Source organism: Mustela erminea, chromosome 7, assembly GCF_009829155.1.
Source record: "Mustela erminea isolate mMusErm1 chromosome 7, mMusErm1.Pri, whole genome shotgun sequence".
In the NCBI taxonomy this organism is placed as follows: domain Eukaryota; kingdom Metazoa; phylum Chordata; class Mammalia; order Carnivora; family Mustelidae; genus Mustela; species Mustela erminea.
Window position 1 is genome coordinate 130,009,946 of NC_045620.1, and position 71,905 is coordinate 130,081,850.

Here is a 71,905-nt window from a genome sequence, read left to right on the forward strand (position 1 = left end):
CAAGGAAGATATCTTCACTCATCCTTGTATTCATTTAGGTACTCATCCTCTTGTTCATGTTGTCACTTCATTTACTCTGAGCACCTACTTTGTGCCCAAACCCCGGGAATACAAAGATAAATAAGTCCAGTAACAGGTAAACAGATCATTAAAATTTAATGTTGCAAGTACAGTAATAGAAAGATGCAAAGGGCAGTGGGTATTCAGAGGAAGAAGCATTTTTTTTTTCTTCTTCAGAAGATCTAGGACTGCATCACAGAGGAGAAGTCATTTTCACTGGGTTTTGAAGGATGAACAGGAGTTCTCTGCAGAGGGCCAGAAAAGCACTGAAGTCACAGATGCATACCATCTTCATGGATGAAGGCTCAGCACTTCTCACCTAGAAAATGCTCAGAACCTGCGGCATCGTAACCAGCGCAGATTCCGTGCTAAGACAGGGGAAAGAGAGCATCAACCACATTCCTCTGCCTCGAAGCTGGAGTTAAGTTGGAATCCCTTGAGGTGTCTTAGAAAATAGTGATGTTCCGGCCTCCCCGAGCGATCCTGACATCACTGGCCTGAGATGCCGCCTGGTCACCAGAACTTTTTAAAGGTTCCCCAGGTGATTTCAATACACAGTCCTGCTTGAGAACCCCTGCTTGAGACCTGAGCTTCTCAAGCTTAGAGTGTCAGTTCATTCTGGACAACTTCTTACAACGGCATCCCGGGGCGACAGGCCTGGGGCAAGGCCTGAGAGCCTGTAGATCTAACCAGCTCCGGGTAATGCAGATGCTGCTGGTGCTGAGACCACACTTGGAGCCCCAAGTCTCTGAAGCCAACTTCGCGAAGGAATTCACCAGATGCCAGGATCTTGTCTGCACCCTGGGCCGAGGATTCTGCGCTCCCAGTGCTAACCTTTGGTTCCGGATCCGTGGTGGTGGCGGGGGTGCGGGGGGCTGCTTGTTGGTGCTTTGAGAGCTGGCACAGCATACCTGTCCCAGCCAGCTGCCCGCCCAGCCACACTCAAGGCCAAGGCCCAGCCGACAGGGCCCAGGCCGGCCAGCTGACATCCCAGTGCGGAGGTGGTTGGCAGGAGCTGCCTGCTGGGTAAACATTGTTCTGGGTTTTTTTTTTCTTTTTTTCTCTTCAAACAAGCCCTTCCCAGCGCCAGCCACGGACCCCTAAACAATACCTCTCTGTGCTGTTGACACAAAGGCACAAATGGTGTCATTCCAGCCCAGAGATAAAACTCTGATCCTCCCATAATGGGGGGCATTTCCTCTTGGGAAGAACACCAGCAAATCAGGAAATTCAACAAGCCCCGTCTAAACCCTGCCCTCCGGCCAGGCTCAGGTTTTTTTGTTGTTGTTTTGGGCGGATTTCTTTCTCCCCAAAGCTCTGCTCGGTGCAGGGGCCTCCGTCAGCAGATCTGTGAGCCCCAGACAATGGGCTCTTTCTGCAGACAATGGTCAGCGTGAAGAATGTCGCAGGAGGGCAGGGCTTGAGGAGGGACAATCAGCTTTCAGAAGGCAGTGGCCGAGTGGGTGCTGCAGGGAGGGTCCCGCTGTCACCCGGGCAGCCTCCTCAAAGGCACCATTTATAGGACCCGCAGCCCCGGAAGAATGGCCACTCGGGCCGCGCGGAGCTGGTGGGCCTCGGCTCCCTGGCCCCCCGCCGCAGGCCGAGCCCCGTCCCCCTGCTTTATCGGCCCCCCGGGGCGCCTGCGGCCATGGCCCCCACTATGCAGACTTTGTTTAATGAAAAAACAGTCACCCCCAAATTAGACCGAGGCCTGCTGTTCCCCACGCCGCCCCTCCTGCAGGACCCGGCCCGGGGCCTCCATCGCTTGGCTCTCCAGAAAAGAAAGGGCTTATTCATCCCCTAAGGTGGAAACTCGCTTTCTCCGGGGGAAATTGTGTAACCGTTTTGTAGTGGAATTGACTACAGTCCTCAAGGTCTTTTGGAAAAAGAAAAACAGATAAGGGGGCGGAGGTTGGAGCGAGTGCTGGCAGTCTTCTCGCTAGATGTGCTCACTGCAGAACAATTTTTCTGACAGAAGCCACAGGCCCAAACATCATATCAGCTAGGCCCTGGATTTCAAGGACCCTCACCGCCACTGGAAAATTAAAAAGAAACTTTCTGGCTGATAGCCATGCATGCCTTCGTCCACTCCTCTAGCACTGTGCCTGACACACAGTAGGTGCTCAGTAAACATTCGTTGAGGGAATGTAAACTTTTATAATATCGGACTCTATCTCTCCTTGCTTAGAAAACCTTCAATAGCTCCCTATTGCCTGTGATATAAATTTTATTTTTCTTGACAAGGTCTCCAACTTGTCACGGGGCCCCTCAAATGCCTCTCCAACCTCACAATTGTCCCGTTTTCCCCTCTTGGTCCCCAATGCACACACGTAAACATATACACATATGCTGCCCACTGCTTCTTGAACCAAACCATTGTCCTACGAGACCTTAGGCCTTGATCCCAGCTGTCCCTTAGCCCCAAGGCCCTTCCCAAGCTTCTCTGGAGATCTGGTGAGCTCCTCCTCCATCAAGACTCGCCTCCAGTGTTCGCCCGTCCTCTTAAAAGCCATCCCGGTACATCTGACTCCACGGCTTTGCTCTCTCGCACACACACGGCCCTATCATGGCATTTGCCACAGCGTTGTATTTATCTATTCTGGCCATACGCGGACTCCTTGAGAGCAGGGACTGTGTTTGACTTAGGCCCAAGTGTCTGACTATGCCTGGTGGGGGCCCACAGCCTGGCCTATCATGGGTTCTCAGTAAGCAGGGGACCATCTACCCCCGGTGTGCCCAAGACACTCTTTTTTTTTTTTTTAAAGATTTTATTTATTTATTTGATAGAGAGAGATCACAAGTAAGCAGAGAGGCAGGCAGAGAGAGAGAGAGGAGGAAGCAGGCTCCCTGCTGAGCAGAGAGCCCGATGTGGGGCTTGATCCCAGGACCCTGAGATCATGACCTGAGCTGAAGGCAGCGGCTTAACCCACTGAGCCACCCAGGGACCCCCAAGACACTCTTCATTTTAGGACTGAAAGTCCTGTGTCCTAGAAAACAATGAGGTCCTAAGAAAACCCGATGGTTGGTTTTTCTATTGGGAAGTGAGTTCTGAATGAATAAATATCCAGTCTCCATTCATTCATTCAATACCTGTACAATAAAAATCTGTGAGCTGGGTCCCCCAGTCACCCAACTGCAGGGTGTATCTAAACAACCCAATATCTCTTCGAAACAATTCTACTACCCAGCATGGCGAAAAGTTGAGTCCTTGCTGTTGAATGAGCGTTAAGTCCATTAGGCATCTTTTCCCGGTCATTGTTTATCTTCTCGACGATCTCTTCGGGCAACCAGCCACATTGTTTGTAACGCATCTGTTGACATCTGCCTTGTCTCTCTGATTTTGCCCAGGCTTTCCCTGAGTCTGCTGTCCTCGGAAACGCTGAGCTCTCTGGACTCGAAGCCTCACACATGAATTCCTATCTAAGGTTTTATAAGTCAAAAGGTACACACTGGAGCTCAGTTCCCAAGGCAGCCCCCAGCCCCAGGCCTTAAGAACAGGAGTGGTTGCAGCCAGGACCAATTGTCTGCTCAGCCTCCCTCAGACCCTCGGGCAGCTTGGACCCATCTGTTTCCCAGTTCTAGGTCAAATCAAGCTGAGGAAGGATCAGGCTTCATTTGACCCGAGATGGCTGTGGCATCTGGCTCTTCCCTCCACCCCACCTCCTCCCCCATACTGGCTAAATGGGCCTTCATCCCTCTCCCCTCCTTGGTGGGCTTTCAGGAACGCCATCTCCCCTGATGAGGCTGGCAGAGTTTCTGGGAAGTGTGACCCAATAGACACCACAGAGACAGACATAACTGGTTTGAAACCCAGCCACGTAGCTGGATGATCACGGGTAAGTTACCTAACCTCTCTTGTGCCGCCTCATTTAAACAGGGACAGTCCTAATGTCCACCTTGCAACATCATTAGAAAGATGTCAGTAGGAATTGGCAAGGCCTACAGTTCTGTGTCTAGCACACGGTAGGTGCTGCAAAATCTACTTCTCTTCCCTTCGGCGCAGAGGGAAGAAACCACCATTTGGAGTGAATCCATTCAACACCTTGGGGCCAAGCTCATACTTTTGGGAATCTCACTTTGTTGAGTAAAGAAGATACAGGGTCACTGGCCAGGGTCACCATATTCTGCCCCTTCTAAGGCATCCTGTCCACATAGGATGAGAGCCCAAGTTGCCGCAGCTGCCCCCAACCAAGGCAGATAGAAGTCATGACTTTAAACTGGAACGTTCCAAAACATCTTTGGTTAATGAAAGACAAGAAAAATAAGGATCCATAGATGGATTTCTCTTTCACCCTTGCCCTAAAAATGGACAATAGAAATGTTAAAATTTGCCAAAAATTGATTTTGAAGCATAGCATGTCGGCAAATATGAGGCATCTTAATGTGAACGTTTAGAGAAGCAATAGCCTAAAAATCTTCTCATTCCCCATGGGGGGGAAAAAAATTATTTCCTCTCATCCAAAGTCCCTGGTTCTCCAGGAGACAGAGACAATGAGCCGTGTGTGACCACCCACCTTTTAATACACACAGATTTAATCAACCTGCTGCATTCACATTGTGCGTGCTGCCGTAACCTGACGTTTCAGACAATCTCTAGCTCATGTCTGTTTCTTCCCATCCATGTAATCTTAATGCCCCTATTTATTCTGGGTTTGTTTCTATGAACATTTTGACTTTTTATTAAATCAAAATTAATAGCTTTGCACCCTAAGAAAACAGAAATGAGCTACAAAACCATGAGATTTTTTGAAAGTCCTTCTAAGTCTTTGGTTTTTTGTATTTTTTGGTTTTGTTTCATCCCTGTGGTAGCCCTGAATGAATTATTTGAGGGAAACCTTTGTTAAGACATCGTAAGGCTGTCCGAGCTCACACATGTTTAAGAATGCACCGTGTGCATGAGCACAGACAGGCACAGGAAGGGTTAATGTCATAGATCAAGACTCACGTGATGTATATAGCACAGGGGAGCCCTAATATCAACAGCAGTGCCTTCTATCATATTCTATGTTGTTGTAAATGGGGTTGGAGAAAAACTGGAAATTCATGGGGATAGCCATAAAGACAACATCTGAAGCATTATTGTACATGCCGCACTCATTTTTTTCTTCCCAGTTAGTCTTCTGAAATACTTGCTTTTGTTCCTCAGTGATTTCTGGGTAATTGTCCACTTTTGGAAGTCTTACAAAGTGGGTAGGTATTTGAGAACCATGATGACCTATGACCTTTGACCCAAGGTGATCTTTACTGGGGGGGATCCATGAAAGATTGATTTGAGCAGAGCTGAGTTAGACAAACAAGCCATTCACATAACTTTAAATCCGGAGGCAAATCAGGTAAAAATGTTAGCAACCTTAGTGGCCTGGAATTTCCTGCCCCCATAGTCAGAAATTAGGACAATACTGCTCCTAGCCTCTGCGTGTATCAATGAAGAAATTTCTGGGATCTTCCGCTTCCTATGGACCCCTAGAACAATTCAATGGAGAATACTAGGTCCCATCAACAGGTAAGCCGGCTTCTTGACAAGTAGTTTTAAAAAGGAGCTGAAAAGTGTGTCTTTTGCGTCATTTAGAGCAGTAATTCTAAATATTTCAGTCACGGACATATTGAATCACAGCGAGAGTCAATCGTTCTTCCAAGGAGCCCAAGTTTTAGGAAGACTCTATTAAACAAATTGCCCTATGTTCATCAGCATTCCCAGACTTTAGTCTTCAAAACACAGGAAACGGAGTATCAGAGGTTCTGGCAGGGCAGAGGTCCCGGGGGCTGCCCCACAGACAGGACAGGATCACAGCCTGAGAGAAACCGTCCAGTGCTGCGCTCTTGGTGAGGGGGGTCCTCCTTCGGGGTGGGATGGCAGCCCCACCGGGCAGCCATAGCAAGCGTTCAAGGCTGCACGTACTGCCTCTCTAGAAACTTCTGTCAGTGTGGAGAGGCCCAGGCTGGGAGCTGCTGACGCTGATGCCTCATTCCACCCTCTCTGAGTCCACTGACCAAGCCGAGGGAGCAAAGTAGGTAGGGAGGGTCTAGGAAGCCACCCGTAGGCTTCATGTTCATTTTCCCTGAGGTGTATTTATTATAAAATGTAGGGGGAAAAAAAACAACTTGATAACATTAATGAAAAATTTTTTAAAAGATTTACTTATGTATTTGAGAGAGAGAGCATGCCCGTGAACAGGAGGGGGGCAGAGAGAGAGAGAATCTTGAGCAAACTCCATGTTGAGTGTGGAGCCTTACGTGGGGCTCAAGCTCAGGAACCTGAGACCATGGCCTGAGCTGAAATCGAATCAGACACTGCACCACTTGCTACAGCCAGGCGCCCCGACAGAGGAGCGTCGATAGTAACGCACGGAACGCCGCGCTTGTTTTCTTCTACATTATCTCCAGTCTTTATTCACAAGCACACACTCCTTATTTGTGGATTCCTTATTGGCAAACGTGCCTACTTGCTTAAATGTATCTGTAACCCCAAAACCAGCACTCAGAGCACTTCCATGGTCGTTCACAGACAGGCACAAAGTGAGGAACGTGCCTGGCCCCACATCCAGGTTCCCAGCCAAGGCAGAACACAGAGGTGCCTTTGTGTTTCAGCTCCAGACTGCTGACAAGTGTCCTCTTCCCGGTCTTTTTAGTGCAATGTTTTCTGTATTTTTGTGCTTTCTGTTGGTGATTTCACCATGTAAAACAGCCACCCGCCATTGTGTTGTCAAGTGTCCCCAAGAGCAAGAAGCTGCGATGTGCCTTATAAAGAAAGTACACGTTATAAAAGCTCCCTTAGGGTGGGAGCCATAGCACGTTGGCCACAAGTTCCATGTTAGTGAATCAACAATAGGAATCAAATAAAGTGTCTTTAAACAGAAGCATGCATAAAATAAAGTTAAGGATTGATCAGTTGACAAAAATGCTGTGACCAGGGCGCCTGGGTGGCTCAGCGGGTTAAAGCCTCTGCCTTTGGCTCAGGTCATGATCTCAGGGTCCTGGGATCGAGTCCTGCATAATGCTCTCTGCTCAGTGGGGATCCTGCTTCCTCCTCTCTCTCTGCCTGCCTCTCTGCCTACTTGTGATCTCTGTCTGTCAAATAAATAAATAAAATCTTTTTTAAAAAAATGCTGTAACCAGAAGTTCACAGGAATGTAGCCATGTATGTCTCCTAGGAGCAGTGGTTCATGCTCATGAAGTCAGTGTTTGAAGTGACTTTGCAGAACATTACTATGAACACTGAGAATTAACTATCCTTAAAAGTTCATTTCCTGGGACACCTGGGTAGCTCAGTGGGTTAAAGCCTCTGCCTTCAGTTCAGGTCATGATTCCAGGGTCCTGGATCAAGCCCTGCATCGGGCTCCCTGCTCAGCTGGGATCCTGCTTCTCCCTTTCCTGCCTGGTGCTCCCCCTGCTTGTGCTCTCTCTCTCTGTGTCAAATAAATAAATAAAACCTTTTTAAAAATTTCTTTTCCTGCTTGTTTCAGTTACTATTATATAAATAATACTTGTCGATGTTATGGTAAAATAATGCTCCTTTGTGTGCATAAACCATCTGCTCAACCATTCCCTTATTGCTGGGTCTTTGGGTTATTTCCAATATATCAACCTTATGGACAAAGCCACAGAGAGTATAAGGTATGTGCACTCCGTAAGGTCACGTGTCCATCTTAGTATTGTTCAGATAATATCCTTGTCTGGATAAGCCCTCTCTGGGCTTGACATATAGTTTATCTCAGATAAATGTCTGTTGAGTGAATGAATAGCTTAAGGTAGGGACCATCGATTCAACATGGAAGACTCTTAGTAGATGTTCAGTTCATGCCTATTGTTTGACATACGAACATCTGCTGATCACCTCTGTTTGCTGATCACCTACATTTGTTACTTTGCAAACACCAGGTCTGGATTCTTACTTTCTTTCTTTTTTTTTTTTTTTTAAGATTTTATTTATTTATTTGACAGACAGAGATCACAAGCAGGCAGAGAGGCAGGCAGAGAGAGAGGAAGGGAAGCAGGCTCCTTGCTGAAGAGAGAGCCTGATGCAGGGCTCGATCCCAGGACCCTGGGATCATGACCTGAGCCGAAGGCAGAGACTTTAACCCACCGAGCCACCCAGGTACCCCTGGATTCTTACTTTCATTAAATTGTTCAATCCACATTACTTTGGAGGTTAAGTTTTATTAGCCTCACTTTACCAGTAAGGAAACGGAGACGTAGAAAGGTCTTCAGTTCAAAGTCACATACTAACCAGAGCCATCACCCTGCTTCTAGCCCAGGTCTTGGTGACTCCCAACCCCTGTTCCTTCGGCTGCACCAGGCCGAAGCCCCGAGTATGTGCTGAGCCGGGTGGGCACAGCCGTGCAGCCCCCGGATCGGGGTAAGCGGAGCAGTCCGCTTCCTATAGAGCCCACAGGACACCCAATCCCTGGGGCTCTGCTTCCTTCCCACCTGTCAGCACCCTCCCACCTGAGTTCCTCCTTTCTCCCATAATCACACAGACAGACGTGGTGTCTGTCTCCACCCTTCACTCCCAGGCCCTGCCTGTATAGCATCAATTGGTGGGCACTCGGCTTCCAACTCCTGGTCTCAGGTAAACTGAAACCCGCACCTGACCTGCCTGGGCTGTGGGAATGGATATGAGGAGGCCAGGAAGGCAGAGGCCACTGGATTCCAAGAACTTCTCAAGGTTGGATTTTGAATGGGTTGGGAGTTGCTTGGGGGCACTTTGGGGTCTTTTACTGAAATTTATAAAAGGTAAGGGAAATTAAGGATGGAAATAAAATTTGCTCCTTTTGATCTGCATTTCTAAAACTGGGGGATCACCCTGCCTGGGACTCTTCCCCCTGCCAGGGAAGGATGATGGGTACTTGGCATAAACCCTTAGGCTGGTGTTGTCAGTAGAATAGCTGAGCTATGGTGGTGAGTCCCAGCACAGAGGTCAGAGAGGCCTCTTGTAAATTCAGAGGTCTACCAGTTGGTCTGTCAGTAAGCTTTCTTATTTGCTATTGTACAAAACAGTTATACAGCCGTTAGGTTCTCTGTTTCATGAAGCCATCAGGAAGGAAGAGAGAAGATGGCATTCCCTCCTCTGAGAATGTTCTTTGCCTCTTAGTTGTCTGGGGCACTCCCACTTGTGGGGCTTGCAAGACCCAGGGCAAATGTTTTTCCTTCTCTGAAGATTTCTTTGGTAGAACTCCCCCAGGTAGTCACAACCTCCCCTTTGCCATCTACGGCGCCACGTAGACTCACTGTACACAACACACTGTACTGAAAACATGGGCTTATTATGTCTGTCTCTCCCAGGGATAGAGGCCCTATCTCGTCCATTGCCGGGTCCCCAGACCCCATGCTGTGTCTGCCACATAGAAGGTGTTCTATGCACTGAATGAAGGAGTGGGCGTCTGCAGAGATCAGCACCTTTTTAAGAAGTTGCAATATCTTTTTACAAATTTATTTAAGTACGCTAAAAATTCACAGTATTGTCTTGAAGCATGGAGGCTTTGAAAGGCACACTAGCTCTGATTTCTCTGATCATGCAGGAATTCATTCAGTAGCTCAGAAAAAATCATTGCTCCCTATCTCCGCTGGACACCCCAAGTGATGATAAGCAGGGGGAATTGTTCTTAGTCCTGTCTTTCTGCAGGCACTCTGGCTTCTCCATCGCCAAGCACCCTAAGATCCTGGGAGATGGAATAACAAGCACAGTAATAATGATCATGGTCTGTTGATAGCAATGCTTGTTACAGCAGCTAACATTCACTGAGTACTGGTGCTTCCCATACTGTTGCTGGTGTTTACTTCTGTTACTCTGCATTCGATCTCCCACCAGCCATATGGAACAGTATGATTGTTTCCTTCACTTTATAGACAGGAAATTACAGCATTAGAATCCAAACTCAGGCAATCTGGCTCCCGAACCCGTACCCTAACTACCAAGCTCTGCTGCTGCATAGAAACGAGAGCACTGGGTGCTGGGTATTATGTTAGCCCTTTTCCATATACTAGCTCACTCATCACTGGGGACAGCCCTGGGACACAGACAAGCGATTGTCCCCACTTGGCAGGCGAAGCAATATTCAAGCCCCTTCATACGGTATGTGTTACAGGTACCCTAGGTTGGCTAGGACCGCACCTTGTACACAAGGAAATGGTGGCTCAGAAAACATCTCTTCCTTGCTACACAGAAATGAATTTTCTATAAATTCATTTTGGACCTATCAATATATAAGTATCACGTCCAAGGAGTTCCTTTTCTGCTCTGGGCCTCAGTTTTCTCACCTATAATATCTGAAGACTGGATGGAGCTTTAAGGTTTTGTCCCACCCTGGCATTGGGTCCTGCTCCCCTGAGGTCTATGGGAAAAGAGAGAGAGGGGGAGCATGGAGCTGGCAGTAATAGGACGGTGATGTGGCATCAGAAACCACGTGATTTAGAAATCGCCAGAGGAGAACCTACAAAGAACAATAAAAGCAAAAACAGGAGAGGGTTCTAAGAATTTCCTGGTGATCCCCCAAGATTCTGTTCTTGACCGCCATTCAGTACAGATCCCACCCCCCTTCCCAGACCTTCTAATAGAAGTTAGGCTAGCGCAATTTCCCGGCAGTGGAGGGAGCTGGTGGCAGAAGGATATACCTTAACACTCCCCAGGTAAGCAATCCCAGCGCCGTCTTCCCTGCTGAACCCCACCCCCCACCCCTCCATCTCCTTTTGCCAGCTGCGCTGGGGGGAGAGAGGTCCTCCAGGGAACACCAGCTGAGTGGAGTGAGCATGTCCCATTGACACACACCCTGAAGTTAGCTGAGCCTTAACACCCCACCTGGAGGGCAGGTGGGCCCAGCTGCTCTCTAATGAACCACCTCCCCCATGTGGGGGCCAGGCCCTCAGTCCTCTGCAGCCCCAGACAATGCTGAGAACCCTGCTGTTTGTATGTTGCTCATGGTCTAGGACTTCACAGCTCCATTCAGCCCAGTGGGTCATGGGAACCACACTGTCTGGGCACCTTGGGTGCGGGGGACTCGTGGGGTGTCAGGGCAGGGAGGATTAGAGCCCCTACCCTGTGACCATTCCGGTGTGAATGGTGTGAAGATGTGAAGAGCATTTGCCACCACCGGAAGGAGTCTTCTCCGAGGCTCACTTCCCTCCACGGTGGGCACTCAAGGCCCAGAAGTGTGTACCCGTGCCCTTGCTGCATCCGGGAGACATGCCTTGCCTGACACACGGGGCTGCGTGTACATTGTGAGAGGGAGGTGGATGGAAACGACTTGGTCCCGAGGACAAAACTAGTGGGCGTCGCTGTGGCCTCGTGGCTCTAACACCTACCCAGACACGGCTTGCCCAGAAGTCCTTCGGATTTTGCAGGTGCGAAGGGACGAAGGCCATGTCCAGTCAATGAGCCTGGGGACCTGCGTTCCCCATTCATAAAAGCCGAAGTTGAGGGGCACCTGGGTGGCTCAGTGGGTTGGAGCCTCTGCCTTCGGCTCAGGTCATAATCCCAGAGTCCTGGGATCGGGCCTCGCATCGGGCTCTCCGCTCTGCAGGGAGCCTGCTTCCTCCTCTCTCTCTGCCTGCCTCTTTGCCTACTTGTGATCTCTGTCTGTCAAATACATAAATAAAATCTTTTTAAAAAGCCGAAGTTGAGCACTCTTGTTGAGAGAGAGGAGAAGCCAACCAGAACTTCTGCAGAGTTAAAACTGCTCCCAGTGGAGAAAGGCCCCTGGGGCTGGTGGAGGGGATTATCTAGGCCCAGGTGAGCTCAGACAAGGCAGGAGGCTCGAGGGGCGGGGCGGGGGCTGGAGGCAGTTCTCAGAGTCGGCAATTGTCTGTCACCCTGCTCCCTCACACATGTGTCAGGCAGAGATAAATTAACAGCAATCAACAATAAGACTTCAACTTTCTAATGAACTTGGTGGAGTGCGCCTTCTATTTTTAACTGGCCCAATTTCTCGGTCACATCACATGATTCCTATTGTCTTGGCTGAGAATTATGAGAAATGGGGTGGGGGGAGGGAGGAAAAGAAATTGGGCCATATTTTTTAGTTCAGCAAGGTGACAAACTCTCTAGTTGCATGTGTATTTTCTCTTTCATTTGCAATTTCTAAGTGACTTTCGAGAAAAATAATGACTTCTTACTACTTCCGTGCTCTATTTAAAGAAACTTACTACTTTGGTGCTCTATTTAAAGAAACTTAAAGAGCTATCAAATGACCTTATTGGGGTCATATATAAAGTTCTCAGCTAAGCAGGAAGTTGCTTTGGAGACTATGTTGATGGTTTAGCTTCAGGGGTCTCGGGAATTGTTTGGTTTGGAAATGGGGTGAGCCCATCTTAAGTAATATTTCACCTCATATCGGGTGGCACTATAGGGTCGTGGAAAGAAGACCGCCTTAAGCTTGGGATGAAACTACTCTGCCTTTCTGTGAGCGGCGTGGCCTGGCCTGGGCAAAGCTGACCCTGTAGACGTGTTCCCCATATACTGTGTCACTCCCTCAGTCTCCATGTATGACATTCTCCAGGGCAGCTGTCCATGTCTTAAAGACAGTAAATAACACATAGCTCACCATCCCTGAGGATGGGGGGGAAGAGATCCCTGTTTCTCATCTGTTACATATGAAAGAAAGCCAAAGTGGTTCCTTAATTCATCAGTTTCAACAAATCACACAGAGACTCCGAATTACCCGAGTTTAGAGTATCCAAAAAAATTTGAAATCCGAATGCCCTTGTTTGGAAGTTGGATATTTGCTGAGAATCTGCACCTTTGGCCTATGGCTCGGTCCCTAATTCTGGGTTTACTATGTTTAACCCCATGATTCCCAAACTGAGTGCTGAGGTACCCTGAGGCCCACACAAACTCTGGAAACACTGAAGACTATTTTGTAGTTTGGAGCAAAGCCTGACAACAGTTAAACAAACCACAAGCCTGTAGGTGTTCCTTCATGTGGCTTTAGTTTGTGCTATATTCCTTTCCACGACATCATATCCTTCCTTACAGAGCAGGGCTTGGCAATTCGGTGACACCAAGCATGTGAAGTGTGACAATCACTGTGAAACAGGAAATGGAGAGGGTGGGTTCCTGTCAGATGCCGGGATCCGAGGAGCTCTGTGGCACCCAGGAGGCTCACAAGGCTCACACCTCCTGTTGCCATAGCCATTTAAGAATGAAATCGGGGTGTCTGGGTGGCTCAGTGGGCTAAGCCTGACTTCAGCTCAGGTCATGATCTTAGGGTCCTGCGATCGGGCCCCACATTGGGGTCCACGCTCAGTTGGGAGTCTGCTTGAGGATTCTCTCTCCCTCTCTCTCTGCCCCTCCCCCTGTGCTCACTCATGCTGTCTCTCTCAAATAAATAAATAAAATCTTTAGAAGAAAAAAGAATGAAATAAAAATGGTTCTTTTTCTTCCGATTTATCGGAATTATTTTTGGCTACTGTTAAATGGCTGCTGATCTGTTAGGAGATAAATACTTATTACATTGTTTGATGTAACCACTTAATACACAGAACTGTTAGGTATTTCTTTTGGCCTAGGGGCCCCATGAACCAACATAGTTTGGGAAACCTACAACCTAGCCTACAACCCTAGAGGGGGCCTTTCAGCTTCTTACTTATAAAACATTATTAAAGTACAATGGAAACAATTATAAATACTGTGACAGGTGGTATTTTCCCCCCAAAGAGCCCACAGCAATATTTCCAGTCCCATTCTGATTTTTTGAGAACCTTGCCTCTCCTCTCATTAAAAGGTTGAGTTTAACTTCCCTTCTCTGTGGAACATGAGTCAGGTTCAGTGACTCCCTTCTAACGAAAGCTGCGGGATACAGTGGGCAGAAGTGATGCTGTGTGACTCTTAAGACCAGGTGGAAAAGGTGATGTGGCTTCAGCCCACCTCTCTCTCTGTATGCTCACCCTGGGGACCCAGCCACCATGCTGTGAGGGAGCCCAAGCAGCCCATGTGGCGAGTCCACATGAAGAAGCCCGTGTGGAAACCGAGACCCCCAACAGCCAACAGCAAGCCTCAATCGCCCCCCTGCTTATTCAAGTCTTGATCAAACAAGGCTTCAGATGATTCCAGGCCCAACCTTTGAGTCTGGCAGCTGAGGTCCCAGACATCACAGAGCAAAAAGAAGTCATCCCCTCTGTGCCCTATCAGAATTTCTGACCCAGAGATCAGTGAGCATAATAAATGGTTGATTTAAGCCTCTGAAATTTGGGGCACTTTGTAATGCAACATTAGATAATCTCAGCAAGTATGACCGATACTTGTGAGACGCCTCTCCAGCCCAAGAATACTGACTTTCCCAGCTCTTCTCTAGAACTCTCTTCCAGATGCATTTTCCCCGGCATGTAACTCTATGGAGGATGCCCCGCACATCTCTGGCCACAGAGGATTGGATGAGGAGTAACAACCTGACCAAACTGAGCCAATCCAAGTCCTGTCTCAGGAATGTGGAACTCAGAAGGAGATGGATGCCCAGGCGGTGACTGGGTCCCCTGACGGGTAACTTCAGGAGCTCCGGGGCAGCCATCTTGCACGCCGCCTAGACTGGCAAGCAGAGAAGAAGAAAGACAGATACACTGGGAAAATCAGAGGTGAAGGGAAGAGAAAGTATACTGCCCAGGTCTCAGGAGCACTCACAATTCTAGACTCCAGTCCTTCCTGAGGCTTCAGGGAGTGGCCTCCAAGCCATTTCTTTGAAATAAATTCCCCCTTCCTTGCTTACATTTGCTCAGGTCCGGTTTTGCAGCCTCAGGGTATTTTTCACGTCTATCCCGCACTTTACGGCCCACCGAGCCTCTTTATATGCGTGATCTCATAGAATCCTGACCAGGACTCTGTAAGACGTGTGTTATTACCCCCATCATCGAGAAGAAGAAGCGGAGGTCCAGGGAAAGTGACACAAGCAAGACTCATAGGCAGAGCCAGGCGTTAACCCAGAACTAGAACCTGTCCTCTCTCTCCAAATGCCAAGCTCTCTTTGGGAGGCATTTCTTCCTCCTGCTCTGGAGAAATGGGGAGGTGACATCTGGTTTGTCCTCAGAAACCAATTATATGTCCACAGCCCTTTCCCGTCACTGTGTTGGACTCAGGGATGTCCAGCATCCTGTATCCTTGGCTCCTAGGTCCATCCCTAGGAGCCAAGGATACAGAGTGCCCAGCGCTCAGCACCCAGTGAGCTCAGTACCCAGAAGAAGCTTGCCCAGTGGGCACTGCGGGCGCTCCAAACAAGGGATTCATCGGGCATGAGGCTCCCCCAAAGAGGCTTCCCAAAAGAAATGGCACTGGGAGGTTGGAAAGACTTGGATAGGTAAGGGGGTGAGGCAGGGGTGAGGCAAATCGTGCTTCAGAACTATTCTTTTCTTCCAAGGATCTTCTCAGGTTCTTCTGGGAACAAGACAGCTGACTTTTTCAATCCTCAACACTTATAGCTCTCCCTGAGGAAGTCCGCTGGAGAAACATCTAGCCCAGCCTCCAAGCAATGCACACGACCCATCTGTCAAAGCCCCACAATGCTCTACTCTCCTGCTCTCAAGCAAGAGGTTGGGGGCTAGGGGACATGGACAGGGCATGAGCACAGAACAATCTGGGTTCAAGTCCCGATTCTGCCACATATCCCCGCCAGTCCCTAGACAAATCACTTACTCCATCTCAACCTCAGTTTCTTCAACTCTCATCTTCAACTGAGATGTTGTTCAGCTCAGAGAAAAGGTGACGAAGTGCCCAGCATCAGACCCGAGTCACAGTGGATGCTTACCGAAGTCTAACATTTAAATGATCTCATCTGACAGCCCATCCGATCTCTGTTCCATTCTAATTATTAGAAAAGCTTTTTTCTGTGTGGATGAGCTGAGTTCTGCCTGCCCAGAATGCCCACCATTGATCTGGCCTCTGCCTCCAGAGCCCCGAGAAGAAGGACAGCCCCTAGGCCCCCAAAATTCCTGCAGACAGGACTGCTTCCTGGCTCCACCCTCAAACTGGTCCCTTCCCTGCTCCCCGCAGTCAGAGTTTTTTGAAGCTTCGAGGGCCAGAGGGTTCCTGGGGAGAATGCACACATTCAAAGCCTTGTTTGCCTGGAAACTTTTCTCTGAGCCTGTTCAGTGGCCTCAGTCAATACAGATAAGACGCTGTAACTCAGAAGGTTTGGCTCGAGAAAAATCTGTTACAACTGAGTCATAGGGCCTGTGCTAATGTCCTCCAAAAGGCAATTCCAGGTTTCTCCATCACTTCTGCCCCCTTTGCTCCCAGGCCTGGCCTCAGCACTGCACAAACAGAAGCCAAAGGGAAAGGTCCAATTATTCCATGGAGATTTAGCTACTGTATTGACAAAACTCAGCGTTAATTCCCAGAAAGCATTCAAGCCCTGAGGTGGGGGTGGGGTGGGGGCAGGGAGAGCCCGCGGGATAACTGGGTGAGAGTCATAGCCGCTTTTCAGCCGAATCTGACCTAGTTTAATGAAATCAGGTCGTCTGTGAGCTCTTCATTACCCTCAGACTAAACAGGACCCAACAGAGCAGCCAGTGTCCCTGGCCTTTCTGAATTCTGCTCATTCGCATTATGACATTTTGATGTTGGGTCTTAATGCGTGTTGACTTAGTGCCTGGGCCTCTGCGAAGGTAGTAAACAGCCTGGGTGAAGGCAGGAAAGTAAACAAGAGGGCTGCTGTTGAAAGCACACACGCACACACACAAAGGCAGTGTAAATACCCCAGGTCCCCAGCCTGCGTCCTCAGGGAAGCCAGCAGACAAAAGGCGTCATGGGTGTCTGGGACTATTATCGCTGATGGACGGATGGGACTCCCCGACTCTCCCGCCGCCTCTTTAGATGGAACTCGCGGTTTCAGCAGATCTTCGGGGCGGGGTGGGGGGGGGGTGCTGGGAGGGAAATGAAATTGTCAGGTTCGGGATGCGATATTGGATTCAAGGGCAAATTACTCCCCGGCAACAACTGCCGGAGGACTGGGACCGTCACTCCTCTTGAGACTGTCCTGTGGGCTGGTGATGGCTTTATTTCATCTGCTGTCCTGATCTGCGTTTTCCGGAAATCAAAGTCTGTGATCGGGGAGTCCGCAGAGGAACCCTGTCCTCTCGCTGGATGCCCACTAATGGCGTGACTATTTACGGAAGTAAATGATATGTGTGAGTTTCCCTGTCCCTGTCAGGATCGTCGCAGACTGTCACCCTCAGAAAGGGCAGGATGCTCCATCTGTAACACACGCAACAGAGGCTTCCGTACAGAGGAGCCCAAGGATGGAGGGTTTGGGGTGTGGTCATGTTTTTAGCTGAGGAGAAACTTAAGAGTCATGGACTGGTGTGGGCAGCCAGCCAGGACGCGCGGGAGTGAGTTTCCGCACACACTGGGTAGTCTCCAAAGTCCCTAGTGCTGGGTGGAGCGGAGAGTCTCCAACTGTGATGAGTTGGATCTGGGTCTGGCTACCAGAACATGGCCGTCTGCTTGCTGAGCTATGGCTCCTTGTGGGCAAGGTGGGAATCCGCTCACCTTTCCTCCTGAAGGCTACCCCTCAAGGAAGCACTCCTGGCCAGTTACCTCATGTACGCACCCAGTGCCTGCCAGGAAAAGCTTGAGGACTCACCATATAGTCTGCAAGAAGCAAAATCCTAGGACCGAGGGTGACCCTGGGTAAGGGCTGTCACTTCTCTGGGCTTTAGTTTGTCTGTGTGTTCCGTGAAAAGGCTCCATCGTATAATTTCTAAGGGCTTTCTATGAAGTTCCTTCTGATTTTAAAGCTAATCTCTGCTGCAGTCCCCAGGTCTCCATACTCTTCCTCAGAGTTAGTGTGCCCTGGAGAAGTCATCTCTGTGGTCCTCTGGGATCCATCACTGACCTTGACTTCCTTAACCCCAGGCTCTGACATGGACCTGCTCCCTCCCAGCCCCATCCCTGCATAGCAGTGCTCAGCCTGGATCTATCGTGTCCTTTAATGATCAGCTGACTTGATGGGAACAGAGCAGAAAACTAGTTTCCTTCCCAAAGGCAAGGGATGACAAGCTGGTCTATTCCATGAGTCTCCAGAGCCAAGGGGAAGAAACATGTTGAATCTCCCTCTGTGCCTGGCCTGACTACAAGAGTTTGACTGAAGAGAGAAGCAAGATCCCGCCCGCAGAATGACATCTGAGATTTTGGCTTTAGCTTGTCTGTACTATCTAATCGGGAAAATGGCAGGATTGGGTTTCCTGTTTTATTGGCATTCGATAATATACATTGAGTGGCCATGTCTGCAGTGAGGCAATTGGTTTAAAAGGGGGTTATAAGGATTGACTTGTATTTAAGTGCTTAGAATTCCAGAATGGTAATTATCTCGATGTGAATCCTAATTTATAGGAACTCCAAAGAGCTCAACAGCATATAAATTTGAGCCTGGCTAAATGAGTCTCTGAGAAAACATCCATAGTTATAGAGGCAGAAAAACACATTGCCAAAAGAAAAGCTAGAGGAGTGTAGTCCAGTGGTTCTCAAACATTTAACCACAGAATCTTGTTTTTGAGATAAAATCTTACATAAAACCAAATACATAAAACAGACCCAAGGGGAAGAGCTCAGGAAGAAGCAGAGGAAGGTCCCAGAACTCTGCCTCTTGTTCCGGATTTCAGCCCCCTCCCCAAGCCACCAAGTGTGAAGGCAACCATGGAAATTCTGGGACTCTGAGTTTTGAGAAGCAATGACCTATTCCATGCTCTCCGTTTGTAGATAAGGACCCCGCGGTCTAAGAAAGATGAAAGGAATTGTTAAAATCAGAGTGCAAGTCAGAGACAAAAGAGGAAGTAGATTTCCAGGTCTCTGAGTGATGTTCGTTCACCATTACACAAAGTGCCTACTTTTTAATGCCTCCCCAACCAATCTCTATTATCCACTCCCATTCAGAAATTAACTCTAAAAGTGCCCTTTCCAGAATTGAAACAAAGTTTTAGCCATGATAAGATGAAAAGGCACAATGCTGTGGTGGAAAGGCAAATCGTCCTGGAAGTAAGAAGTCATGGTACACTGCCTTTAAAAACTCTTTTTTCTTTCTGGAAACTATCATCTTCACCTGGGAGGTGCTAAACTCGGTGGCTTCTAGGTTCATACAGATTCTAAGGCTAGATATCTGGGATTTAGATCCCCAAGGTCATCTCTTCTGTATTCTTCTGTAAATGATTCCTTTGATTTAAATACAAAGCAAAACTAGAAAATTTAATAGAAAGATCAGAAAATAAACTTAGGAAACTTTGAGATAGATATATCTAGATATCGCTATATCTAGATATATATATTACATAGAATTGGAAAATAAGACAGAAAAGATGAAATGTTGGGATCAATCCAGAATATTCAATATCTGACTAATATTATTTACAGAAAGGACAAGCAGAGGGGAGAAAATTATTACAGACATAATTACTTTAAAAAAAATTTCCTAGAAGGGAAGGTCATGAGCTCTAGGATTGAAACTGCACCTAAAAAAAGAAAAAGAAAAGAAAAGAAAGAAAAAATACCCACAGTAAGTTACCTCAGTGTAAAGCTTCAAACTACTGCAATGAAGAAATATCTTAAAGCTTCCATTAACTAAAGAGGGAAAAAAAACCTTCCAGGGAAGAAAATTTTAATTCCATCCAAAGATCTGGGGTCGGAATGGTATCAGATTTTTCAATAGCAACACAGAATATTAGAAAACAAACAATGCTTTCATATTTCTGAAAGAAAGTGGTTTTCATTGTAGATCCATACCCAGCCCAACTTGCTAAATAATATAAAAATAGAATAAAGAAATTTTTTGTTATGCAAGAACTCAAAAATTTTACAACCATTCCCCAGTTCTTGGGATCCTGGCATGGGTTGTGTTACACCAAAACCAGGGACTAAACAACAGATCAGTAGATAGCTGGTTAGAGAGAGAGAGAGAGAAAGAGGTAATAGATCAGTTGAACAAACAAATAGGAGCAGAAGAGCCAACAGGAAAAGGCGACAATGAGGACACATGTCCCAGACAAAATAGGCGAGAGTATCCTAGGACTTACAGCTACAAACGTTTATTTCTTGCTACATGCTCACTCTGGGTTGGCTGTGGCTCTGCTCCATGTCATCTTTGGTCCAGATCTGACTTGAAATGAAACGTTCACAGCCATCATGGCTGAGGAGAACAGAGACCAGAGCAAACCATACTCTGGCTCTAAGATTTCTTCTCAGAAGTGACACACACACATACCACCTCTACTCACATTTCATTGGCCAAAGCAGGCTATAGGACTAAACCTGACATCAATGGGACTCAGGGATCTCATCTTCTCCAGGAAGGGACAGTCGACAGTGCGGTCTACCATATTCCAGGATGACTGCTGAGTGTCAGGTTCAAAAGCAGTCTAAATTGGGGCACAAGACAAAAAGCAATGAGAGAATGTTCCAGAAGTGGGAAAATGCAACTGCTAGGTGGTTTGCATTATATAAGCGCTTACAAAACACTGTTGGTAAACCTTAATGATTAAAAAAATTAAAAATAAGCATTTAGTCTTAAGCAGGGGATTGCTAACTCCAGAAGAAAAAAAAATTATGTTGAAAAAGGAGAGTGTTCATAATACTCTACTTGACTCTTCGGTGAGCAACATTGTCATAGTAAAGATGTAAATACTGACTATTGATTTAACTACAGATTACCAAGTAATTAGAGTGGGAGGATAGAACGAGTCGAAGTGAAGGGCACAGTTAGGAGATTTAAATTCTCAACTCTACTAAAGTAACCTGAAGGTTAAACATATTCTTCCTGGCTTCTGATGCTGTACTATCTCACTCTGGATGTGCTCCGTCAAGAGTCAGTAACGCATAGTAACCAACCAGAGGTGTATGCTGGCAGTCAATATGGATAATGCCTAGCATTAATAAATTTAAAAACAGCGATTTAAGCACATCGAAAATGGAAATAAATCATGCAAAAACCAACATAGTGTTGAAACTGGTTGCTTTTAAGGAGCAAAATTAGGAGGTAAGGAGCAGAGCAAGGGATTTTCATTGTGGCGAAAACAATGCGCCATTCACGTAAACAAAAATACAAATAAAATACAGAACTAAAAGGGGGCATGCTACCTCTGGTTCATTTTTGAAGTCAGCAGGGTATAGATCATAAATAAATAATAAAATACTTATACTTCAGTGATTAATTTCCAAGGCATCCAGACATAATAAATTGAACCTGACATTATAACCATCGGGGCAGTAAGGCAATCTTTCTTTGATGATTCAGGAGGCACTTTAAGGACCTGGCAATGACCCGAGGTCATTTCTCTGAGCATCCTTCCTCACTCTTTCCTAATTTGTTAGTCTTGTAGGAATTGATTTCATGTTGGCCATTTTAAAATTCCAAAGAATCTTTCTCTCTAGTAAATGCAAAACCCCTTCAGCGACTCTACTAACGGTGCTGGAAACATCCATGGCTTTTCCTTTGCTCCTGGGCTGAGTGGGGAAGAGCAGAGCGCTCCTGGCACAGTCACAGAGGGCCACTCTATGCAAGCTGAGGTGTGAGAACCAAGAGGAGAGGAAACAGCCTGGTTTTCTCAGGGGCAGAAAGTACTGAAATGACCAAAGTCATTCAGGAATTTGGAAACCGCTACCCAAATATTACCACGTGAGAAGTATAGTCAAGCTCTTCAAGCTAGAAGGTGGGGGAGTGGGGGAAGGGGTCATTTTGCCTACCCACTGACGTGGGTCATACATAACTTTAAGCAGATTTTACCGGGGGTAGATTTTACTGGGGGTAGGGAATCCAGCCAATCTTCCAGATAAGTTCGCTATGTAATATATTCATATGATAGCAACTTCTCTAAGTATTGAAAATCACATTTACGAAAAATTCCTAACATCGTGGTAAAATATTTATGAGGTGTTAAGTATTTTTTTTAAAAAAAGCAGAAATAAATTGATATACAATATAAAGGGCTAATATCCAAAATATACAATGAACTCCTACAACTCAATAGCTAAAAATCTAAACAACTCAATTTAATAATGGACATAAGATCCGAATAGACATTTTTCCTAAAGAAGACATCCAGATGGTCTGTTAACAGGTACATGATAGGATGCTCAGGTCATTAGTAATGAAGAAAGTATAAGTCAAAACCAGGAGGTATCACCTTACACCTGTTAGAATGGCCACCATAAAAAAGACAAGAAATGACGGGTGTTGGTGAAGATGTAGAGAAACGGGAACCTTCTGGAACTGTTGGTGGGAATGCAAACTGGTGTGGCCACTCTGAAAAACAGTATGGAACTTCCTCAGAAAATTAAAAATAGGACAACCCTATAATCCAGCACTTCTACTTCTGGGTACTGATCCAAAGAAAACAAAAACAAACAAACAAACAAAAGGCACAAAAAATATATTTAAAAAGATAAATGCACCGCCACGTTCACTGCAGCTTTCTTTACAACATCCAAGATACGGAGACAATCTAAATGTCCTTTGATGGATGAATGGATAGAGAAGATGTGGTGCATATATACAATGGGATATTATTCAGATGTAAAAGAAAATGAAATCTTGTCATTTGCAAAAGCAGAGATGGATCTCGAGGGCATTATACTGAGTGACATAAGTCAGAGGAATCCAAATGCCATATCATGTCTCCTATATATGGCATCAAAACAAAACAAATAAACAAAAACAAGCTCATGGATACAAAGAAAAGACTGGTGGTTGGCAGAGTCAGAGGGTAGGGGTGAAAGATATGGGTGAAGGTCAAAAGGGAAAAAGAAGAAGAACTTCACATGTATGAACTTCTTTAAAAAAAAAAAAACAAAAACCCAGAATCTATAAATTGCGTATGTGTGTATATATATGTGCATTTTTACATCCTTTTAAGGATTGTTATTTATTTATTTGCGACAGAGGGAGAGAAGCAGGAGTGGGTGGAGGGACTAAGGGGGAGGGAGAAGCAGATTCCCAGCTGAGCAGGGACCTCCCCTCCCCCACCAAAGGTCAGGTTCAATCCCAGGACCTAGAAACTCTGTTGCACTTAATCCTTGGGTTCTGGCCCGGCAATACCTCATCCGGGGAACTCCATCCACCTGGATGCAGCAGGAAATGTCAGGCACTAAATGCTGCTAAATGTGCACACCACTCAGAGTAGAAGAGAACACACTGACCAGGGCATATGGTCACCAGAAGGCAGAAATGGGCCTCATTCTCTCACCAGTCCCATTGGCTTGGCCTCAGCCTGGACTGGAATCCCATTCTCTGCCCTTTGTCTTCTAGGGCAGCTCTTCAGTGGGTCCCAAGGAGCTCGGATTGCAGAGTGGTGTCCTCCGGGCCCACTGACCTTGCTCATCCCAAAGGCTATGAGGCATGGATCCTATAAGGCATGGACAGTGGCTGCCCAAGGGCTCACCACCCTACTGAATTCTGGCTTCCGCCCTCCACCATTCCATCCACACTGTCCTCACCAACACTGCTTACCACCATATTGCTAAACTCCGTGGGCTTTGTCAGTCTTTTCCTTTCTAGACCTTCCTGCTGCCTTAGACACATTGACCAGCATCTCCTTCCTGAAATCTGTTTCTTTCAATGAGAGGAACTCCTCCTTTATCTCTGAATGCTTCTTTGCAGACGTCCTCATGCATGCTCTCTCTCACCATCGCTGACCTCAGGATGCTCCTCTGGACTTTGTCCTCAACCCTCTCCTTCTCCTACTGCCCATGCTCCTGGTTGATGTTTCTTTCTATGGCTTCCAGTGGCCAGCCTCAGCCTCTGACCCTTCTCAGTCTTCTCTTCTGTGTCCGCGGCCCCTGCAAACCCAAGTGTCCGCTGCACATTTCCTCTTAGATTTCTACAAGTTCAAGCCTGAACTCACCCTCTTCCCCCATCAAAAAGCCTCTCTCATCTCTTGTGTTCTCTTTCCTCATGAATGACCTCACCACCCAAGCCCCTAACTGAATCAGGAATCTGGGAGTCAGTCTCAAGCCTCCCTCTCCTGCCCAACCAGCCAATCCCTGGGTCACGTCAGTCCTCATACCAAAGTATTTTTCCCATCTGCCCCCTTGGTTTTCCCAGTCACTGTCCTGCTTGCTCAAACCAGTGTCATCTCTCACCTGAAGTAGTCTCCAACCCGAGCTCCTGCCTCCAGACTCTTCCCTTCACACTGTCAAGTGCTCACATAATGGAAGACTGACTGTATTCTTCTTAGCTGATATTTACTCTTCCTTCGTGGTAAAGCTCAATTATCACTTTCTCTGGGAAGCTTTCCTTGATTCCTGATCAGTTACCTGTCCCTTCCCTGTCTTCTTCAAGTACCTTCCTCGAGGACTATGCCTCTATCATCCCCCATACCCTTCTGCGTTGTTTGTTTACTTATCTCTCGACAGGACTCTCCACTCCTCTGGCTCAGGGACTGGTCTTCTGTCTTTTTAGTCCTTAGCATCTTTAACAATACGTGGCCTGAGTAGTCCTCAATACACCAATACAGGGAAGGAGGGAGGGAGAAAAGGATGGAGGGAGAGAGGGTCCCGGTTCCCTCTACCAGCTCCACCATCCATCTTCGGTATGACCTGGAGCTTGCCGTCTTAGTTCTTGGAGTTTCAGTGCACACATCTTCAAAATGAGCCGCTTTGTTTATTAAAGGCAAGAATGTCTTTAACATCTTATTTTATGCTGGGCACAATGCTCCACGTCCTGTCTGTCATAAATGTAAACAGATTCTTTCCTCTCCTAGGACCTTGTGATCAGAATCATATTTTCTTGGATCCGTTCTCCAGTGGGGACACATGGCTCACTTCTAATGCATTTGCCATAGTTCTTTTGTTGTTTGCATGTCCTCTGCCTGCCTCTCCTGGGTCTCTCGCACTCTGAGCAAAGTGTGTTTCTGACCCTACTAGGTCCCCTTCCACAAGGTATTGCAAGGGATAGAGAGGTAGGGATTACACACTTCACCAACACACAACTTTTCTAGAAATCCTCTGCCTTGTGGAATACACCATATGATGTACCAAGCATCCTTCACTGGGGTAGTTTTAGCCCCCAAATCCTCATTTGCCACAGTTCACTGGGAAACAGTTTTCTCTTGACCTGACTTGGGGAGTCTGAGCTCCATGTTCCGTTTCTGGCACCCCGTTTACTGGCCCCTTTCCAAATTTGTGATGTATGGGAGGAACACAGTGTTTCCATCAACAGATGTTGAGAAAAGAACAGTCATCAAAAAAGCTAAATCGTCATCTTCCATAGTGGGAAGCCAACAGATCGCACTCACACTGTCACATCGAGAAACAATATTTTACTGAAACAGGTGGAGGAACATGACAAGAGTCTTAAGAGTTAAAGGTTGTCACCTCTAAGGAAAAGCAAATAGGTAGGAAGGTGTTGGGAGCAAAGCTGCCTTTCTTAAGGAGCCTTGCAGAACGGTTGAAATGCTGCACATGTGTAACTTAGATTTTTTAAAGAAATCAAAAACTTAAAATTTTAATTAAAAATTAAAAAATTTTAATTAAAAATTAAAAAATTTTAAATTTAAAAAATTTTAAATTTTAAAAACTTAAACATTTAATTAAAAATTTAAAAAATTAAAGAGAAAGTAAATCCTCCGGGGACTTGAGTCCTAGCTCTCGTAGTGGTGCCAACACCCCGAGCCACTGCCGCTGCCGTCTCTGACGGTGGAACAGCAGTTCTGAAAATCCCTTCTAGTCCCACCCCTCTGCCACCCATTCCCTCGAGCCCTGAGCCCTCTTCTCTCCCCCGGCTCCTGCATCCCTCAAGATGCCTCCGCCCCCAGGGGGGCCGGCATCCCGACAGAGCCCTGGGACTTGCAGCTTCAGCAACACCGCAGCCTTGCAGGTGGGACCTGGAGCAGCCCCTTCACACCCACCTGGATTCCCGGGCGCGCCACCGCCGTGTTCCTCGCAGGAGTTCTGGGTCAGCCTCACCTCCTCCTCAGCTTCTAGGAATCGAAACCGAGTAAATGCCTCCCCTGTGAGAAGCAGCAAATCTTCGTTTACGGGTGAATTCCGCCAGACCCGGTGGCAGAGAACAATTTCTCTCATTACACCGACTCCTCCAGCTCTGGCCGGTGGCAGCTGCTGCCCCATTAGGAACGCATTTTCCACGGTGTAAACCACCCTGCCACCCACTGGGCTGCGGCCAGTCTCGGAGCTGCCGCCAGAAACAGCTGGAATGGGTCACTCAAATCCACGGACTGTGGCGCCCAGAGAAACATTAGTCCCCCAGATAGAGTGTCTCCTTCCCATGTGAGCCGTCGAGAGGGAGAGAGAGAGAGAGAGAGACATGCCTGGTGAGGGCAGTAAGTGTTCTGCAGTGATTGGAATCACTAGGAAGAACAGGGTCTCCCACACAAACTCTCTTGCACACACACACACACACACACACACACCCCCCGCATCCCTGAAGATGAGCTAGAGCTCTCAGTGGGCCCCAGGCAGAGACCAACCTCTGGTCCTGACACATTTAAGGAAACGCATGCCATTAGCCACCATATCCCCAGACCCCAGGGAAAACACACTCAGCATGCCTTCAGTTCACACTTCACTTTCACTCACAAATGGGACAAAGACTTTTTTTTTAATCTCATTTCTAGGGCAAGGACGGAAGTGCGCTTTCTCGGTGTTCGTGGAGAGATTTGGAGGGCACAATAGTCTTATTTTACCAACACTCACGGTCTCCCCTCCCCCACTTCCACTTCTGCCGGAATCAATAGTATCACTTGGTTGTTTTTTTTTTTTTTTTTTTTGGTCAAAGATAATAAATATTTGATTTGAACATCCCAGTCCTAAACGGACAGCCTGTGCGGGCCCCGGCAGACTGCCCACCAGCCCCAGAGTGCTCGGCTGCGTTTTTAAAATCCCCCGGAAAGCTCCAGGCATTGTAAGCAGGTCCTGCTGACCAGGCTGATGTCTTTTACAGCCCCGCTCCCCAACAATGCCATTTACTGCACACGAAAGATCACAGCCAGCAGATGTGGGCGGCCTCGCTCTGGCCTCTTGAAATTGCATCTGTTTTGAAATGTGACTCGACTTCAATCCGCAGCTGACCATAACATCCATGGCATGGACGGGAGGTGTTTACTAGATAAGCTTTTGATATTTGATGTTTGCTAATCATATTAAAGGCTTGAAACAAAATCCCAGCCACAATAAATCCTCACAATTGTACACATGAGGCAGGAAACGCCGGGGAGCTCTCTGCCTGGGGGTGTGATCTGACGCTGGGCAGCACGGTGAGAGGAACAGGAGTCCTGGAGGTGGAGGAAACAAGGCTGTAGTGACTCATTCTCGTTCCTTCTGTGAGTAGCCATGGGTAAGTCACTGCTTCTGCTGGGCCTCAGTTTCCCCATCTACAGATTATGATTCAGACTTGTTCCAGTCCCTTTCACAGTCAGTGCCTGGGCGGGACAGGGAGAGCAGGAACCTTCCCTTCGTAGCGTCACATGTAAAATGTGAACCGGCACATGGATGTGACTTGAACTTCGCCGTAGTCCCCCCCTTGGCTTTCCAGGGGTTCCTGGCTCCTTGACAACCCAGTGCTTTGATGTCCTGAGAAATCCGCATATCAGAAGTAAGCCTGTCCATCCCGGGGGATGCAGCCTGCTTTCGCTGCCCAGGCAGGCTAGAAAGCTTAGGGCCTGGACCACGGCTATAACTCTCATAAAGGGCCAGCGCCAATTCCGTCCCAGGAGTCAGACCCCCAAAATGGAAGGCAAACTCTTTGGGGGTGACAGGGGCTCTGGAGATCATCTAAACACACATACCCCCAATCCCTAGATGAACGGCCAGTTTCCCTCCCGTGCACCGTGCCTTCATGCCTCACTGTCTCAAGGACTCTCAAGGACCCCACCCTGCCCTTGACTTGTCCTCCTAGATTCTCTCCCACCTTCCTCATAACCTTGTTCTAGGTTGAACTTCACTAAATTTAAAAGCGGATGAAATCTAACCCCAGTGCATTGGAGAGGACTGGCCTGCAGTGTCTCCCCTTTCTAGTCTCCTGTCTGGTTTCACTCTCACTGTCCCAACTTCTCAGAACGTGGCCAGCATCTTGTCCTTATTTGTCCCTATTAACCCAACTTAATAGCGGTTACTTCTAGCATTGGATGCGACCTTCCCAAGACCATCTGACTTTTAAAGGGAGGCCATGAAGCCGAATCACCTTCAAGGCTCGGGGCGTGGCTGCTATCTTGTGGAATGGCAGGCGTCAGGTAGGTTTGCTGTTTTCAGACTCGACAATCCCTGGGCACCCCACAAATCCCAGCCCTAAGCTCCTACCTTATTGGGTCATCTCGGGGCTCCCAGGGCTTCTCAGAGCCATCTGGCCAGAAAATCTGTATCAGCACGTCTGAAATCCCCCTTTGGCAACAACAGGGAGATTTGCCTCTATCCATGGAATCTGGAACTGTTCACTGTACCTGTGTCAGGCAGGTAGAGGACAGCGGCAGAGGGCACGGAAGTCGTGCCAAGGACCCTGCCAGCCACCGTACGTGCTGGTTTCACCTCCCGTGCTCAGATCCTGCGGGACCCCTCAGGAGAACAACGTGATTGGCCATTGGCTTTGCCTCATGGGGAGGGGGACATTCTCACTGGTATCAGTGCAGGACATCAGTAAAGCAATTTCCTCTGTGGGACAATAATTTAGTGCCTGCTCACACAATGAGGCCTGCACACTAGGCTGCTGTGTCCTGAGCCAAACCAGCTCATTTAAAACCGGGATCGTCACCCCTCACCAATAAAGGAGGAAGGATCAGCTATAAGATCCTGAAACAGGAGCTCAACAGGAGCTCCCTCGACCTGAGTTCCTCCTCCGAGTCGCGTACTGGGCCTGAAATCTCCAGGCCTGCCTCGGAGGCGGTCCACCAGGTCGTTGTTGTAATTCCCTCTTTGATGAGGGAGACCCAGGACCCCAGAAGGAACAAGTAGAAGCAGGATGTGAGCCAGGATCTCTGGCCCAAAGTCTAGTCTCTGCTATGAAACTTCTCAGCCCCCACTGTTTCCCAAGAAGATTAAAGATAGAAATTAGGCCATTTCAACATTTCACAAAACCCAAGATAGACAGACTCGCCACAGTCTTCATGTCTGTGGTGGTTTCGGCAGGTCCTGACAGAGGCCTGGGACTCCGTATTACCCCCAGGTGCCTCTGTCAGAGCCCCTGAGGATGGTCTCCCTCAGAAACCTGCCCTTCCATTTAGCACCCAACGCCTCCCCCACCACCACGGTCTCAAGGGCTTCGGGGCATGATCTCTCCCCCAGACACTCTTCTACGGCCTCCAGCTGCCTCTGGCAAGTCATGGACCGAGCCACCGTCGCCGCCTGCCAGGAAAAGAGAAGGAATTACCTGGTCTTTCCATGAGAGTTTTTGTTGCCATTGTTTTGCAGTATTTCATTTTTTTTTTCTTTAAAGATCTTATTTATTTATTTGTCAGAGAGAGAGCGAGCACAGGCAGACAGAGTGGAAGGCAGAGTCAGAGGGAGAAGCAGGCTCCCTGCGGAGCAAGGAGCCCGATGTGGGACTCGATCCCAGGACGCTGGGATCATGACCTGAGCCGAAGGCAGCCGCCCAACCCACCGAGCCACCCAGGCGTCCCTCATTTTTTTTTGATATATTAATAAAGTTTACCCTTTTTTTTTTAGATTTTATTTATTTATTTATTTGACAGAGAGAGAGAGAGAACACAAGCAGGGGAGTGGAAGAGGGAAAAGCAGGCTCCCGCCGAGCAGGGACCCAGGACCCTGGGATCGTGACCTGAGCTGAAGGGAGTTCCTTACTGACTGAGCCACCAGGCTTGTCCTTCTTATTCAAAAATTAGTAAAATTAATTTTTAAATTCGCTACAGTTCCATCAATTAAGTATGGCCACCATTAATGGGTTGCTTTTTTTTTTTTCCTCATTTTTTCTGGGCGTAATTGTGTGTCTGCTCCTCTATGAGGCTGTGTTTTTCTTTTTTCATTATTATGACTAAATGAGGTTTTGTACCCTGTCCTTCCCTCTTAGTATTACAACATAATCATTTTCCCTCCGTTCTTATAAAGTCTTTGTAAACATCCTTTCAATAACTGTATAAAGCCAACGGTGAGGAGGGAACACAATTTCACGGCGAATCCCCTATTGCTGGGTCTCTAGATTAGTCCCGATTTTTCCCTATTATCAACAATGATGTAATGAACATACTTGTTTATAAATTTCCTTCAGAAAATTTCATGAAGTGGAATTACATGATCAAAGTGTAGGAAGAGTTTAAGATTCTCAATAGATGTATCCAAACAGCATTATAAATATTTAAATATATTTCAAACATTGACTCACAGAGTGTCGAAATAGGAAAGAAGCTTTGAAATCACCCGGTTCATTGTCTTCTCCTTCCAGATGAGAAATCCCCATGGTTCCAGGAGATCACGGCCAACAGCCACCACTCGCTCAACAAAATGCCCCCCCCCCCGCCTTTTATTCAAGTCCAGCCACGATGTGCATTGGCCTTTGCTCACTGCTTTGCTTTCTTCTGCCTGGAATATCCTCCCAATGCTTCCTGGCCCATTTCTCCATGTGGAGAAAAACACACAGACATCAAACCCGTCAGGTCCCACGGGTGGGAGCCCACAAGACCTCCCTGTTGCTTGGTCATCATCTGTGCCAGCAGAATGAGGGGCCTGCGGGAATCCGAAGGTGCACCGGTGAGACCCCCTTCCCGCCCTGAAGACCACACATCTGATCCCACCCTCTCTTCCAGGGGGTTGCCTGTCTCGATTCAAGAGCACGTGGCAAATGTTCAAGAATACTGAACACCTGCTTCCTCCCCTGCCCAGCCCCAGCCCAGCCCTCGACTCCTGGCCACACTGAGAAGCACATTCTTCATCCCTTCCAGGATGCACTGCTACTTGGCATAGGGAACCCCAAGAGGCAGGTCCACACCTAACAGTGAGCGTGTTGTGGGGGGCAAAGGCAAGCTTTCCAGCCAGAGACCAATTCCAACTCCAACTCTCAGAGGCAGAGACCTGGAGCAAGCGACACATGTCCCCGAGCCCCAACATTCTCACCTATGGAACATTCTAGTAGCTCCCTTATAGGGTAACTGTGAGGAGCAAGCGTCTGTAGGGCACCACTCTCCCTTTCCTATTACCCAGCGGCTTGCCTCAACTTACCCCAAGGGGCATCAGTAATGGGCAGGGAACAGAGTGGACAAGCTAGAAAGAACCAGAAATGATCATCCCTTTTTCCTTCAAACAGCTACAGGCTAACTGGGACGTCTTTGTCAGGAAGCGATGTGTACAAAGACACTAAGCCTAACTGTGTAATTATGCTGGGATTCCTTCTAGTAATTAGCTTTTCCTTATGAGAAAGGCAAATAATTATCTTTCTGCCTCCGATTCAGACGGCGTGTTCAGAAGCATCTCCCCTCACAGCCGAGGCAAGGGGGGGCTGCCACCCAGCTGAACACGGAACTCTTTGAAGCCACTAACGCTTCTCGGAAATTAGCCGCACAGACAATGCCACGCTTCGGAGGAGGCCAAGGTTTTTATGTGCCACTACGGTGTTTCCATAGGACAGAAGTAGGTCCTGTTTGAAAGTGGCAGGCGGAGGCCAGCAGACAGCTTCCGTCAGGAGGAGATGGTCCCAGCCGGCTCCATCCTCAGGACTCAGTGGCAGGTGCTAGTTGAGGGACCTGAGTTCGCATCCCGGTGCCCTCAGGGCCCTTCAGAAACAAGGGCCAGAACCCACTCGGGGCTGTCCTGAGTTTCTGCTTCAATCTCCCGGGTTCCAGGGCCTGCCCCATGCCCGCCTTCCTCCCGAACACAAACCCGAGTCTCCGCCCGCCCTGTTCCTTCATCCGGCTAACTCCCGAAGACGCTGCAAGTGTGATCATCTCAGCTAACAAAACGTTTTTGCTTTCTTTGATTTCACCCTGGAAAGGGCTAAGGCTCCTCTCAGTTTTTCCGCTAACATGTGCTATTTCCCTCATGGCGGCTCTTCCCAGGTGGCCTGGCCAGTGACCCTCACTAAAATGACGTTCTCGGGGGCGCCTGGGTGGCTCAGTGGGTTAAAGCCTCTGCCTTCGGCTCAGATTATGATCCCAGGGTCCTGGGATGGAGCCCCGCATCAGGCTCTCTGCTCAGGAGGGAGTCTGCTTCCTCCCCTCTCTCTCTGCCTGCCTCTCTGCCTACTTGTGATCTCTGTCTGTCAAATAAATAAGTAAAAATCTTAAAATGATATTCTCGAAGGCAGAGACCATTTTACTGCTCTTAAAGTGAATGTGGTTCCATGCACTCGGGAAAGCATTTGTGGAATGAATACATGAAAATAACTCATCGACGGACAAAGGATAGATTATTGATTAGAAAGAAATGAAGGAATGAGTGTATTCATGAGAGAAGACAAGACTACCGTCGGACGGCGCTAAGCTTGGGCTGGAAAGGAGCAGCTGGGAGACCATCAGTAGACCCCTCCCCCTCCGCCGCTGCTGCAGAAGAAGCTTTGGGCCCCTTGGGTCCCCAAGGGTTCGCACAGGGCAGAGGCAGCCCCGGCTGGCTGCCCACGGGCCAGCCCAAATTTCCTGCAGAGGCCTAGAGACCAGTGTCAGTAAAGTGCGTCCTGCTGTCTGCAGACAGACAGACGAGGCTGCATTGAACTTACTGTTGGATGCCTCTGTGTCGTTTCCTCCAAACCACCACTGGGAATTTGAACCAAGATCATGCACTTTGGGGGGAATAGAGTAATTCTCCCCAGCCGTACAACACTGCCTAATGAATGTGTTATTGTGGGCCGATTACACCTGTCCCAAGAAGCTCACCTTCCCGCTTAGGTCCAGCTCCTTCTCCCTCTACATAGAATTCGACATGCGCCAGAATTCACCCGTCATCACACCTCCAGATGGGCCCTGCCTTCCTGCCTCTGGACCGTGACCACCACCAGCCTGCGGCCCCAAGGATGGGGACCGGGCTCTCTTCCCCTTCTGCATGCCCAGTGCTCCAAGCAATTTAATAATTACCCAGGGAAGATGCTCGATGCCTGTTTGAATAAATAAGCCAGCCAATGAACGGATACCTTGAATGTTTTTAAAAACTCATCCAAACCCTTCCTGACACCTCTTCCCGCCTCTCAGGCCCTAAGACCTGCCGGCAGTGCTCAGATCATAAACCATCTTCACTCCTGCCTATATTATAAAGCTCCTGTTAAAGGGGTCAGAAGTCACCCTACGTTTGGCTCGGAGCGACTCCGCTCTTCTCTCTTCCAGGCGCTGCTGGAGTCACTTCATGGGCGGAGGGACCTAAGGAGGGAGAAGAGGGGCACCTTCAAGGAGCTCCCAACCAGGCAGCCCCAGAGCAGAGGGGCAGGGCCTGAAACTGCCCACAGCGGGGCACAGAGGGGTTGTCACAGAACCACAAGACCTGAGTTACGGGGACAGGAGTCGTCACACTGGTATGGAGGCCGAGGGGGCCGGGACTTTGCAGGGGACGGCAAACAAGCAGGGAGTTCTGGGAAACGTGCTGTGTCTGGAGGGACCCAGGAGCAGAGGGGAGGCTGGGCGGGTCTGTGGAGGCTGGGAGGGAGGGAAGAAGCCCCCAGGCCCTCTGGGTTTGGCATCTTGAGGAACGGGAGCTTCCGATGGGAGGAAAGGCTGGAAAGCACCCCATGAGAAGCCACCCTCTCTGGTTAGCTATGTTCCAGCGCGCTCGGGGCCCACGGGGCCGCTGGGCACTCCCTCCAGTGGGCGCGTCCAGGCCCCTGAAGGCCGCAGAGGAGCGGGACCCTAGGTAGGCAAGATCAAAAGACCCGAATCACCTCTGGGGTCACAGTGACAAAATGCTTATGGGCTGGAAGAGGAAGGAGCCATTCGAGTGAGGAAATGAATGCTGGCCTTTTCCCCCCGAGTAGGCACAATGGGAGCCGGTGGGGAGGGAACAAAGCTGGCCCACTTGGGCGGGAGGCGGGCGGAGTGGAGTGGGCCCTGTTCTCTGGCCCAGGAGTTAATGCAGGCCAGCGACACAATGGGAGCGCTGACCCGACCTCGGCTTTAGAGCCACAACACTGCCGAGGTCAGAGTCGCCTGACCCCCAGCGAGGTTAACCACATCAAAGCCCCCGCTGATCACCCAGCCCACGGTGCCCCTAATGACTGTTATATTGGAGTTTCCACCAGCTTCGGGGTGAACGACCTCCTCAGGTAGCCCGAGAACAGGGGTGGGAGCCACCAAGGTGGGGACCCCCGGGCCTCATCTCACCGACTCAGTGACCGCACCCCCCTTTCACGCTGTTCAGCTGGGCGCACCCCCTCACCCAGCCATGCTTCCCAGGGCATCCGCCACACCTCCAGCCTTCCCTGTTCAATCTGAGGTGGCAAAAGCCACAGAGTTTTTAACTTGTTAGAACATCGAATCAGTAGGTGAAAGAGCTCAGTGGGCCATCCAAACCCAACTTCGGAAAATCGAGAAAAACGAAAAGGAGAAGGACCCATTCCAGAGAGAAGCTCTCGCTGACATGCTGACATCCTTGGTGTATTTCTTGTCGGGCTTCTCTCTCCGTTTCTGTTTTTACATAGCCAGGGTCATTGTGTGCCTCTAATTTCATACCCTGAATGTTTTGAGTTCACAGTGTGTCTTAATATTCTCGTGAGACTAAAAGCTCTTCATAAACATGATGTTTAATATCTACATCAAGGTCCAAGAAAATCATACCTAGTATAGCCTAGAATGGGCCACAGTGTGATTAAGCATTCACCCTTAGGTGGTGTCTAATATTTCATTGATACAAATGGTTCTATGATGAACATCTTTGGCACATCCCTTTGTGCAAGATTATAGCTTTGCAATAGTCTCAGAAACATACAATGAAATTATCCAATCAAAGGGTATGAATGTTTTGGAAGAAAGTTCATTTCCATTTTTTTTCAAAGAGTTTATTTATCTATTTGAGAGCATGAGCAGAAGGTAGTGGCAGAGGGAGAGGGAGAAGCAGACTCCCCACCAAGCAGGGAACCCTGATGCAGGCCTAGCTCCCAGGACCCCAAGATGTTGACCTGAGCTGAAAGCAGAGGCTTAACCAACTGAGCCACCCAGGTGCCCCTCATTTCCATTTTTTAGTAATGATTAAGAACCAACCCATATGGTAATCACTGAGCATCCAGGGACCATATCATGGTCCTACACTTTGAGAGCTCACAGAACATATGCACACGTACCACCCAAGCCCCTTGCTAAATGGACCCCCATTGCCGTTCTGTTTAACTGACCCAGTTTAACAAGTAACACACTGTGGTGTTAAAGAGCAATGGAGGCAGGGGTGGGACGTGGGGAGTCTTCCCATAACTCTGGACTTCCCCATAACACAGAGCTTGGAAGTTCTGTGTAAGAACTTCCATGTAAGAGTCATTTACATGGCACGCTTGATCTATGATCCCTGCTCTTCTTGGAGTCAAGCCTATGAAACATGAGTAATTTGAGACAGTAGACACCTGCCACCCCCCATGAATGCCTCATCCCAGAAAAGTTCTTAATCAGCCTCCAAAGGCCCGATCCAGTCCCATCACAGAAGTCTCCCCAGGGCTTCCCCATCCCGCAGTGAATTCGTTTCAAACCCATTGCCATGACCACAAAGGTCAGCCCTCAATGAAACATGAGCCTCTTGACCACAGGGACCCTGTCTTATTCAACTCACAGAAGTTGGCATGCAACCAGAACCCAATAATGTCTAATGAATCAGTCAAAACACATACACCACTTGTTCAAAGATAAACTGAGGCTTGCTAAAATTTGTGGAGTTGAACGTTTGAGCAAAAATCGATTCCAACTGCAGCACCAAACCAGAAGGGTTAGGAGCGCTCCATGGACAGAAATTGGGGCAAGACTTTCATGGAAACCAGCGGGAGCAAAGCAAGAAAATTATTTGATTGGCTATTGCTCGAGGGGGTGCTTTACCTGGAAAAGCCTAGTTGGCTCTTTGTGATTGGTTGTCCTTAGGTTTCGATTTCTTTTTTTTTTTTTTTTTTAAAGATTTTATTTATTTATTTGTCAGAGAGAGAGCGAGCAAGAGCGAGCATAGGCAGACAGAGTGGAAGGCAGAGTCAGAGGGAGAAGCAGGCTCCCTGCGGAGCAAGGAGCCCGATGCGGGACTCGATCCCAGGACGCTGGGATCATGACCTGAGCCGAAGGCAGCTGCTTAACCAACTGAGCCACCCAGGCGTCCCAGGTTTCGATTTCTTAACCTCAAGGCAATGCAGGTTTAGGTAGGAGCTCCTTTGCTAAGCATTAATCCCACCTTAGTCTAATGGCCCCCTAGTGAAATTAATTTAACATGCTCTTTGCAATTTACTAATTATTTCTTTTGTGTTCTTTTTTCTCTTCAACTAGACTATGTGGAGTAACGGTCAAAGGTTTGGAGTCAGGGGTGAAGATCACATCCCAGTGGTACCTTCACTAGTCTTGTGGCCTTGGGCAATCTCAGTTTTATCATGTTTAAAATGCCAATAATCATGGAATCTATCTCTTTGGGATTGTTGTAAGGATGAAATATTGTATCAGAAAGCAAGGAAGGTCTCCAAACTACTAGGGCTGTGTCAGAGAGACACAAGAGAAAAGAAGGATTGCCTATGACCAGAAGTACAGAAAAACACAAAAATAGCAAGAAAGAAGGAAGGAAGGAAGGAAAAAAGCCAAAAGAAATGAAATGTGAAATATATAAAAATTCATGAGTTCATAATAATGTTTTCAATCTCACTGTTCATCAAAGAGTTGTTTAGGCACCAAGGCATTCTGAAAATTGATGAAAAGGAGGAATCTATCATTTTAAAAGAGAGTTAAATAACCCATTTATCTCACATTCATTTCTTAGTACAGAGTCAGGGTTCAAGAATGTTATGCTTTGCTGAACAATTAGAATGTGAGTTTTTTGAGGGCAAGAAATTAATTTCTTCTTGTTGTGTGTTTTAATTCCTTCCTTCTTTTGATTGATTGTCTCTTGTTCTCCAGTGACCAGGTCGTGCTCAGGCCCTGAGTAGGTACGCCACAAGTATTGGTCAATTTCCACCTCCGAATCCACCAAAGTCTTCCAACCTCACATTCCTCTACCTCTGACTTGGTAAGAGGCAAGATGAGTAAGTTCCACAGGCAGAAGGCGAGGGCTCTGGGAGGCCACACTTTGATCTAGGCAGGCAGTTCCCTCCCCTCCTCTCTCTGCCTCACTTCTTTGATGGGAGAAGAGGAAGAAATCTGCTTTAAGAAACCAGGTCATTAGAACTAAAAGGGACCGTCACAAAAACTCAATCCGACTGCCTTGTTTGCAGATGAAGGGACCGGGGCTCCCAGAGGTTAAGTGACTTGCCCAAGATCACAAAACCAGTCAGTTGGGCTCCAGCCTGGGATTCTTTCCACTGTGCTGCTTCTGGGAAAGTCACTGGAAAAGAAATCAAAGTTTAACTTTAAGATTGCAGAATTTGCTGAGGCAGTCAGGCTCTCAGCTCTGTATCTGGAGAAAAGGAGGAAAGGAAAAAAAAAAAAAAAAGAACCAGAGTGGTTTCAGTCACTCCGGGCAATACCAGTTCTCGGGTGCTTTTCTGCACAGTGTTTGGAATGTCATTGGTGGAAATTTTGTGGCTATGTCAAGGGGAAATCACAGCTTCTCCCAAATGCTCCTGGAGCAGAGAGCTGTGTACAGGCTCAGAAAGGGCCTGGAATTTTGAGGGAGCATAAGAGCTGTAAATCCCTACCCTGCACTCCCAGCCCGGCCATGGGTACCAACACCAGGGCATCCAGACCATGCAAAGAAAAGACCAGCAGAAAACCTCACTGCATGTCTCAGTCCAATGGGCAAGGAGCCTTCACAGCATGCGGGATTCATAGCTAGGCCAAAATGCTCAAAGAGTAGCTGAGATAGAGCCTCAGAGGATGGCCTCATCCAGTGCGATGGCTTCCGTGACATGAAAACATGGATGTCGCCAACACTGAGATCTCAACCTGACCACTCCGCTTGCACGGGGTTGTCTAAAGTCACCATTACATGTCGGCTGTAGAGTTAAGGGCTTCCTGTCTCGTCCCCTCTCTCTTTTGCTCTCACTCTTTTCTCTCTCTCTCTCTCTCTCTCTCATGCTCTCGCTAAATATTCTTCCCCCAGTCCCCCCAACCAGCAATGATGCCCTCCGCTCAGCTGTTCAAGGCCAGCATCTGGGAGTCATCAGGGCCCTGCAGCATCCAGCCCCCTCTAGGTCCCTCTACCAGCGAGTCCTATTGGCTCTTCGTCCAAATCACTTCCAAAGCCATCCTCCTGCACCACTACCAGCCCAGTCCAAACCAGTCACCTCCAGCTTGGGTTGTACCTATTCCTAACCATTCCCCTTCAATTCACAGCCCACCCTGAACCCCCTTGCCCTTCCCAACAGGGATCATCTTCTTAAAATGTTAACTGGACCCTATCACTTCCCCAGTCAAAGCCCCCAGTAGCCTCCTACCGCCCTTTAAATGAAATCCTCAGCCTCCCCACCAAGCCCCTGCCTCTCTGTGCTCCTGCCCAGGCCCCCCTCCTCCCCAACTGTACACAAGCCGCACGGCCCTTCTAGTCTTTGAATGCGTGAAGCTGTGGCTACCGTCTAAGAACGTTCTCCACACGACTGCTGCCATCACTCCCTCTGGGGCCAACTCAAATATCAACTTCACAGGACACCCTGCTGAGCCTACCGTACACCGCTGCTTTTCTCTTCCTCGTAGCGCTTACCACTATTCTCCTGAACACTGTATCTGCTCTTCTGACTGTGTGTTCCTCCCCTGCTTTCTAGTGCAGGCTCCAGGAGGATAAGACATAGCCCGCCTTGCTCAGGAATGCATCTTCTGTCCCTCGCACATCACAGGCACCAACAATGTGTTGAAGGTGTGATTCAGCTTCTAAGGTGGGTTGAGCCAAGTGGAGAGCCTCTAGGAGCCAACAAAGAGAAGACCTCATTCAAGTGAAACCCTCCCGACCCACTTCCAGGACCCTGCCCAGACCCTGGTGGTCTCTGTACCACTGATTCCCCAACCTGGCTATTCAGCGGAATCACAGGGGGAGTTTTGAAAGACATCGATGCCTGGGTTCTATCCCCAGCCAGTCTGATTTGATTTGTCGAGGGTGTGCCTGGAGATTGGGAACATTGGAAATTCCCCAAGTGATTCTAACATGTGCCAAGTTTGGGAACCACTGGTCTGCACCTCTTATGAAACAGTCTGCCGAAACCAAGCATTACACACCGTCCGCATTATTTCCGTCTCTGAGGCTCCCTCGCACCGTTAGAGCAAGACTCTGTTTAGAGGATGTTCCTCACAGCTCTTCTCTCTCCAGAAGCCAGCCCCTCAGGACTTCCTGTCCCTCGGATACATTGAGCCTCAGCTGGGACACCATCCTCCGCAAGCCTGGCGTGGGTTTCACAGTCTCTCTCATTACTCTGTCAGATTCCTTCCGAGGCACTTGTCACTGCCTGAAATTATCCTCATTTGACAAATGGAGGCGCAGAAGGGCTGAGCGACTTGCCCACACCCCCAGGGCTTCCCGGGGCAAAGCTGGGACTGGAACTCGGGCAGAATGGCTTCCTGAGGCCATGCCCTTACTTGGAACCGGCCCTGCCTCAAGGGCTGATATCCCATTACCAAATCCTATCTTTACCAAATCTCTTCGCAAGTGTAGGACTTCTTTGAGTGCAAATGAGGGGTAAAAAGAACCCCCTAGGAAAGGCGTCTTGAAGCCAGTTGGAACTAGTCACTGAAGTGCCTGCCACTTAGGAGGTGCTCTGATGCCTGTCCCGGGTGTGTTATCTATTAACTATATGACCCAGGCTGTCGTTTAAACTCCCTGGGCCTCAGTTTCCTCATCTATAAAACAGGGGTAGTACTACTGCATTCCTCATGAAGATCTTGTGACAATTAAGAACAAGAATGTATTTAAAGAGCTGAGAAAACCACTAGACACGTATAATCACAATAGATATTTGTTGACGGCATTATTATTAGCATTCCACTCCTACCCTTGTCCAGATGTGCACATTTTACAGTTTAATCAGAGCCTAGAAACCATCTCAGTGTCTCTGTTCTCATCGGTCCCATACCTTGGTCGTCTTTCCATGACGCCCTTTTCTCTTTAATTTTAACATCTTCGCAGTGGTAAACCAGGCTACCAAGGTGCCAACCCACTGGCAGATGGGTTTTCAATTCCACAGACGTTTTCTGAACCCTAACCTGGGCCCATTCTGTCCCAATCCGTCCTTTCTGTCCTGATCGTCAGAGGAGAAAAATAACTGTGGGATTTATTCCCTGCCCTCTAGAAAACGGTGACACGGGGGGATTCCCTGGGGTGGCAGAAGCTACAGAAATTCCTTTATCGAAACAGCTGAAGAGGAGATCAATTTCCTCTAAGAGGAGACCTAGATTTTTGCAACTGAGCACACTCTTTCTAAAAAGATCTCTTGGTGGGTATAAGCCGGCCTGCAAAAAGATGGGAACCCAGAAAGGGCCCTTTGGAGCTTCAGGTACATGATGCTTACTTTACAGCTGGGGAAGCAGAGACCCAGAGAGGGTAGGGGAGTTGCCTGAGCCCACCAGGAGAAGACAATGAGAACATGGCATTCCAGATGCCCCAGAGAATATTCTCTGGGTTGGCTACATACAGGTGGGAAGACTTGGGTGATTGCTACCCCTCTCTGGGCCTCAACTGCCTCCCCCCACCGATTGCAGAGGTACGGGAACCCAGTAGAATCTTCCTAGCTGAGGTTGGGTTCCTTTAGAATTTGATTTGATTTGGATTTGGCTTCTTTTTCCTTATTTTTTAATGCTCCGTTTACTGACCTCAAAAATTGGGCCCTCACGGAAGTATGACTAAGCTGATACTCTGCACAGGATTTCTAAATATATCATCTGCTTGAGCAAAGGTCTTCAAGATGGCTAATAAAGACAAGGAAACTGAGGTTCAAAGATACCAAGGGACTCACCGGCAGTCATCTGCCCTGCTGGTGACAAGCACAGATTCAAACCCGTTCTGCCAGGTCCAGGCCTTTTCTGGCTGTGCTTTGCCAGAGTGACCTTGGTCTTATTATTATTTAATGATTAGTTAGTAGACACAATAAAGACCTGTAGGTTTCACATGCACACTGTGAAAACTCGAAATATCAACGCATTAACTCAAATTGTTTCTTACACATTTGTCACTCGCTTATTTCATTCATTCCAAAGGTGATGTGAGTAACCGAATGGACACCAAGAAACCCTTCTGGCGTTGGAGAGCTTGGGAATTACACACAAGCCTTGGCTCCAGAGGTGATCGGTACAGCCCCTACTTGTTCTAGAGTTAAAAGCTGACAAATATTTATTGCAAAACTGCTGTGTGCCAGTTAACATCGTGGGCCCCGACACTGCACTGGAGAAGCCAGCCAGCGCTGTGCGCTTTCAGTGGGCCAGGGGCAGAGGTGCCAGGGGCCGAAAGGCAAGTTTTCCAAACTCCTCGTCATGATGGGAGTCCCTAGTTAGAGGGGATGCTTGGAGTTCTGGGAGTGCTTTGAAAGGCTTTTGGGAAGGAGGCCCTGTGGGAAATGCCTGAAACTCTCTCAAATTGGCTTCATTTCAGACCCCCAAGACCAAGAAAGCATTCAAAGGGGAGTCCTGAAGGAACCATTTATATGGAGATCTTCTCGGGGGGCTGATCAGCAGCTTGGACGCAGTCCACGGCAAACAGGGCTGTTTCTGTTCCAACCAGAAGATTCCTAACTATCTCTGGCTTCTAACCAGTTATAATAGCTAAATACACCCACTTTAAAAAGAAAGAAGGGAAAAAAAGAGAGAGAGAGAATGATAGAGAGAAAAACAAGAGAAGGAGAAAGAGAGAGTGAGAAAGGGGGAGGGAGAGAGAAAAAAGAAGACAGAAAGAAGACAGAGGGAAGGAAGGAAGGAAAAGAAAGAAAGGGGAACAAAAGAGAAAAATCTAGGCAAGAAAGAAAAAAAGGAGATGTATTTTTCCTGTCCTCTTGTGGAGCTGCGGAGCGTTCAGACTGGAGAAGGCCCCCCATCTTCCCATCCGATGTTTGACGTTAGAGGATCCTGATTCTCCCTCGAGAGAAATTGGGAGGAAAACGGGAAAGACAACGAATGGTCTGGGGGGCCCCGTGTTACCAGTCACCATACGCACACCCCCTCCCAGACTGAACTTCCGGGTTTACCTGGGAGCCTGCGATATTCTCCCCTCATCTTCCATCCCTCCCGGAATCTGCAGAGGGAGCAGGGCAGAGCCTGGGAGCGGGACAAATGGGTACACATCCTTGCTCTTCCAAGTGTATTTTCTTTGTGTATAAAATAGGGTCAGATCCTCCTTGTGACGGCCACCCACACCGGTCCCCATAAAACACCAAGAAAGTGCCCTCCAGAGGTACCCTTAGGTAAGGGGATCACACCTTTCCCCGCTTCGCAAAGACTTTGCATGGGGTTTCTTGGGGTACAGGAATGTTCTCAGAAAATAAATTCCCCTTCCAGATCCTCAGCTTCCATGTGTTCTCTCACCCGAAACGGACCGGGGGTCCTGCTGAGCTCAGGGTCAAGCTGAGACCAAGGTGGACAGGGCGCTAAGTCCAAAAGGCTCCTTAAGCATTCAATTTGAGAAGAGAATGGAGAAGAGTTCTGGCAGAAGGACCCCCTTGAAGAAAGGTGAGAAAGCATGGCGATGCCCCGGGGAGACCATGAGATCCCCCTCTGATTTATCTTGGGACAGTAAAAATGTCAGCGTGCCTCTAAGCTAGCCAGTCCTGCGGTCTGGAAGGGCTGGTGGGCCTAATGATTAACTAATTGATAACAAAGAGTCCCTAAGTGCTATCTCCTCATTAGAAGCCTTTGTGATGTTGATGGAACTAAGTAGGAGCTCCCAAAGCATTTAGGCTCCATGGAGACACCTGTTCTTGGGGTTCTCCTGCTGAGCACCTGAGGGGACAGTGGGACCCCAGTGGAGGAGGAAAGCTCCAGGGAACAGGCGACAGTCTATGCCCCCGAATTCGCCGCAGCTTAATGTTGTCTGAGCTTTCCTGCGTGAAGACAGGTGCTCACTCTCTTCCCCCTTCTCTTGTATTGTGTGTAGTTCATTCTGGCCTTGTCCTGAGCAACCCCAAAGCACCAAAGGTGTCTTCTTGTCTAGCGCTGGTGAATTTCCTGCTGACCACGTTGTGTTTCTCTATACACCAAGGCCTCTAGACCAGTGCTGCTCAAACTTGACTTTGCCTTTGGCTCCTGGGGTATTTTGTTCCAATGCTGGTGCCGATTGACTCGATGTAAAATGGAGATCTCCATCCTGCACTGCAAACAAGCTCCCGGGGGATGCCCATGTTGCTGGTCCACAGACCACACTTGGCCTAGAAGGCTGGAATGGCACCTGCTCCCCACCTGCTCATTGTAGCCCAACCTCCTTGGGAGAACACAGTGGAATGCAGGAAGCTCACTAATATATGGGATTTTCTCTGTCCCTCCTGCTTTTTGGAGAGCTGATAACAACCTCCATCACTGGTACAGTAACTTAGCATTTACCGGGTCATTTTGTGTCCTCAGTGCTCTTCCGCCCACCCTACGAAGTAGTTCAAGGAAACTTTATCTCCCCATTTATCAGAGGAGGAACGAGAGGCTCAGGGAGGTCCCCACTTTCCAAGCACCTCTGGTCTGTGTGGCACCGACTCACCTTGTCCATGCCTGTCCTCACCACCAGCTCCCAGCCCACAACTCCGGTGGCCTCTGGCCTGGAGCAGAGGGAAGAAAGGATGGAGAGGGGCTTCCTAGGAAGGGGACACCTTCTCATACCCACTCACGGTCAGGAAGTCGCCACTGCCAGGGTCCACTCTCAAATCATCCTTTCCTCTTGGACCTCGGTACCTCCCTGCAGACTTAAAATAGCCCACAAGGCACTATGGGTGGGAACGTAAGCTGGTGCAACCACTCTGGAGAACAGCGTGAGGTTCCTCAAAATGTTAAAAATAGAGCTACCCTCCAGCAATTGTACTATTAGGTATTTACCCAAAGGAGACAGAAATACAGATTCGAAGGGGCACATGCACCCCGATGTTTATAGCAGCATTATCCACAATAGCCGAACTATGGGAAGAACCCACATGTCCATCAACTGACAAATGGCTAAAGAAGAAGTGGTGCGTCTATATACAAAGGAGTATTTATTACTCAGCCATCAGAAAGAATGTCATCTTGGGGCACCTGGGTGGCTTACAACCACCTGCCTTTGTCTCGGGTCATGAGCTCAGGGTCCTGGATCAATACCCACGTTGGGGTCCCTGCTCGGAGGGGAGTCCATGTCTCCCTTTGCCCCTCCTCCTGCACACACACACACACTCTCTCTCTCTCTCTCAAATAGATAAATAAAAATTTAAAAGAAAAAAAGAACAAAATCTTGCCATTTGCAATCACAGGGCTGCAGCTAGAGTGTATTATGCTAAGCGAAATAGGTCAGTCAGAGAAAGGCAATTGCCATATGATCTCACTCTTATGTGGCGCTGAGGAAAGAAAACAGATGAACATATGGGAAGGGGGCAAAGGAAAAGAAAGAGAGGAAAACAAGCCATAAGTGACTCTTCATGATAGAGAATAAACCGAGGGTTGACGGAGGGAACTGGGCGGGGGACGGGCTAGCAGGGAGATGGGGATGGAGGTGGGCACGTGAGGAGTTGAGCACTGGGTGTTGGATGTAAGTGAGGAACCACTAAATTCTAGTCCAGAAACCAATATCGCACTGTACAGTAACTACCTAAAAGTTAAAAAAAAAAAAAAAGCCTTCAAGCATCTTGTGCCCCCAATGCCAACTCTCCTCTCCTCTTCACACCCACCTTGCAAGAGAAGATTTGCTCTTCTCCTTTTTCGAGTTGAGGAAAGAATAGCCTTAAAGAAGCTAAATGACTTGCTCAAAGTCACCCAGGTCGTGGCGGGGCAGGCCCAGACGTTGGGGTCTGTTTCCGTGGAAATGCGTTGCCATCTCTCCAGCGTCCGTTACTCCTCTGCTCATCCATCCATTCCACCGCATCCCAGGCCTGCTATTCTAGAAACGTCTGTTGTGTTCTGGAAACAACTGCTGAACAGAACTAAACTGAGCTGAACTACACGATGCTTTATGATACGTTACGTTTCGGTGGCTGCTTGCCTCCTGAAGTGACTTGGAAACAGAAACACAGCATCGCATTCTCTAAATAAAGTTGGGACAACGTGCTTCTGAAATTCCTACACTCAGAATATTGTAACTGGAAGTACTGTTGCAGACAGGGAGGCAGACGGATGATGTTTATTTCTGTTTTAAAACTCTCATGCAGGTAAAAGATCCAATCTGAGAGTAGGTATATTTCCCCCCCTTTTTAAAATTTTATTCTTGGGACGCCTGGGTGGCTCAGTTGGTTGAGCAGCTGCCTTCGGCTCAGGTCATGATCCCAGCATCCTGGGATCGAGTCCCACATCGGGCTCCTTGCTCAGCAGGGAACCTGCTTCTCCCTCTGCCTCTGCCTGCCGTTCTGTCTGCCTGTGCTCACTCTCTCCCCCTCTCTCTCTCTGATAAATAAATAAAAATCTTTAAAAAAAAATAAATAAAATAAAATTTTATTCTTAGCAATAATAAATTTCAAGAGTAACAAAAACTATTCTCTCTCTCTTTCCTTGATTCCTTACAAAAAGCCTAGGAAGTAGGTGTTGTTTTGTTCAGAGCTATGGAAAATGGTGCTCGGCAAACTTATGTCCCCGGCCCCCGATCACATCCCTAGTAACAGGGTTTCCATAGCTCCTCCAACTCTGTCTCTCTTCTTTGTTTTTACCTCGGTATCTTCCCAGTAATGATGCAAAGTGGATTTGAAAATGCAATCTAATTGACTCATTTAACACTTTGAAATCACCTACAATATTGAGATCGTTTCCTCCACTTACGGTTTTTTCTTCTCTACCCCACCCCAGCCTCAGACCCCACGCTCGAAACAGATGCGCTGATGGCTAGGTGACAGGGGATGAGCTCGAGCCCAGAGGATTACCATTCCAAGACGCCCCGCACGTTCCGCCCCCGAAGAAAGCATTGTGCTCGGAGGTCCGTCCCCCGCGACACTTTCTTTACCTAGAGCCCGTGTTCCCCTTTCTCGTTAGACCATGTTGCATTGCTTTCGGCCCAAGTCCCTGCAGCCCTTACAGTGAGTGAGAAGGACAGGGACGGAGTCATCAAGGAGGGCGACGTCTCCGAGCACGAACACATTAATATTTCGGAGCTCGTTTCATAAAAAGAACCATCGCGCAAGCAGCTCCCTCGCAGCCTCGTTCGTTCAACTTCAGTACTCGTGCAAAGAATGAAATCCAGCATCTACAGTAAATTTTGCTCTGACTTTTCAAGCGGTGAAAGGAAACAGGCATCATAAAAGCTGTGTTCGTGTCTGGCTCAAATTGTCAGTCATTTCCCTTCTATAGAATTGATCCTCCCTGAATGACTTCCCCTGAGTTCCTGGCATCGAAAGGCAGGAGAGAACTATTGAAGAAGACCCTTCGGTGCAGCCGCGTGCTGGTCTCAAGTGCATGAAGATCTGCCTCCAATAGACCAGCGCTCACTGCCTGGAAAAACACACACACACACACACACACACACACACACACACACACGGCTCGGCTGGGGAAGGGGAGCCGGTGACACTGAGGCAGGGGACCTCATACATATCGGGACTGCCTTATACAACCCAGGGAAAGAGTGGCGGGAGGCAACAGTGTTTCTTTCCCCAATCCTTTTACCCACCACACTTGACACCCTGCAAAGCATCAGCACGGGTAACGTATTTGTTGGCGGGATGGAAGAAGGGAGGGGGGCAGGAAGAAGGAAGGAGCCCCCATCCTGCTCATCGGGATAGGAGGGGGGCAGGCCAAGCAGCGCAGCCACGTGAGCAAACAGGCAGGGGCGTGGAATCGTGGTACAAGGGGCCAGGGGACAAGGAGGGGAAGGGGGGGGCAGCAGGCAGGGAAGGGGGGGGCAGCAGGCGGGGCAGACCCTGGACCAAGGGTCTTCCCACACTCAGAGGAGGAGCTTGGTCTTGATTCTCTAAATGACAGTCTTGGGTCAAAGAACAATTTCTAGGCAAGAGCGAGATATACAGAATTGTGATTGGGAAACAGCATTCTGGCCGCAGAGGGGAGAGGACGGGTCGGTGGGAAGAGGGGTCGCTAAGGGCGGTGGGAAGAAGCCCGTGGTCATGGGGGCAGACGGCGGGGAAGCTGGAGCAGGTGCAGATGGCGGGCGGCGGGTGCTGTAAGGGCAGGAACCCCCAGAGCTTGGTGCTTGCTTGGGTGCTGGGGTGAGAGACGGGGCAGGAGTGGGGGGGGTACACCAAGGCTGACCCCCAGACTTCTCCCATACAGGCGACACGAGGGTGGGGGGAGAAGCAGGTTGAAAATGTCCAGGGAGGAACATGAGAAATAGCTCCTCTCTGTTGCTTTTCTGTTTCCCTTTCATTTAGTTTGGACAAGAGAGGCAACAGGAGTTCAATGACGCCTTTCTCTTTTCAGCGGCATTGGTCATTCACTGAAGGCGACAGGGAGGGAGCAGTGTGGAGGGCGAGGGCGAGGGTATTAGCAAACACGGAGCTAAAGCCTCGCAGGGGTTGTTAAACAGAGAGCCGGGCGCGGGCGGAGCACCTGCCGCGTGTGGGGCGCCCCACGCCTCTGCCACCGGCTCCAGCTCCGGCTGCGCACCCTGCCAACTCTTCCCAAACCAACGGAGCTGGAGAAAAAGAGCAGAGCCTGTGCCCCATGGGCAGTTTGGGGAGTGCGAGGGCTTGCCTCAGACACACTTCCCCTGGCTTCGCCTTTAGAGTTTGTTTTCTTTGCAGGGATTTTTTTTTTTTTAACATTTATTTTTGTGCATGGGTTTTCTTTTGGTTTCAAAACAGCTGCCACCTGCCCCTCCTGTCTCAGTGTGACCGAGGTCCCTACTCTTGCCCCATGGCCCTCCCCTCCCTGCAGCCTCTGCCTTTGGGACTCTGGAAGATCTTGGTCCCTGGGGGCCAGGAACAGGAGCCAGCAAATGCCGTGTGTCCCAGGCTGAGGGTCCACAGAGATCTCCTCGGTGTCCAGGGGGCTCCCCACATCCTTGAAGCCAGGACCCCTTCCCACCACAGCCCCCCTCACAAAGACTGGCTGCTTTCCATCCTTCAAGGTCTTCCTTTTCTGTCCCTGTCTCCATCTCTCTCTCTCTCTGCCTCTCAGTCTCTCTGTCTCTCTCAACCTGTTTCTGTCCTTCTCTCTGTGTGTCTCTCTCAATCTCTGCCACCTGTCTCCCATGTCTCTGTGTCTCTCTTTCAACCTCTCCCTGTCTCTGTGTCTGCATCTCTTGCTCAGTCTCTCTCAATCTCTCTCTCTCTCTCTCTCTCTTTCTCTCCCTCTTTTTCAGATTTCAAAGCAAGCCCTTGAATGACGGACTATTCAGGGCAGGCAGAATGAGGCCTCTCTCGGGCTGGGGCCGCAGTCAAAGCCGCCACACTTCTAAAGGGGCTGCGGGCTGGTCTACCCGTGAGCGGGCGGTGGTGGCGCGGCGGCTGCGACGGGCGGCCCTGCAGCCCGACCGGCCATCTGTATGCAAATCTCTGCAGACCCAGCAAACTTGCATCAGCCTGGCCGGCCGGCGGGCTTCGCACTCAGCAATTATCAGTGCACATCGGGCCTTTGTGCCCGTAGCCCGGCTTTGTGGGTGCCGAGGCTGCCCGGCACCTGCACCTCGGACACGGCAGATGGCGGGACTTGGCAGCAATATGGAAGTTTGCCTGAATGTGGCCGAGCCACAAATGGACATCTTTTCTTTCTTCCCGGGGGTGGGGAGCAGAAGAGAGGGGATTAGTGCTGGATTACCATCCATTCACGCGCTGTGCAAATATTTATTGAGTGCCTACTATGTGCTCTCCCACCCGCAGAGCGAGGAGGACCTCCGCAAAGGCAGGACATGGGGTGGGTGTTATACTAGAAGGAAAAAAAAGACAAAAATCTGGGAAGGGGCTACCAACATTCACAACTGCTCCATATACAGTTGCCAAGGTGGGTTCAGCTCCTGGGGACCCTTCCCCTCCCTGCCCCCCACTGCCCCACCTCCTGCCTGGCCTCACGTGCCCACACTGTGCCAGGGCTACGAGTTCCTTCTACCCGAAACTGCGTGCTGTCTCCAAGCCCAGCTGAGGTTGGCCTCTGCCAAGGACTGGGGGAAGCCAGGAGAGTTCTGTTTCTCTGTCAGTCTGCCCTCAGCGTGGGAAAGGGTAGGGTCCACTGTGCAGACAAGCCATGGTCACCCTGCTGTAGAGTCCCCCACGGTTTCAGACACTTGCTACACACACAAGCTTCAAGATGCTCTCAGCGGCTCTGTGAACGGGTATTTTCTCCCCATGGACACGGGAGGGGGCTGACTTTCGGTGAAGATGGAGATTTGATGGGGGGAGGGGAGCTGGGGGCAGGAGAAGTGGGGAGAGACCAAACTACACCCTGGTCTCCCGGCCCCCAGCATTGAGCTGTGGAGTGCTGGGCAGACCTTTTCTTCAAAGTTAGCTGGTCTCTGCTTAACCTGACCACTGCCTCGCCAGCCTATTTAGAGAAACATTTGCACTGGGCCTAAAAATCCTTATTTGTTTCCAAATAAAGTACTGGCCTGGTACTGTCACTCGGTCCTTGACCCGCTACCCACCCATCTCATACCCCACCCGCCCCTGATTCTCAGCCCATCTCATCCTCTCATGAAATCTGAGCTCCTTGCTTGGTTATACTGGCCACGAACTACTTCCTGTAGGAGCCAAAGGCTTCGGGGCCATACCTGCAAGGCTCTTGCTCTAACATATGAAATGAATTGTGTGACAACATAGATGAAATGCTCTAGGAAAGCTGCTGGGGTTCCTACCTAGTCAATCCATAGGAACAATGAGGAACACTCCTTGCTGGTTAATGAAAACAGAACCACCAAGCAAAACCAATGTCTATGCCAACACCTCCAATGGAGAAAGTCAAGGCTGGGATGAAATGAGAATCAGGGAGGAGGAAGGGTCTGCTGGCGTTTGGATCATCTGCTGAGGGAAGGAAGGATTGGGGACAGGGACAGGACAGGATGCCTGTTGCACATATTCACCAATAATAACGAATGCTCTTGGGATGCCTGGGTGGCTCAGTCGGTTGAGCATCTGCCTTCGGCTCAGGTCATGATCCCAGGGTCCTGGGATCGAGTCCCTCATCAGGCTCCTTGCTCAGCAGGTAGCCTGCTTCTCCCTCTGCCTGCTGCTTCCCCCCCTGCTTGTGCTCGCTCTCTCTCTTTCTCTGACAAATAAATAAATAAAATATTTTTTAAAAAATAACGAATACTACTTTTGCAGTTTGACAGCACACAGCCAAAATGTCCCCTATGATGGACGGTGCTGGGTCTGTCTCCTGCCTCCTGTCATCAGGCTTCAGACCCTTAGGAACTGACCCATCTGCATACCTCCTGAAGGACCCTGAATTCAACCTAACACTCTGGTAATATGCAGAGAGGCCGTCATCAGCAGGATGAGTAATTTTATACAGGGTGAGCAAAAACCCAAAAAGGGAAGAAATTCAGAAGTGCTCAGAGAACAGTGGGTTGACTGATCCAACTAAAACAAGTTAGTGGGGAAAGGAGTACTTCGATGACGTCAGGAACAGGAGGTCACGTGGTGCCCTGACCCTCGAAGTCAAGAGGTAGGACTGGTTCTGGGTGAATGGGAAGCTCCGTGGAGCTACGGGTCCATAATGCGACCCACTCAGGTCTCAGCCAGCTCGGGCTGGAGGGGCTTGAGGGGGCTGGAGCGGTGAAGAGGGGCCGGCGGTGGGGAAGCAAAGGGCGGAGGCCTTTCAAGATAAGTAGATGTTTCTTCCTTGATATAGGATGAGGAGGACTGGAATGGGGCAAAAGGAGAAGAATTTTGTCGCCTGGAGTCAGCGTTTTTATCTGTAAATTTGGGATACTATTACCTACTTGATGGAAGGGCTATAATTAAGCCAGGAATGTATGGGAATGGGTCCGGTACATGGTAGGATCTCAGTATCTGTTTTATGAGTGATGACTCAGTGAAGGATGGAAGAATGGAAGGCAGGGTGGACGGGGGAATGACTAGTAGATGGAGGGATGGACGGAGGGGACAGACGGACAGTTGCTGAATCCTTTCTTCAAGCTCTTGTTCAAGGGCTGCCTCCTCCAAGAAGCCTCCCATGACCTCCATTTTACTAACCCACACCAGCCATGTGACCCCTTTCACCATGCCCCCAACAATAAAATAATTTCGTCCTCCCTGAAGTGGCCATGGAGGACAGGTCCTTAAGCATTAAGGTGGTCTCTTGCTCATTCAATTCTGCTCTAACTTCATCTCACCTCTGGCCGTGTTCTCTTTCAATGATACCACTTGAAAATAGGGTCTGGGCAAACATTTGCCTGTTGGGTCTTTGGTAGGGGAATAAGCTTCTGAATACAGAATTTATAAGATGATTCATTTTGTCCCCGAACCTGACCTACACTCAATGTGGAACCTGGAGAAAACACACTTCCTCCCACAGGGTTCTGTCCCCCACCTGTAAGGTGGGTATCTCCCTCCTACTGGGAGGATGCCTCAGGACCCCTCCCCAGCTCCTCTGGGAGGGGCAGGTGGGGCCCTTACAAAGAAGCCATGGAGGAAGAGTGGGCTCCATGAGTGATCCTCAAGCAAGGTGATCTTGAAAGCCCAAGGTCCTCCTTCCCCTGATCCCTGACGGGACATATAGTAGTCCCATGGGACTTAATTAAGCTTCCATCTTCAGCTAGCAGCCCCACTGCCCTGGCTCCAGGCCCACATGCCGCAGGACTTCAGTATCTCCAAGCAGAGCAGGCCTTCAACATCCGCACTGACGTGAAAGAAACCAGCTCTGAGAGAGGCCACCAGAGTCCTCCTGTCTATGAGAATGTACCATCCTTTGAGACTGGGGGTCCTTTCCCCTTCCCAAGTCCCATGTGAGACTGGTAATTTTACAAAAGATGCAATAGAGAATGGAAATATGCAAGAAGGAATTCTTTTCGACATTCTAGAAGAGTCTTTGAGTTATTGTACGGGTACCATTTTGGGGGTTGGGTTTTAGTCCTACAAACAACACGCGGGAAAAGCCCTGTGACTCCATGTTGGAACTAGGAATGCGGACACAGAAGAGATCCTCAAGTCTGATCTCTCTCCTAGTGCGAGAAGCCCCCCGTGCGTGAACACACACCTTTCCCACCTTCTCGTCTCCCGAATCCTGTCAGCAAGAGGGAAAGATCTTGCCCCACAGGCTCTCGGCAGCTCTGCCGAACAGCTCTGCATACCAAGAAGTTCTTCCTCTGGCCAGGACCCTGCCACTCAGATTAGGCCTCGGCAGAATCCAGACTCCTCACATCTGCCAGGAGGCTTCTGACTCCAGGGAATCTTTTTCTCTTTTGACTTTTCTGACAGTAAAACTCTTTTGACCCCTAACGTGGGTAATGCACCATTAGTGGATTTTCCACGTGCAAATGGACCTTCTCTCCCACCTGAGTCATTGGGGTCGCTGGCGTGAAGACCGTGCACAGGACGATTTCAACAGCAAAGACGGTTTCCTCCTCTCAGCTCTGGAGGCTGAAGGGCTGGGATCAGGGTGTGAGCGTGGACGGGCTCTGGTGTGGACCCTCTTCCTGGCTTGTTCTCGCGGTGGCCTCACACCTTCTTCCTCTGCAGATGGGGGCACCGATCTCCTTCACGAGCGCCGCCCTCCCAACCTAATCACCTCCCGGGGGCCCCACCTCCTGAAACTCTCCTATGGAGATTCCAATCCACTCTCTCCTCTGACCTAGGTTTGGGGGCCCTGCTCTGGGTCTTATTCTTCTGTCTTCCCCACCGTCCTAGTCCGCTGGTCCAGAGGCATGCTTCTTTGTTCTTTGAGCAAACATTTACTGAAATCCTACTTTGGGTCAGACTCTGGGGACACAGGGATGAATAAAGCACCATCACTTCCTTCAAGAAGCTAAATCGAGCCCCGAAGTATTTGTTGATCTGGTTATTTTAACTTGAGGCTCGTTTAGGCTTAAAAGAAAAAAAAAAAAGAACTCGGTAAGGCTGCATTCCACAGGGACACATCGAGCTGCTTGGGACGGTGCCAGAGGGAAATGCAATCCCTCCCTCTCTTCTCGCTGAGTCCCTCTAAACCCACAAAAGGACTTTCCCGACCCCACATGATGGCAGCGCCTGGTGGGTCCGAGGCGGACAAGAGATGAGATGGTATCATGAGGCCCCAAGCTCTGTTTGTCTCTCACCATGAGGCCCATCTGACTTTTCCAGAAGCCCCGGGTCTAGGCACCAGGGGAGCAACTTAGGTTTTCTTAATGGAGTTACACGGACCTGGGTTTTAGATCCATGAGCAAAGCACTTAATCTCTCTGAGCCTCAGTTTCCTGACTTGAAAAGGGGAATAAAGGACTGCCCCCCAAGGATTGTTGTAAGAATTAAGTGAAATAACGTGTGCCCGGGGCAGAACCTAGCATACGTGGTCCAGAGCCGGGAGTCATCACAAGCCTTGTTGGCGGAACCCATGACCAAGGAAGCAACTGATGAGACAGCCGCTGGTCCCAGGAAGACACAGGTGGGCAGCGGGTAAGCGGAGGCATGCAGAGACCCCAAACGTGAGGCAGAAAGACTGTTCTGGCCCTCCTAAAACTCTCAAAGGCCACCTGCTCATCGGGCTGCCCAGAACATTTGGGCACGGCCATTTCCCATCTGGTTCCATTAGCCAGTCCATGCTATCTGCCTCCAACACAGGGGGACCCCAGTTTTCCAAAACACTGACTCTGGTTACAAACAGTTTGTCTACTTAGAGCACTGGGGCGTTCAACAGCCTAGACCAGAAGGGCTCTGGATACTGAGGGGCCGCAAGGCCCAGGCTGCACTGAAACCCAGCCCATCTCTGCTCCGTGTCGCAGAATGGGCTGTGAGCCCCAGAGAGCCTGGCCCGTCACTCGCCATCATTCCCTTCTTTCTGAGAAAGTCCAGAGGGCAGAATCCCAGTGCAAACGCCGGGGAACACACAGAGAAAGAAAGAACGAACTACATTGTGCAATGTGATTCCAGACCAGATGTCGTTTTAGGAAGATTAGAAAACATCATGGAACGTGTGTGTGTGTGTGTGTGTGTGTGTGTGTGTGTGTGTGCGCGCGCGCACGCGCGCGTGGGCATGTTGTGCGTGCATGGATATGAGGAGAAGGAGAGAATGGCCCTGGGAAGTAGAAGACAAGTTCTAGATTCATATCTGCTGGGAACCCATGCGGGACAAGTCAACCAGTTTTTCTAGACCACATCTGAAAATAAAGAGACTGGAAGAAATGGGTTCAGTGCGTCTCCTGTCACAGATGCACAGACTCTAGAGACGCGTGGCTGCTGACTTAGCTCGTCAGTGTGGTCTGTCTAATCTATGTGGCTATAGATGCCCAATCCTCTGTTCCCGCTCCCAGGGTGCGGTCTCTGTGCTTTCTGGCTTGGCTGGGCCATCAGCCTTTTCCAGCATATTCCCTAGAAGCATTGACCGTACCTGTCACACATGGATTTTCAAAGGGAGAAAGAGAAGGAGAGGAAGGAAGAAGGAAGGAAGGGAGGAGGTGGCGGGTGGAGGTAGGGAGAGAAGGAGGGGGAGACGGAGGGGGGAAGGAGGTGACCAAAGCCAAAGACCCAGGTCCTCACATCTGTGATTTTCCTTTGAAGTCGAACAGCACCAAGCGGTCTGGAAAGCGAAGGAAGCCTGCACCTGCCCTCTTGAATCTGGATCCCCTCCTGTGGGAGCCCCGGGACGGGCCGCGCTCCGCAGAGCCCTCACATAGTCTGCCTACAGGCACCAGCTCCTAAGAAGTGCCCTCAGCCCCCATCCTTGGAAAACTGCTCAGGCACCCACGGAGCTCGTGGCTAGGAGACATTCCCAATCAGAACGGCGGGAAAAATTCCACGGGGAAGCAACGCCAAAGCCACTGGATCCGCTTCCCAGCAGGACTCGGGCTGTATCGTTCTGGATGATAAGATCTGCAAGTTGGAGAAAATTCTAGCCAAAGCAATGTGGTGACTCCCTAAACAATCCTCTGTAGAGGACCAGCCTCTTTCCCAGCACCTTCTCGCTGACGGGCCCCTCAGCTCCGGGGGCTACGCTTCTGTGCCCGCCCTGCCCCATCCCTTCTCAGCCCGCAGACACACAGCAGGGCTCTCTTCTGAATGACACCCATTCACGGCCCCCAACATTGTGATGAGACGCCCCCTCCCCCGCCCCGGGCTGGCCCCCTCCGGTTAACTGACCCTCATTCCCTGAACGTTCCCTCCCCGGACTTCCAGGGCTGTCCTCGTATCAATTTCCCGGCCCCTTTCTGGACTCCAGGGGAAGAATGTGGAACACGTTTCCCCTTGCCCAGGGTCTTCTAACGTCTCTCTTTCTGCATTTCGTCCTGGGACGTCAGGCACACACCAGACCCTCTTTTCAGAAAAGAAACTACCGGCAGGTTCACGTTCTGAATCCGGCTTCACCACGCATTGATTCAGGGTACGTACCAAGCCTCGGCGCAAGCTGTCACTGCTATTGAGTATCTGTGAAAGTTATATTAGGATAATATATTCAAGTGCTAATGATTATCCATATTATTCCTATACTTAAGACATAGGCACTCAGAAACTGTCACAATAAGCGGGGGGCTGAGCCATTTTCTGTTCCTAATTAATCTATTACCTACTCTCTCCCCATCTCCATCTTTCGCCGCCACGTCCAAGATACGCGGATGTGTGCCGAGTCGTCTTTCATTAATTCATGGCACTTTGAGGCACAGTTCTAGAGTCTCTCTTCCAGGTGTAATTTACTGTAATCACCTCGGAAAATGAAAGCCATTTTCCTGAAGCCAGGGAGTAGGCAGACACTCATTTGCATCCCACATCGCAAGCCCTAAATTACTCTCCGGTTCCCCAGAGGTCAAGGGGAAGCCGCAGTTGTCATCTTCGAGCCCCTCTCGTGCACGGCTCTCTCGGCACCGCGGCGGCGGCGGCTGTCCCTGCAGAAGGAGCATTTGATCCCTGCTTTCCTCCCCGGGGCCCGGGGTTATTGACACCATCCAGGGGTGGACCACAGTCTGGAAAATAAAACTCAACCCCATAGATCCTGAGCGTGTCCTGTCACCGAGATGGGCCATAGAAGGACAAAAGGAGCAAAAATCTGGGGCCGGAAAATGAGTCGGCACCCTGGGCCGCTCAGCCTGGGGAAGAGGATGTTCAGGAGCGTGGCACAAGGTGCCTTTGCATGCCTGAGGACTGTCATATGGAGGAAGGATTAATTTACTCCGTGTGGTCTCCAGGGGAAGAACAAGAAGTGAGTGGAAGGGCCGGAGAAGAGATTTCGGCTCTGTGCAGTACAGGCTTTGCAGAGTGGGGGGATGCACACGGAGCTCCCCTAGCCCTTGCTGAATCGTTAGCATGGGTCAAGGTGTTCCGCTGGGCACCAGCAGTATTATTTCCCTTAATCCTTACAAGAACTCAGTAAGGCGAACAGGATTATAAACCTTTCTTAGCTCACGGGGCTGGGCCCGGTGCACGGGAGGAAGGAGGGGCCCGACTGGAATCCAGACCTGCCGGACTCCACAGCTGTGTTAGGAAGAGCCCATGTCAGCAAGTCCCATGACCCTGCCAGGGGCCAAGGGCAAGACAGTCGGGGCCACCCAGATGAGGGCATCCGGAAGGGTTAGGTGGGAGAACCCGCCACTTCCAGGGGCACTTCCTGTCCCAGGAAATCACCACTCGGACACCACCAAGCGCCAACCACCAGCGAGAAAGTGCATGGGGCCTTTCTTCTTCTATCGAAATCGTAAGAATCGCAGCTCCGTGTGAGGCGTTTGCGTCCGCGCTATTCTGAGGAATTCTGCAGACATTTAGTAACATTGCTCCCAGTCTCTAAATCCTCATCCAATCCCCACGGGTAGTTGAAAGAAACACACTTAGCTCAGAGACCTAGTGGTCTGGCAAGGTCATATGGCCCGGCACTGGCAGAACGGTGCTAGAGGCACCGGACGTAGAATGTCTCCCCCTGAGCAGAGCTAACGTTTACACCATGAGAGGTGGAGTAGTGTTTTAAGAGGTGGGACTGTGGAGCAAGACCTGTGTTCTAACCTCAGCTCTGCCTCTCCTTGCCGTGGGGCCTTTGGGAAGTTGCTTAACCTCTCTGTGCTTCAGTTTCCTCTAGTGAAACAGAGAGAATTGGAAGAATGAACAGAGTTAAAGCATTCAGATCTTGCCTGAGACCTAGTAAGTGCAATACGAGTGTTAGTTATCACTAAACTGCTTGGAAGGTTTTCTGCACCTGTGCTGGAGATGAGAGTCCCAGGCCACAGCCCCGCTGGTATCCGATCCTCTGTAGACTGGGAGCAAATCCCTCCACAACTTTGTGCCTCATAACGCTCGTCCGCTGGAACTCCCTGGAGCCTGACCATCCATCCAACATACACACTCTCGCAAGCAGCTGGCAGACGGCAGACGGGGGCTGGGGACCGGAGGCGGCCATCCCTGGTCCGAGCTGACCTGCTCGCTCACCGAAACATACAGATGACTGGGGCCCGGCCAGCACAGGGGCCCCTACCGGTATGTACACATGCAAAGCCTCACCTCCCTGGCAGCAAGCAGGGAGAGCACACTGGCCACCCCGTCAAGGTGACACATTGTCCCAGCAGAAATAATCTGATGAGTTAAAAAACAGACAGTGTTCCTTAAAAATACTAGGGAAGCACGGAACATCGATCCGTCTACTTTGGTTCAGGCGCGAATGTTCCTTGCCCTTGAGTGAGACCAAGGACGAGAATCAGGAAGAAGGCTCACACCCAGAAGCATAACTCTTTCCCTGGCAGCTTGTCCATGTCCTCTCACGGAATCCTTGGGAGGATGAGGGTTCCAAAGAGCTGACCACCCCCGTGGCTCTCCCCAGGTCGCAGGAATGATGGACGGAGGAACCAGAGATTGAATCTTAGATCTATTCAGCTTCACATTCCACTCCCGTCTCACCGGAAAGGCCTGGGACTGACCCACTCCCCCCCCCCCCAACCACTCAGGTATCTCTAACTTTTAAACAAAGGTCCCGCTCTTGGCCACCAAAGGCTGTCCTTTGTTCATAATGAGTTTCTAATCCCACAAAGACCTGCACGTGCTTTCCCAGGGGCCGCTGGTGAGCCAGGAGAGCAGAGGAGCCCAGGCCAGAGCCCCCATGGAGGGGCCCCACTGCAGGAGGGGGCTGCGGTCCATCAGGGCTGGAGCTGGGGAGGGGAGAGGTCTCGGCTCAGTTCCACGTCCTGGTGTCCTGGTGGCTTCTGCCACTCTCCAACTGCTGGCTGGGTCCACAGCAGCGAACAGCTGGGCAGCTGTGCTGAGAAAGGCACCGCCCCTATTTCCATCCTGGGCATAAAGTAAGGCCTAGACCTTAATCCAGCGCTCCGCAGAAACCAATCATTTCTCCTCATTACCAAGCGAAGAAATGCCTCTCAGGGCTCCTATTCCTCCTTACAAACAAAATAAAACAAATCCTTCCTATGGATTTCATTTACCATTTAATGCAACATAATGATTTCCAATTGAAACCATATTTGTATTTGTATTGACTTATTAATAGCACATCCATTTTCCACGCAATAAAGCCTGAACGCGAACTGATGACTTTGACCGAAATGCATTAGGTAGCATTAAAGATTAAATAAACACTGTTTCTATGAATAATGTTTCATGTCCTCTATTTGCCAGCCCTATTGAAAATTGATCTCTGGGTATTTCAAGCTGGGGTTCCAAGGAGTGCATTTTGAACATATTATGAATAATGACTACGCATTACGACGTGGAATGGTTTCCAGGCGATCCCCAGAGCTTGTTACAAGTTGACTCTATTCTGGTTAATTCGCACAAATCGTTCTATTGTTGATGGCGAAAGCGAAGCGCCATGAGGACCAAACCAAAACACGAGCCTGATTCCAAAAAGTGACTTAGGAACGGATTAAGAGGAAAACGACAACCGAATCCATTTCCCTCGCTACGGGCTCAGTACTCATGGTTGTCCACGGCCATGGTCACTTTAGTAATCAATGGTCTTTGCTGTTACCCCTCGCATTTTGACAGAACAAGTTCTACACCATTGCTCAGAAATGAGCTCCCTTCTGGCTCTGGCTCTGGAGAAGGTATGGCCTTGTGTGGCCGGGCCTGGGTGGCTCCTCTCCGGGTTTCAACCCTCTGTACCCAGAAAAGGAGAAAGTTGGGTCTGGCGACTCAAGCATCCCAAAAGCTATGGCATTTCCTGCGTCTGAGATTTTAATGCCCATCCATTCCACGACGGCAAAAACAGTGTTCTCTGGGACTTTGCGTTCCCAGGGCCGGGCTCAGGATCTGACACCCCAGAGAAATCTGCAGAAAAGGAGGCCAGATTTTCAGAAATTTGGGCCAAGCTTGGAAGTCGGATTTTCCTGGTAGACATGCCTTCAAGAGACCGATACTACCAATTACTGAAGTCATATAACTCCGAGCTACTGTGCATCCGCTAGGGGCAGGCAGGAGGCTGGGTGTGTCATACACCTGACCTCTGATTGTCTCAATAGCCACCAAAGAAGTGATCCTCCTCATACACACGGGGTGATTTCCTTCCTTCGTCAGAATGACATTATCCCCAAGATTATCATCAGATGTCTCAGTGGTTTTGCTTGACTCTCATTTTGGTCTGACTGTGAAGCTGTTAGGCAGGAAGGTTTCTATACCCATTTTACAGATGTGAAAGTGAGGCCCGGAAGAGGGAAATGACTTATTGCTCCCTCCTCAGCCCCTCTGTTTCTTTCTTTCCTGTCCTTCCTTCCTTGCCCTCAGGGTCTCTGCCCTCCCTCCCTCCTATAGTTGCCAGGGACGCTGTGTACCCATCCCCAACCCCTCCTGTCTTTCCTCCTGCTTCTGTGACAGTGAGGGGGGAATCTTCAGAAGCTCCCTGGTTAATAGGGAAGACAGACCTTAAAACCTTTCATTCCCAAACAGTGTGCTAAGCGGCAGCCCGAGGTCTGCATGGGGAGGTTGGTGGGGAGGGGTGTTTGAGCTAGGAGACGGAGAAGACATCCCTGGAGGCTGCCTCGAAAGCCCACTCCTGAGCTGAGCGAGTCAGGAGAAAAGCACGGGAAGGTCATTTGGGGTCACGGGAATAGCGTAAGACCGGGCAGGCAGGGAGGGCAAAGCACTGGCCCACAGGGAGGAAGCACAGGCCAGAGCACGGAGGCCCAAACGGCCAGTCCAAGAAGTGCAGGGGGTGATTTCAGCCTCAGAGAGCCACAAGAGTTCTCAGCTGGGAAGTGACACGGTGGACGGACAGGCAGCCTTAAGACCTTTCCACCAAGGTCTTAAGCCAATGGGCAGGTGTGGAAGGCATCTGTCTTCAAATCTCAGTATGGTGCACCTAGAAAGGCCTTCAGCCTTGAGCTAGCCGAACCCCTCAACTTTAGAGAAGGGGAAACTGAGGCATGGGGGGGTATGGTCCTTCCCGGAGCCCTCCGCAGGTGGCCGCCCCCTCCCAATGGTCAGCGTTTTCCATAACAAGATTGTCCCACCGCTTGCCGTCAGCAATTCCATGTGCTTCTGTGCCTTCTCCAGCAGGGGCCCCAGGGCAACGAGGGTGTGTTCTGACTCCCACAGCACGGCCAGTGTGGTACAGAACACCTGTCCCATGCCGGGGGTGCCCTGAAGCACAGACAATCGGCCGCTTGTCAGTTACAGTTGCGCACAGACAACTGTATCGGTGTCCCTCGTGCCATATGGCCGGGGAAGCGTGCAGCCTGGAGCCTGGCCGCGGGAGAGCCCAGCTCTTCACCTGTCCCCTCCGTCTCAGGACGGCTCTGGGGTTGGAATGCCCCTGGAGAAGCCTCCGCCAAACCCGTCCTCGCTCTGATAATTGCAGCTGCCACTTGGAGGTCCCCGCAAGGGGCTCGGGGTTTCCCACCTGAAGTTGGCAGGACTGTCTCCACTTTAGGTTGCAAAAAAACAACATACACACACAGAGCGATGTGTTCGAGGGTCCCACGGCGGGTGGGTGTCCGCGCTCCGATTCAAACAGGGGTGAGGCTAATCCCCCAGCAGAGACCGAGGCTGAGGCTGTGTCTCTCTCCCGGACGCCGCTGACTCCGAGGCCGGGCTTCCTCCCAAGCCACCCCGATCTTGGTTCACCCTGCAGCCCTGGGCATGAACTGCCCAGCAGACACGGCAGGGGCTGAGCGAGAATCCAGCAGCCGCAGACGGATCCCCCCCCACCCCGCAACTGGCACATGTAGAAATAACGACCGTCTGCCGTTCATCGAGCGAGTCCCGTGGGGCAGACGCCAGGCCGTCTCACAGAGGATTGTAGTCTCATTTCCATCCCAACCTGGGGCCGTCATGATTGCGCTCCCCGCTTTCTAGATCATCAAGGTGCCCGGGAATGTTGGAGTCCCGGGTCCACAGTCGCAGAGCTCTGCGGTGAGAAAGCGCTCATTCAAAACGATGGCCTTTGCCTTTTCCCTGCAGGACAAGGAGAAGGAGCGAGACAGAAGGCACGGCACCTAAGCCACGGGAAGGCCTGGGGGGTAGGGTCGTTCCCTTAAGAAAGAGGGTGGCATCCAGTCTCCCCGCTTAGGGGCGTTGGAGCGGGGTCCAAGGCTTCAGTGGACAGACATGGCCCCCGAGTCAGGGGATGTGGCAAGATGGGGACGAGCGACCCGTGAGGACCGGGCTGGGGGCAGGACAGCAAGACCGAGGGCCACTGCAGTGGGGGAGGGCGGAGGTGGGGCAGCCAGGGACACACACACGTGCCCGGCCCGTGCTCACTGCTTCGCACACACCGTCTAGGGCCATCCTCCCCAGGCAGCCCAAGAAGCACCTTCCGTTCAGCGTTTCCCAGATGAAGAACGGAGCCCTACGGGGGTTGAGTAACATACCCAGGTCACCCAGAGCCAAACCACAGGCCCCTTCTGTCATCTCCTTCTGTCTCCCGAGATGTGGTGTCGTAAGAAATAATGAGTCCTTGAGACCAAAGATCCTCAAGATCCTGCATTTTGTCCTAAGTCGCTTTGAATCTTCCGAGGGCCCAGTGCAGGCCGGGGCACGCTGGACGCCCTCGGGACAGGCCGCTGACCATGTTCTGGGTCCCATCATGGCCTCCTCCTTCTGCTGGCAAGGCCCGAGAAGCATCCATTTACCACATGGGCACAGAGGATGGGGGTCGACAGCTTTCTCAGGGGGGTCAACAGGTCTTTACCTTTAAGTCACAGGCATGGTGTCCAAGGCAAGACAGCAGGGTCCATGGGGCTGGGCGTCAGAAGACGTGAACTCCGACCCTTGCTCTACATGCCCAGCCACCAGGCCTCATGCCCGTCACTTCCCATCTCTGCTTCTCAGCTTTTCCAACCAGAGACTGGGGTTTCAGGAAAGAGGATGTTAGGGAAATGGCATCCACACATCGATAGGGCTGCGGTGACATGGTGACACAGCATTCAGCTGGGGTGATGGCCACAGAGGGGACCCTTGAGAATCCTGAGGGAACCACCGGGGCCTACAGTGGAGAGTCCCTCCCTGGCCTGCTGAAGAAGCCCAGGCTGAAACCGGATCACGAAGCAGGGACGGGGGTCCCAACCACACACCCAGCACTGGCTCTCTAAGGCCTTTCCTGTGCCTCTAGCCCATACCAACCCCCTTCCCACCCAGGCTCTTCCCCCTTTCATCCCTCTGGCCTGTGGCCTCCACAGAAAACCTTAGGTGCCATCCCAACACAGGGACCCCAAAGCCCCAGACCGTCTTTTCCCAGTAGAAGATGCCAGAAACCCTCACGGGGTCAGGAGCCCCTGCCCAGCCCTGAGATCACCGTCCACCCTGTGAGGGTGAGGGGGACCCTATGCTCCCTGTCTGGGGTCCCGGCTCACTTCCTTCAGCATATCCGTCTCTCCTCTGCGCCATTGTCTCCTCATTTGTAAACTAAGGCTCAGACTATTTCTAAGTCCCTTTCCGGTTCACAAACTCTTGTTGCTACGAGCACGAAGCTGGGAGAACCTGCTGGAATCGGTTGTTGGTATAAAAGGTTTTTCAGAATGTGGCTCAACCGGTAGTGTGAGTGCATTGGGAGGCTCGCTAGCCTCCAAGGACAGAAGAGTCCTTGGTGAACTTTCCTGGAAGGATCCCTGCCGAAGTCTTCCTGCGCCACCAGAATCGGGCCAACAGGAATCTCCCCACCCCCACCCACAGCTCCTTGACCAAACATCGTCTCTTCAGGATTTCAAGTTGAAGTACATACCTGATGAGAAGGAGGGAAAAAAATGATTTCTTGTACATACTTGTTTTTAATTTTTTTTTTTAAAAATCCCATTTTCTTCCTTTTGTGTTTCAAGGGAAAGTCTTTGCAAGGCATAAGATTTTTTTTTTTCCAAAAGATTTTACTTCAAGGTTAGTTAAACAGCATTTTCCCATAAATAAGCATGAAAGCTGTATCCCCTGGGCTGATCTCTTTCAGTTCATACACTGACTACAATAACTACCAATTCTACACATGAGGTACTCGGTTTGAATAAGAACAGCTAAAATATATGAAAACCAGTGCTTTAAAACGCACACACACACACACACACACACACACACACACACACAGCACTGGGTAAGCTCAGCCCCGAATACTTACAGGATTTTGAAACGATTTTCGACATTTCTTGATTTCACACATCTCTGTTTAAATTGTGGGCTGTTGTCAAGCTGTGTCACCCTGTTGCTCACTTTGTTGGTATGTCAAAGTGCAAATTATTTGTTTTAATTTAATCTTTTTCTGCTGAAAGTGTTACAGTTATGACTCTGGCCTTCCAGTCACAACGGAGATGAATTATGAGTTCCAGAAAAGAGATTCTGACAATCTGAGAGACGGAAGGGCTTTTAAAGAGCATGTCCGCCTACACAGACGAGGAAACTGAGGCCCAACCCGAGAGGTCAACGGCTTGTCTAAGGTGTCCAGCCAAAGACCAGAGGGCTCTGAATCCTACCCTCCAGGAGCGTGTGATTTGTCCTATAGAACTTTCTCAGAACTTTAGTCAAAAATACCAAAACGTCCATGACCCTTATCTCCTGGGGCCATTTGCTCCAAGTCCTTACAAAGTTTTCTTCCTTAAGGAGATGTTCAGGGCCTTTTTCCAACTGTCTTTACCTTGTGTTTTCTTTTCTTTTTTTTTTTTTTTTTTTAAAGATTTTATTTATTTATTTGACAGAGAGAGATCACAAGCAGGCAGAGAGGCAGGCAGAGAGAGAGAGAGGAGGAAGCAGGCTCCCTGCTGAGCAGAGAGCCTGATGCGGGGCTCGATCCCAGGACTCTGGATTCATGACCTGAGCCGAAGGCAGCAGCTTAACCACTGAGCCACCCAGGCGCCCCTACCTCGTGTTTTCTCACACTATCAGTTGTCTTGGACTGAACTCCCCAATGTCGAGAGCCAGAAACACCACCCCTTCGGACCCTGGACTCGTCCAAGTGTGGGGCTCTGATTTGGTGGTGGGCCCCTGTCAGGGAGCAGAAGTCCAGCCCCTTGGTAAAGGACATCTGGTCTTCCATGCATTTCCACGTATCAGCCTCCTCCATGACCATTCTCCAAGCAGTCAGTCCCAACCGCAAGAAACAGAACAAGACCCAGGGCGGTTGTCCCTTTTTGTAAGACACCTTCCCTGATGCTCTCTCCTCCAACACCCTGAGCAAGCGCCCCTCTGTGAACACGAAGGGCCGTAATGCCCTTCTGTGAAAGGCACAGGGAAAGGAGCAAGATGGGAGTGAGACTTCTAGGTGCTGGAGATGGGGATAATGAAGCCAGAGGCCACGCGGAGACACGGGGTGGAATTCGGTTTGGCGGCCGGCCAGGCTGCGGCCTGGCATGGCGGAGGCATCGGGGGGAGAGGCAGACGGGAGGCAGATTATGAGCAGCCTTGCCAGCCCTGTCAAGTTTGGATGATATCCCAGGAGCAATGGGGAGCTATTGAAGGATATTAAGTAACAAGAGACATAATCAGATTTGGGTCTTTTAAAAATTTATTTAGCTTTAAGTTGCCGAAGTAATGTGTGTGTATATGTGCGTGTCTGTTGTAACAAGTGAAACGATATAAAAATAAATGAGGAAAAGCCAGCTTTTGTCGCTGACTGACTCTCCCTCTGTTCTTCCCCCAACCCTAGAACCATGGCTTTCTCTTTCACTTCAGCATTTAACACACACACACACACACACACACACACACACACACAGGGTTGGTCGACGTACAACTGGGAAACAACCACATTATGCTCGTTATTTAGGTCAACTTAGTACCTAACACACATCGATGTCATTCCACAACACTACACACAGGCCTGAATCTCTGTCTCTCCTGCCTCTGTCTCTCCTGTCTCTGTCTCTCTCCATGCATCTCCGTGTTTGTGGACATAGACATAGTTATACGTATGATTTCACATAAGTGCGGGTCATACAAAGATGTCGAGTTGCTATTATTTTTCATTCCTCCTCCTCCTCCTCCTCCTCCTCCCCCTCCCCCTCCCCCTCCCCCTTCTTCTTCTTCTTCTTCTTCTAGTTTATTGTGTTTTTGAGCCACATGCATTTTAGGATTCTCCCCCTAGAGATTACATGAAAACTGGGGGCAGGAAAATGTGGGGGCTTGATGGCAGAAGCCTGCCCTTGGTTCCAAGGAAAGGATGGGTTGGTTGTGGGATGGAGTCACGTAGGGCATGCTGTTGAGTTCTCCAACAGAGACTGGTTCTGTGGACATAGGTTAGAAGGGACACCCCCAAATCCTGTAAGGCAGGATGACTGGGGAAAGAGAAATGTGTTTTTTGGTTGACTAGAGCTGAGTTCTCTGCTCCACAGCTGGGTCGCCCTGTGCAGCTCAGGGAAACTGAACCTCGCCTTCCTATCTACAAACCTGGGGGATGGCTCCCGCCACATAGGGTCTCGGTGAGGAGTAAATGCAAGGCTCATGTGGCGGTTGCACAGAGTAGATCTCCACCGGGGGGAATGGTAACACATAAGCCATCCTGCCCAGCCTGAAGTAGCCTGCTCCTACCCCCTTATCAGGGCTGCCCGTGGTGTGGCCCCCAGCCCCTCCCCGCCGAGAGGACCGACCCCAGGTGTGGTGGGGCCGGCCTCCCAGGACTGCAAGAGTCACGCAGGAACCTGGAAATCTCCCAAAGTCATGTTCCCTGTTTGTCTGCTGAGGCCTGAGATCCTTTTCCTCAGGACACAGGCGACCCCTGGGCCCACGCCCAGATCAGATTCAGTGCACAAAGTCCTAAAAAAGAGGGCACACTTGTCTCAGAGTGCCTTAGCCCACACGCCAGGGATGGAGGCCAGAGTTTTCCTTCATGGGTGGGGGGGGGGGTGCAGAATGTGTGGCTTAAGAGGCTGAAGGAACAGGTCCAAGTTCAACACCGGCAGGGGACAGAATGCTCCCAGGAAGCAAGCTGAACCCTGTGGAGACAGAGTGGTCTTGCGAAGTCTGGGTCCTCCTTGGCTTAGGTCTGGATTTCTAGTCCCTAACCCAGGACAGGTACTTAACAGGCGCTTGTTGAGGCAAAGCAGCAATGGAAGAGATTTCTCAGGGCGCCTGGGTGGCTCAGTTGGTTGGGCATCTGCCCTCAGCTCGTGTCATGATCCTGGGGTCCTGGGATGGAGTTCCACATCAGGCTCCCTGCTTGACGGCAAGCCTGTATCTCCCTCTCCCTCTGCCTACCGCTCTGCCTACTTGTGCTCTCTACCTCTCTGTCAGATAAATAAATAAAATCTTTTTTTAAAAAGAGAGAATTTTCAGATTTGCATTCACCAGAAATTGCTAAAAAAGAAATAATGGTGAGAGATCAAGCAGTGTGACCCCCATGGGAGGAAACATGGTCAGTTGCTGGGCAGTGGCCTATCAGGAGAACCGAGAGAGAGAGAGAGAGAGTTCTCAGTTATGTGAGGGTTCCCAGCATGGTAGAGAAGCCTGGGGTCTGGGGGGTCACTGTGGGGGAGGACAGGTGCAGCTCAGGGCCACATGGCCCTTGGCTCTGAGGTTTCGGACTCTGATTTTGGTGACCTGTCAATCAGAGGCCCCACCTGGGGCTGGATGCTGATGGGGAAACTGGGAGGAGAAGCATCCTCCTCTGACCAAAGGCAGGATGCACACACACGCACACATCTACACACAGCCCAGGCTGCCCTAGACGGAAGCGGGGGGGGGGGGGGTGGCGGGGCGGGGGGCAAGAGGGAGACAGGCAGGGAGAGAGAGTGAGGTGAGAGAGACAGGAAGCAGGGAAGAGGGATGAGGGGCAGAAAGGGATCGAGTCTTCAGGAACTGGGGCTGAGGCCAAGCCCAAAGGGTTGGGCCGCTGGGACAGCGCGGTGCCTGCACACGGCCCGGGTGGGGAGGCGGTCCATTCGCTGCCTGTGATTCGTTCTGGGAATTGAACCTCTTTCCATGGCCCCCTCCCCACCGGTCCTGGTTTTCTCCATCTGCACAAGGAGACCCTCCCGCGTACCGTCCCCCCATCCCCGATGGGTAAGACATCTCCCGGGCCACCTCCTGCCCCACAGATCTTTCTGGATGGTCATGACCACTTCTGACATTAGCGACTCCATGAGTCAAGGCAGCGGCAAGGCCTCCAGAGCCCAGCTGCCAGAGAAGGCTTTCAGAAAGGTGTCAGGGAGCCTGGGCACCGAGGCCGGGAATGCTGAGGTGCTTCTGGGAAGGCATCCTAGAGGAAAGGCAAGGAAAGCATGAAAGGGGGCCTCCCTGGGGCCTCTGGGCCCCCGGGACGGCGACTGTGCAGAGAGGCCGGGAGCCCCTCGCCCGGCGCGCTGGCAGGCCAGGGCAGCAGCCGGCCAGGGACAGTGTCCCCTCGGCTGCAGACAGCCTGGCTCCAGGCCCACCTCCCAGTGCCCTGGGCCTGACATCTTCTGGGCAGAGCCGCGGTGCCCGGGGAGCCGTGTGGATGGTGTTAGTAAACACGCTTTCTTGCGCCCAGCCTGGCAGGGCCTGTGGGCAGCGGGAGGGCGAGGAGCTGGCAGCTCCCACGGCTGGGCAGGAGGACGGGCGGGCAGACAGGCGGGCGGGCCGCCCCGCACAGCCAAGCCAAGGCCCAGAATGGAGCAGCTGCTCCCGTCGCCATGGCGACGGGGACTGAACAATGAGCAGCCAGAAACGCAGCGTGGCCGCCCAGCACCACGGGCCCCGCACTCCCGCCGGCCCTCACACCTACACACGCGTGCACACGCTTGCACGCACACACGCACGCGCGCACACGCGGGCCCGCAGCCCGGCCTCCCTGCTGGGCAGAAGCAGGGCGCCGGCGGGAGGGAGAAGCAGGGGGTCCAGAGGGAGGGCAGGACCAGGCCAAGGAGAGGGTGAGAAGCAAGGGCGAAGGGGAACCCAGCTTCGCGGCTGCAAAGTTGAGCAAAAATCTCACCATTTGATCCCAGCTAAAAATAGGTTTTAAAAACTAGCCGGCTTTGCAGAGGGTCACGTGGTACCTCGGGTTCTTACAGAACAGGAGAACTAAAGGGGGTCTCTAATTAGCAAAAGGCATCTGCAAACAAATCCCCTGGTACTTAGGGAAGGGTCGCCAAGAGAACCTGACGGGAGCTTTCGGTCCCAGGAACTCAGAAGACGCCTTTATGAATGGACCCGAAGCCTGTGTCATCCCTCCTTAGAGAGAATGTGAAGCAGAGAGGGAAGTTGTGTCCCGAGGCCTGAGGGGCATGAGGAGGTGCGAGGGAATGTGCAGGGATGAGGGTGGGGGGAACCGGACGTGGGCCCATGCAGCGGGGAGGGGGCAGGCTCTGCTTGGGGTGGTCCCGGCGTTCCTGAACATTTCCTTTGTGCACGTGGACCCTTCCAGGAGGCCCTCAGGACCCCGGGGAAGGTGGCGAGGTCCTCAGGGAGCCCAGTCATCTCCATCTTTTAACTGAGAGAGGGAACCCAACCCTGAGCAGCGCTCTCCCCTCCATCAGCCAGCCAGTCCCTCTTTGGGGATCCCATCCTTGTTTTGACAACAAAAACCCAGGTCTGGGAGCATAGGGAGCCTTCCCGAGGACAGGCAATTCCATGCCAATTTCCATCACGTTCTGCACCTCCCCGGAGACTGATTTCTGGTGGCTTTGCTGGACTCCTTCCTGCTTCAGAGCAGGGAGATACCGGCTAGATCCTTGTCGTAGAAAAGACAGGACCACCCACGACTCGGCCTGATTCGTGTGAAAGCTGAAAGGCACATTTGAGGAATTACAGTGTCTACTCCCCACTCCCCAGTTTGGAAAGGATCTACTTGAAAATCACAGCAGGTGAATGCTAGAGCTGAAAGGGGAACCTTGAGGGAGTCTGACCTCCAAGCAGTGCAGGGAGAGGCAATGGAGTGGGAGTCGGGGGAGTAAGAAAAAGGGGAATAAGGCAGGATGTTGCTTTGGTTTTAAAGAGAGAGCAGAGGGGCGCCTGGGTGGCTCAGTGGGTTAAGGCCTCTGCCTTCGGCTCAGGTCATGATCCCAGGGTCCTGGGATCAGGCCCCGCATCGGGCTTTCTGCTCCGTGGGGATCCTGCTTCCTCCTCTCTCTCTCTGCCCGCCTTTCTTCGTACTTGTGATCTCTGTCTGTCAAATAAATAAATAAAATCTTTAATAAATAAATAAAGAGAGTAGAGAGAGGAGAAAAGAAAAACAGCACTTGGCAAACGGGAAGGGGCTTGGGAAGAAAAGGGAAGACTGGGTGCAAAGAGGTGTCTCCCACTAATCTCATCAATGGAGCCCTGTTCTAGCAGGTTCCAGCGAACACATTAAAGCACAGTCCAGACATCTCAAAGGCCCCACCCTCAGCTTCCCAGCATTGGAAACTATGGGCACCACCAAAGGTAAAACATAGGAAAAGGACAGAGGGAGCACAAGGACCCAGCCGGCCCCCCGTCTCCCCCTAGGCCCAACATCTCGCTGCGAAGTTCTGGAAGCCCTAGGAAACCATCTGTGCTGGCTCAGAAGTGGCAGAGAGGGAATTAAAACCACGAAAGGAAGGATCAGAGAGAGACTCTTTCCCCTCAAGAGCCACTTTAGTAGATGAAAAAAGCCAGGCGATTTCTAATCATCACAAATTGTTTGAGCTTCTGGTTGCATCCTCTGAAGCCCAAGCGGCCTCCCCGGTCACTGGCTGATGCTGGCAGGGCTCTGGTGGTCCGAGCGCTGCCGGGCGAGAGCCCACCTATCTCTTCCTCCCCAGTTCCTGGAACCCTGGGCCTGTCCTCGCGGGTCCCTGGGCAGAGGCCAGGCCCACTGACCCCACTTATCTAAGGAAATCTGACAAGACTGCAGCCCTTGGGGGTATGGCCGCTGGCAAAACATACGGTGCATCGTTAACAGGACTTCCTTTTAGGAAATGAGCTGTTGTAATTAAATCCCCATTCATTTTTGTAACATACACACAGAGACAAATAGATCTTTATCCTTTATAGGCACAGAAGAGAAAAAGCTTATAAGGGACAGAAATTCTCTGGTGTCAAGTCTTATCAAAGGCTTCCTAGATCCAGGTGTAGTGAGGACTTTGAATTCTTAAACCTAGCCGGTGGCCCCAGTGGGCTGGTGGCCGGCTCTCTTTGCTCCCTTCAGGACAGGCGAGGGAGCGTTCTGGAGTAGAAGAATGTGCTGGCCTAGAATTTGCAGGAAGGAAGCTACCTCTTCTTCCCATCCCACAGCCATCCAACAGAGCGAGAGCTCGAATAAAGATTAAATTAGATTTGCTTCAATTGGGTTTAATCTGATTCGGTTCAACCCAAACACTGACTATGAGTTGTGCGAGGTTCTAGACATGGAAGAGACGCAAGAGGAAAAACGAGGCAGGCTCCTGAGGGCCCCTGGGGAGGGGTGCTGGCCGGCACAGGGCTCAGTCCCATGGGAGGGAGGGGTGCAGGGTAAGGGGCCTTGGCTTGTTCCCACTGGGCCTGGGATGGCTTGGGGGTGACAGAGAAGGGTAGAATTTCCTTAACAGAGACTGGGGCAAGCACACCCAGGGAGAACAGAAGGTGGAGATGGGAAACAACCAAGGTCCTGGGGTCTGTCCATACTAGAGTCGTAAGTATCGTGGGAGACAAGGTGCAGAAATGAGAAACTGGACATCTCTCCTGGCTTTGGGAACCAAGCAGATATAAGACTATTTCCTCACAAGGGACATTTTCTTTCTCAAAGTCATCAAATGGCTATAGGCAAAACAAGCAAACAAAAACCCCAAACTGAACTACAGCTGTTTCTCAGTTTCCAAATAGCAGGTGAAAGGCACAGAGTTCTTTGGCGGGGGGGGGGGGGGGTGGGGGGGGGGGGGGGGGGTCTCAGAGGTGAAGGCGATCCAGGGTCAGCCCCGAGCCACTTGCAAACCCTCAAAATTGCAAATACCGTGGGGCCCTTCCCTGTACTTAGAGCTTTGAAATCAGTGGAAAATCACAAAGCTTCTTTGAGATGCAAATGGTGCGCGCTGGGCTGGGCGAACAATTCAGATCACTATCTGCCCAGGGCCGGCTTTCTGTAGGGCTTTTGGCTGGTTGACCCCAAGGAGGCTAAATCACAGGTACCAGGGCTTCACACAAGGTAGGAGGTGCAAAAGGCCATTTGGCAAAAGCACAGAAAGTGCCAGGGAAATGGCAGCTCCACCTGGCTTGATCAGGACAAGCATTAGGTCCCAGGAGCAGATTTCAAGACCCGTGGCTTGCAGGTGTTCCAGCCCTGACTCCAGAGTGGCACAGCTGTGTGACTTTGAGCCAAGTGCTAACCTCTCTATGCTCCAATGTCCTCTGTAAAACAGGGATTAAAAACAGTGCAATTCCTTTCTCCAATGATTGTTGAGAAGACTGCATAAGCCAATATCTGTAGAGCGTGGACGACAGTGCAGGGCACAGAATAAGGACTTTGAG